Source organism: Mauremys reevesii, linkage group 7, assembly GCF_016161935.1.
Source record: "Mauremys reevesii isolate NIE-2019 linkage group 7, ASM1616193v1, whole genome shotgun sequence".
Taxonomy (NCBI): domain Eukaryota; kingdom Metazoa; phylum Chordata; order Testudines; family Geoemydidae; genus Mauremys; species Mauremys reevesii.
Genome location: NC_052629.1, coordinates 1,393,838 through 1,460,246, shown reverse-complemented (window position 1 = coordinate 1,460,246; position 66,409 = coordinate 1,393,838). Strand labels below are relative to the sequence as shown.

The following is a 66,409-nucleotide window of genomic DNA, read 5'->3' as shown; positions in this document are numbered from 1 at the left end:
CCCCCGAGCCTTTCTGGTATCCTCCAGCCACTTCTCTCTCCCCATGTGCAGCAGGCAGTGAGCGGGTGGCAGGGTTGAAACCAGGGGCGCTCTCTAGGCCACCAGGGGGCGCGCGCCGCAGGCGCATCCCTGGGAGGGAGTTTGGCTCCGTGGGGAGTCGGCCGGCGCCCCGCGGCGGAGCCGGAGGAGCCGGCCTGCCGCGGCCCTGCTGCCGCGGCCCTGGGTCCGTCTTCCGGCGCCTCCCGCAGCTCCCGAGGCGGCTGCAGGTCAGGCTGCCGCTCGTCCCGCGTGTCCGTCCGCGCTCCATGCCGCCGAGAGGGCGAGCCTCCATCCGCCCTCCCAGGATGGATGCCCCCGCGGGAGGAGAGGCCGCGGGAGACGAGAGGGGCGCGAGCGCGCTGCGCTGCTGCTTGGGCTGGCCGGGCCGTAGAGCCGCCCCTGGTTGAAACGACACCCTGCTCTGTGATCGCTGTGCGTACGCTGACCCCGACTCTCCAGCACGTCTTTTTCCGGACGAGCTTTCTCCTCGCTGCGTCGAGTGAGAGCATCCTCAGCCAGCGTGTGCCCGCAGGCCTCCTCCAGGCTGCTGGCTGATCTCATCAGTGCTGGTTGGCACGGAGTCCCCGTCTCGGTGCGCGGGCACCGCCCCGATGAAGTCAGTGGGGCTCCGGTCAGTGGGGCTCCCTCAGGGCACACGCTCACCAGGGCTAGAAGCCTCCTGGGCATCGGTGCTTCCTGGGTCTGACCTCGGAGTGTTCAGCCCCCTGTTCGCCCCACGCCGGGAGCTCCCGGCAGCGAGTCCCCCTGGATCGGACCCCTGGGGAAGCCCTGCCCCCCACTCCCAGCCAGGACGGGTTGTTAGTCGTCGCTCGGGAGCACAGCGTAGAACAGAGCTTGGGAGCACAGAAATCGGGGACGGTCACAAAAGTCCATCTGGGGGGATCCCCCCGGAGCCCCAAACCAGGAGACTGACTCGCTTCCAGCAGCCCGGCCTCAGACTCTCCTGCTGCCCCTCCTCCGTCCTTTGTCCCTTTCCCAGGCAAAAGGGCCGCCTGGTCTCCACCCTTCTCCTTGCTCCAACTGGCACAGCCCCGACCATCCGTTGCCGGGTCACGGAATCCTGCAGCCATTGTCTGTGTCAGGCAGTGAGGGGCAGCCGCACCTGCCCACTGGGGTGTGACGGTGCTGCCCGTGGGAGCCAGCTGAGGTCACTCAGTCAGGGTGAACTGCAAACAGAACGGGGCAGACAAACCCCAGACGCTGGGGGATCTTCCAATACTGAGATTTACCAACCAGCACAAAGCAGCTTCTGTAGCACCTCATTGGTTACTCAGAAGTCCAAACACTGCAGTTCCCTTAAAGTGCCCAGCCTCAGGCCTCCGTCCAGACTCACCTGTCAAACACATGATGATGATTACTGAAAATCAGCTGTGTCCCAGGGTTCTTTTACATTTCCAGCAGTCTTTTGGCCTGAGAAAGCAATAGGCTTAACTCTCCTTCTCCCAAACATCCTGGCAATTAGCATAGGGTAATGTATCCATTAAACAGTTCAGATGCAGGTTACCACAACCTTCAAAGAGACACACAGACAATAATATTATTTCACTCAAGTGTCTTCCTAAATGTTAATATTCCCTTTTTGATCTTTGAATCAAAGCTCTAGCAATAGACAAGACTTGTTTGCTGACTCCCCAAGCCCTGAGCAAACACCTCCCCTTCTACCTCTAACAGTGCTGCTGCATTTCAAAGCTCTGTTCATTTACAGATCTTCCTAACCAGTCTCTACAGTTCGGACATGGGGCAGGTCAGTCTGGGAGGTAATTAACTTTTTCTGGCCCTGTCATCCTTCAATGAGATATTAGATCAGACTCATAACGTCACACCCCCAATGCAAAATTGATGCAGGAAGGGATGACACAAACATCACTGACTGCATCCCAAGAGCTCCCCATGCTGGGTTCTGTCTCATTACAGCTTGTACTGGGTTAGAAGCCATGTCAATGTATAACAGAAATGGTTTACCCAACTCATGTTCAATAACTTCAAAAACAGCTTCAAGAACAGACTCCAAGGAGAAACTGCTGAGCTGGAATTGATATGCAAACTAGATACAATCACCTTAGGTTTAAATAGGGACTGGGAATGGCTGAGCCATTACAGACATTGAATCTGTCTCCCCATGTAGGTATTCTCACACTTCCTATCAAACTGTCTGTACTGGTTTCAGAGTAGCAGCCATGTTAGTCTGTATCCGCAAAAAGAGCAGGAGTACTTGTGGCACCTTAGAGACTAACAAATTTATTACAGCACGAGCTTTCGTGAGCGACAGCCCACTTCTTCAGCTGCATGGACTGGAACACGCAGACAGGAGATATTACACATACCGGGCTATCTTGAGTATCACTTCAAAAGTGTTTTTTTTCCCCTTACTTAATTGGCCTCTTAGAGTTGGTAGGGCAACTCCCACCTTTCCATGCTCTCTGTGTGTGTCTATAGATCTCCTCACTATATGGTCCATTCCATGCAGCAGATGAAGTGGGCTGTAGCCCATGAAAGCTTATGCTGAAATAAATGTGTTAGTCTCTAAGGTGCCACAAGGACTCCTGCTCTTTTTGCGGATACAGACTAACACGGCTGCTACTCTGAAAAAAATAACATGATTGAATCTCTTTACAAACTCGAGGAAAAACTTGGCTAGAACAATAGTGGATTGAATCTGCTCTTGCAGCAGGGTTCCTGTCTCATGTGATCTTGCCAAGAGCTAAAGAACAGAGCTACTTTATCCATACCAGCTCTGGCAAATACTTGGAACCCAATTAACATCAAGTCAATGTAGATATCAATGTTGTCCATAGTACAGGAATTTTGGCATTTATCCGTGAAGGCAATATGGTAGTGTGCCTCAGTTTCCCTTTTCCATACAGCACATTAGGTCTGGAATGTCCTTTCTCCTGTGAAAAGTTCCAATACTGTTTACAGGCATTAACTGTGCAACATTAGCATTACATGTATTCCCCTTAACATGTTCAAGGGATTTTCCAAAAGATTAGGCACCTGGTACACTTTTACAATTTTTGGTAATAGCAACACATTGGTTACAAAAATTACCATTAGCAATAACAACAAATCCATTGCAAGTGTCCATCTACAATCATTTTTGTTATGCCACACCTTTGGCTCAATACCATTGGAGTCTGGGCATTTTAGGGTTAACCTGTGGCTTCCCTTTGCAAAATTAAGGTCTCTCTTTCCTGCTTGTCCTAAAGGATCAAACCCAGATTTCTCTTGCTTAACAGAATTCACTGGCTGATGGGGTGGGCTCTCTGTGCTAACAGCTATTAGCAAGTCTTTCTTCTCTCTGCCAGCCAGGTAATTTGCATCAACACAGCCGCTAGCTTTCAAATTTTCAGCTGCTACCAATTCTAAGGCTGGACTCTGTCTTACAGAGATACCACACAAATCCAGAGTCTGAGGGTGAGAGTTTGCTTGCACTCCCCTGCATCCTCAAGCATTTGGCCATAAAACTGTTCTGCTCTGAAACACCAGCAACCAAATCTGTCCTCAGCCCCTCAAGCACAGACTGCTCACTCAGAATCAGCATGGAGACAGTCCTGTCCCAACACCATGGTCTTCCCAACAAGCTGGCCACACACAGCCACGTGGTTATAGGGCTGCTCAACTTTCTTAACAGCTCTTACTCCATCTGAGACCTTCTCAGAGCTACCCACACTGGATCTCTCAAAAGGAAAGTCAGTGGATCCATTTACAACTAAAAAATTCTGGTTGTTAGGAACTGAAACTTCCTTGATTAAATCACTTTCACACTCTGCAGCTACAGCAAACTGCTTGCACAGATCACCCTGAGGATTCCTTTCCCTAAAAGCTTTTCTAAGCAGCAATTCACCCCTCACAGAAATTCTGCCCTTACCCTCTTCACCTAGGGCTTGCTCTAAATGAACATGTTCCTGAGCAGCAACAGACTCTTTCTGGGTCTTACTTACATCCAGGATCACCTTTGGCCCATCAGGCAGATTCCGCTTTCAGGCAAACTCCTAGACTTTCTAGATAACAGGTTGGAAGCAATCTCCTTCCCTTCACCACACACAAGCTCAGGAATCTTTTTCTTCTTGCTACAAGCTGTCAAACTGTTGGTGGGTAACACAATCAAATCACCTCTCTGCTCCCCTTGTGCCCTGGCTAGGGTATCACCCTGATCAGACAGAGTTGCTGCACCCTTTTCCAACCACACATTAGCAACTGGCAAACTACAAGCACCAGAATTGTCTGGTCTCTGGGATTTTGCTATGACACTAACTGGATGCATCCTAGTCACAGGGCCATTCTCCCCAGCAGACACAAACTTAGGACCATTCCCTTCCTGGGCTTTAGTTGAATCCAGAACCAACTCTGAGACAACTGCACTATTCTCAACCATCACAGGCTGAAAGGCACCTTCCGTCTGCTCCACAGACAAAGAAAAGCCGGAGACACATTCTCCTTCCCCAGACACACAGCTTGGGATCTCATTTCCCTTGTCCCAGCACACAGGGCTGTTCACAGACACCTGCTTGGAGACCGGGGTAGCTCCCTCCATAGGCAAGTCAATACCCCTGACAGAAACAGGCACATTCCCTTCACTGTCACATTTCTCCACACAGGTAACAGGTAAGGGATAGGGACACTCATCCTCCACTATCCCTGACTTCCCACACTGCTGACTAGACAAAGCCATCAGCTCACAAGGCTGCCTAGGCTCCTCCAAAATCTTGTCCTCCTCTCCCTTGTCTTGATCTAATTCCAGATTCACTTCTGAGACGTTAGACAGACATTCAGAAACTTCATTCCCAGACAAAGAGCTCTTCTTCTCAGACAAACATTTGGAGGAACCCTCCCCAGACACAACCTCAGGATTAATCCTCTCCTGTGCCTGGTTTGTGTTAACTTGACCGAACATGGCTTTAATATCATTTCCGATCATAAGATCCTCCGGGATTGTGTCTTTTACTCCCACAACCATGGTGCCCTCAGATCCCTTCCATTTCAGGTGGATTTTCGCCAAAGGCACCCGGACAAAATACTCAGATAAGGCTACAACAGTTACATCTTCACCTGGCCAATAATCTTCCTCCCTCACCAGACTTGCTTTAACCAAAGTACTATCTGCTGCAGTGTCCCTCTGTGCCACGCACCTCACTGCACTGCTAATAAACTCTGCAGTGTTGTTCCCATATCTAGCTTTAAAATGAGTTTTAAGGTCAAATTCTTCAGAGACCACGGAAACAGCATTTGCACACAGGACACCAGCGCCAGGCTCTGTGTGGCTTGCCTGTGAGTTTATAACAACAGGATTAGCATTTGGGGCTGCCTGTCAGGGTCCGGCAATCTGGTCTCATGTGGCCAAGCACACCACAGTGATAGCAGGTAACCTGTTTAGTCTTGGGGTGAGAGTTCCTACCCTCTGGACCCCCTTGAGCTCCTCTAGAAGAGTCAGGGCCAGGTTTACCTTTAAATCCTTCCCTCCTCTTGAACTGGGGAGAATCCTAGAATGTCAGGGTTGGAAGGGACCTCAGGAGGTATCTAGTCCAACCCCCTGCTCAAAGCAGGACTAATCCCCAGACAGATCCCTAAATGCCTCCCTCAAGGATTGAACTCACAACCCTGGGTTTAGCAGGCCAATGCTCAAACCACTGAGCTTTCCCATGGGATTTCCACCCTTCTGATGCCCTGTTTTGGGTGTGGGCATCCGCAATCTCTGCAGCCCGTAGGGCTGAGACAGGGTTGCTATCACAGGCCAGGCACAATGTCTAGGAACTGTTCGAAAGTTATTCAATCCAGCAGTTTTTCAAAACTCCCATGCGCCCTTGCTCCCATAACCCACTTTTTGACAAAACCCATCAGCTTATGAGCACATTCTACAAAAGTACAATCCTTAGACGTCTTAAACTTTCTAAACTTAACTCGGTAAGAATCAGGAGTAACCTTGAACCACCTTAACACAGAATCTTTAAACTGCCCATAATCCAAGGCTTCTTGTTCCCCCCAATTCATTAAATACCATCCTGGCTTTTCCAGTCAGTCTGGTCAGCAGGACAGGCATTCGCTGATCATCAGGGATCTGGTAACGGTTGCAGAAGTGTTCAAAGGTACCCAGAAACTCCTCTATATCCTCAGTATCGTTGTAAATGGGACACATCCTTTCCCAGTTTTTCTCGTGGCGGTGGGTATGTGGAGTACCAGGGGGCGATGACTTTCTCTGCTCTTCCATTACTTGGAGCTGAAGTTTGGCCGTCTCTTGTGAGTCGTCTGTTCCATCTGTTGAGCTTTCTCCTCAGCAGCCAGCAGCTCCAGACGAGCTCTTTCTTCTCTCTCATCAGCCTCCTTCTTTCTTTTATCAGCTTCTCTCTGATCTGCTAGTTTCTGTTCATGCTCCAGTTGCAGTTTATTTGCTGCTTTTTGCATTCTAATTGCTTCTGCAGTTCCTGTAGCATCAGGAAGGGCTGGGCTCCTGCCTCCTGATCACTGGCCATTAACAGCTCTCCCAGTTCTTGATTTGTAGTTTTCTTTCTAAAGCTTATCCCCTTTCTGAACACAAATCTGCCAGGGCTTTTTTGCCAAGGCCTCATGTGCTCTTTGCTCAGCCATTGCAGCAGCTCTTTAACCAACCAAACTCTCAATACCAACATTCCAATGTGGACAGCGCGGGGTTCTGACCCAAAGCTTCATTGACCTGATTCAGTGGATCGTAGCACGACTACGCCACTGTGAGGGTGCTGCCCGTGGGAGCCAGCTGAGGTCACTCAATCAGGGTGAACTGCAAAGAAAACGGGGCAGACAAACCCCAAACGCTGGAGGATATTCCAATACACCTCTACCCCAATATAACCCTGTCCTTGGGAGCCAAAAAATCTTACCGCGTTATAGGTGAAACCGCGTTATTTTGAACTTGCTTTGATCCACCGGAGTGCGCAGCCCCCCCGAGCACTGCTTTACCGCATTATTTCCGAATTCATGTTATATCAGGTCGCGTTATATCGAGGTAGCGGTGTACTTAGATTTACCAAGCCAGCACAGAACAGCTTCTGTATTACCTCACTGGTTACTCAGAAGTCCGAACAACTCAGCCACACACCCAGGTCCAATTATAACTTAGATCTTACCCAAAATACACGCTATAGTCAATTCTTATTAACTAAGCTAAAATTTATTAAAAAAGAAAAGAGAGAGTTGGTTAAAAGATCAATATACAGACAGACTTGAATTCAATTCTTGAGGTTCACACACAGCAGAGATGAGCTTGTAGTTGCCAAAAGTCCTTTTAGAAATAGTCCATAGGTTATAGTCTAATGTCCATATTCAGGGTGGCTCCAGTCAGTGACTGGGGATCTCAATCCTTATGGCTTAAGATTTCCCCCTCTTGAAACCCAAAGCAGATCTGAGAAGAAGGATCGTGTCCAAGGGTTCTTATACATTTCCAGCAGCCTTTCGGCCTGAGAAAACAATAGGCCTAACTCTCTTCTCCCAAACATCCTGGCAATTAGCACAGGGTAATTTAGCCATTCAACAGTTCAGATACAGGCTAGCACAACCTTCAAAGAGACACACAGACAATAATACTCAAGTGTCTTCCTAAATGTTAATATTCCTTTTTTGATCTTTGAATCAAAGCTCTAGCAATAGACAAGACTTGTTTGCTGACATCCCAAGACCTGAGCAAACACCTCCCCTTCTACCTCTAACAATGCCGGCTGCATTTCAAAGCTCTGTTCATTTACAGATCTTCCTACAGTTTCCAAAGTTTGGCCATGGGTCAGGTCAGTCTGTGAGTTAATTAACTTTTTCTGGCCCTGTCACCCTTCAATGAGATATTAGATCAGACTCATAACATCACAGCCAGGTTACGGAGTACTTTGGCCATTATCCATGTCGAGGCAACAAGGGCCCAGGCACTGGGGAGTAACACACCGGAGAAACTGAGGCACACACAGTATTCACACAAAAAATTAAGTAATAAACCCTCCTACTTTGTCACACTGGTTATTCCAAAATGCCACAGAAATTATCCTGTATGCCCAGTATTTCCAGGAGACCCTATAACAACACACCAGCCCCAGGAGTCATGAGCAAACCAGCGCACACCCAGCCCTGGTACGCCCCTGGGACACGTCCAACCCTGACACTCCCACTGACTGTGTGATCATCAGCTAGCCCCTAGCTTAACCGTGCAGCCCCCTGCCTCGGCACTCCTGAGAGAGCCGACAATACATTAGGGGAGGTGTTGGTGCTCACACGCCCCTCTTGAAATACAAACCCACCTGGTGTTTACAAGTAACAAGCTACTGCATGTGGCCGCGGCCCCCAGCCCAGCTGCCCCAGGGCAGAAGACACTCCCGCCTGGTGAGAATGAGTGCAGCGGTGGGGGGTGGGAGCTGCAGCTGGCTCTGGGGAGTGGGAGCGGAGGCTGTGTCCCCAGGACAGCTGAATACCAGCCATGCCCTGCAGACACAGGGTCTCCCTTCCCCTCCATGTGCAGCAGGTGCTGACTTCTGCTCATGGTGGGGCCCCTTTAAGGGAGCCGGAGGGGCTGCCTGGACGGGATATGGCTCTAGCGGCTGTGGGGGGAGCCCCAGTCACCTGGGGGCCTGACCCTGAGGGGAGGAGCAGCTTCCCCCCCCCCCCCCGTCGCAGACACACGGCCAGCTAGGCCCTCATGGCTGCCCCCAGTGCCCCCGGAAGGGCCGCGTCCCCTCCGGGCCCCAGCGAGAGGCCTCGCCCCGGGAGCAGCAAATCCCCAGCCAGCCCCATCAATTATTAACAGCCCTGGGGCTGGAGGCTGCAGTGGGGCAGCAGCTCAGAGCTCCCCAGGCCCCACGATGGCACAGCCCCCCAGGCTCCTCGCCCCTCTCAGGCTGGGGCTGGCAGCATTTCGCTGGCTCAGCACCCCGGCCACGCCAGGGACCCGGCTCGACCTGCGGGGCATCTTCCCCCCGCTCACCACCCCCTTCACAGCCCAGGCGGAGGTGGATTACAGCCGGCTGGAGGAGAACCTGCACCGCTATGCCACGGTCCCCTTCCGAGGTGAGGCCGGCCGGGCGGGGCCCAGCACCCCCCAACTCTGCACAGCGGGGCCTGGTTATCCCTGGGCCTGGCCAGCCTGGCTGGCACAGGGTCTGCCCCTGCCCCACCCCTCATCCCCCCACCCTGCCCAATTCCACATGCCCCCCCATCCCCCTCGGCCTGCCCCCCCCCTCCCACCCTGCCCAATCCCACCCTTCCACCCAATGCCCCACCCTGCCCCAGACACCCCCGCCCTGTCCGGCCCCACATCTCCCAGCCCTACCTGTGTGCCCCCCACACCCTGCCTGTGTGCCCCACCCTGCCCTTCCACGCACCCCCCCCCAGCCTGGGCATGGGGCAGGCAGGGCGCTCGGGCCCGGTGGCTAGAACTGGCCGAGGGCACTAGGGGGTGGAGGGTTTCCTTTGGGCTTGGCCCCCACTCAGACCGACGTGGGGAAGGCTCCTGGCCCCGGCCAGGTTCTAGGCCAAGCCTGGAGCCTGGGCGGCAGCGTCCCAGGACAAGGGGCAGGCTGCCTGGCTGGGGCTCCTGGCACACACCTGCCGCTGGCTCAGGGCCAGGTCTGTCACAGCTCGTCTGGGCTGGGGCTGAACGGGCCCCTCCATGCCCTGCTGCCTCCGTGCCGGCCCCACACTCAGCCGCTTCCACTGTCGGGACCCTGCTCGGAGACTCCCAAGCGTGGGGCCTGCTCCCCTGGCCCCAGGCTCCCCCTGGCCCTGAGACCAGCAGGCACGGCAGGGCCAGGTGCTTCCCTCACAATGCCCCCCTCACTGGTGACCCGGGCGCTGCCCAGGGGAGCAGGGAGGCTGAGCAGCTGGGACCCAGGCCTGCTCCCTGGGTGTCGTTCTGCCCAGCATGGCCCAGCTGTCCCATGAGCCCCGGCCCCCTGCTCTTGCCTTGCCCTGACCGCAGCCCTATGGGGTCAGCCAGGGCCTCACGCTGCTGGAAAGTGGCGCTGGCACTGGGGGCTGCCCTGCTGCTGGGGGCCGGCACCCTGCTCCTGTGGCAGAGGAGGAGGGGCCGTGGGGGGGGCCGCCCGGCGCCGGAGCAGGCTCCGCACTGGATCAGGTCGTACTACAGCTGCTTCCCCGAGGAGAGCGAGGCCGCAGGGGCAGAGGAGAGGCCCACCGGGCGCTGGCGGGCCTGGCAGCACGTGGAGGAGGGGAGCCATGGCACCGAGCGTAGCAGGGAGAGCGATGCCCCGAGGAGGCGCCTGGCCGAGGCCCTGCTGCTGCGTGCCACCTCCTGCCAGATCAGCCGCCAGGCCGAGGCAGCCAGGCCCAACCCGGACACGCTCGTCAGTGCGGAGGGAGTGAGCGCCAGGCTGCGGGCCCACGCCCTCATCCAGCGAGGCAGTGCCACGCCGGCTACCGCCCACATGGTCCACTCCAGGCTGGCCCACCGCGGCAGGGACTGAGCCCCAGGGGCTCCTGGCAGCACCCGCCGGTCCCCAGGCTCCGTGCTGCCTGCGCCCACACACCGACAGCAGGGGCAGCTAGCCAGGACCCTGCCCCCTGCCCCTCGGACCCGCTGCTGGCATCACCGCAGGGCAAGGAGCAAGCGAGGGGATGTAGCCAAGGGCAGAACAGCGGGTGTGACGAGCGCCACCTGCCCAGCACCCACCCTCTTGCCCCCGGCACGCCCGCAACCTCGTGGCTCATGCGTCTGCTTCAGGGCTCCAGGAACACGGGTGCCCCTTCCTGGGCAGCTGCACCGCTGGCTGGGGAGAACGCAGCGCGCCCCTGCCAGCAGGCAATAAACTCTTTGCTAGCATCCCGGTGTGGGGTGATTTGTGAGGGGTGCGTAGGGGGGTGAGCACGTGATGGGGGTTTGCGCCCTTGGGGCCGGAGGAGGCCGTGCGCCCTGGCACCTCGTGTGTGTGTGTCTGTGTGTGTCCGTGTGTGTGTGTGCACATGCGTGTGTGTGTGTCCCCGTCCAGTCTGCCCCTTGCTGGGCCCCCCACTTAGCCTCCATGCCTCAGTGGGGCTCCAGGGCATGGCAGGGCCTGGCTGAGTTTGGTCGCAGCTCTTAGGGCTCCGGTGTCCCAAAGCGAAGGGGCTCTGTCGAGTGCCCCCCGGGAGCATCCGGCTTTGTGTCCAGGAGCCGGCACTGTCTGGGCTCTAGGCAGTCAGGCCTGGTGGCTGGAGCAGCAGGCGAAGCTGGACGTAGGGTCTGGACCAGGCCGAGGGCAGCGCTGAAACGGGGGTCTGGGGAAGCCGGGTCAGGGTCGTAGGCTGCAGGTGGTTGGAGTCGGTCAGAGAGGCGGGGGTCAGGATGCAGGGCCAGGGCTGGAGCAGGCCAGGGCAGGGCAGGGGCAGGGTTGCGGGCGGGCTGGCAGCTGAGGGGGGTCTGAGGCCAGGAGGCAGCAAGGGGGCTCCTGGCCGGGTGGGGCTGTCACCAGACTGGCCTGCGGCTCTGGGGGGCTGTGGAACACCAGTGCCCGGGTCACTTGCCCCGCCCAGGGCTGTCACACGGCTCTGCCCGAGGGGTGTCACGGCCGCTGCATGGGCAGCCCTGGGCCGGCTGCAGCTTTCTTGCCCCTGCACAGGATAGATCCAGGGAGAAGGGCGGAAGGGCTGGGCTGGGCTGCCAGAGTGGGTGCCCCTGGGGCTGGGCACCTACCCATGTGCCCCCCACCCCAGGGCTTGGCACCACCCCCATGTGCCCCCCACCCCAGGGCTGGGCACCACCACCCAATGCCCCTGCCACCCTGGGGACGGGCACTATTCCTTACGCAGCCCCCAGTGGGATCTGGTCACTTCACCCCCACCCAGCCCCTGCTGGCCCAGCACTGCCCCCCTTGGGCCTGGGTCCCGCCTGCCCCCTGTGCGGGGGCCCGGCCAAGGCCCACCCCTGGTGCTGGGGGTGCTGGGGCAGCCTAACGGCCTTGTGCTCTGTCCTGCAGGCTTCGTGGTGCAGGGCTCCAGCGGCGAGTGCCCCTACCTGACGCCCCAGGAGCGGCTGGCCGTGGTGAGCCGCGTGCGCCAGGCCGTGCCCAGGGACAAGTTGCTGCTGGCCGGGTCGGGCTGCGAATGTGAGAGCAGGGGCTGGGGAGGGATCCCCGTGGATGTGCCTGGGCGGGTGCCATGGCCAGAGGGCTCCTAACTCCCCTTTCACCCCCGGGCCACAGTCCCTTAGTGCTGCAACACCGGCCTCTGCTCCCCATTTCCCCTCTAGGCCCGGGTTCTGCCCCCTCCATCCCCCCCACCCCCTAGTGCCTGGGCCTGACCTTTCCATCCCCCACCCGCCCCCCCAGTGCCTGGGCCCGACCCCTCCATCCCCCCCGCCCTCCCCAGGGCCTGGGCCCGCCCCCCTCCACCCTCCCCATCATCCCACTGGGCACCACACCCATATGCTCCCAAGCCCAGGGCTGGCCACCCCCAGTGTGCCCCCACTCCCATCCCAGGGCACCCCCCCCATGCCTCTGCCACTCTGGGGCTAGGCACCACCCCCAATGTGCCTGGGCCTGGACCCCTCCATCCCCGTCCTCGTGCCAGCGCCGTGATCCTCCTCCCCCTGCCCCCCGGTGCCTGGGCTCAGACCTCTCCATCCCCGCCATTGCCTGGGCCCTGCACCTGCCCCATCTGGGTCCCTGTCCCAGGCCCCATGGCCCCACGCGATGCTCTGGCAAGGCTGTGACATGACCTCCCGCTCACCCTCCTCCCCCAGCCACGCAGGGCACCATTGCGATGACCATGGGCATGGCTGAGGCGGGCGCTGACGCTGCCCTGGTGGTTACACCCTGCTACTACCGGGGCGCAATGACCAGCGCAGCCCTGATCCACCACTACACCCAGGTACGGGGCGGAGCGCAGCCGGGGGGCTGGCAACCAGCCTGGCTCTGTCTCAGTGACAGCTGGATGAGGGGAGGCGGGCCCTGCAGCAGGAGCGGGAGGGGCCTGTGGGAGGGAGGAGCCTGCAGGAAGGGGGTCTCTGGGAGGAGTCCTGGGAGAAGAAGGGGAGGGGCTCTGGGGGCAGGGGGAGGGGCCTATGAGGGGATGGGGCTAGGGTCAAAAAGGGACCCTGGCAGCTCTGGTCAGCAGTGCTGACCGGGCTGTTAAAGGTCAGTCGGCGGCACAGTGGGGATTGGGGTGCAGGGGGGGCTCAGGGGGTGCAGGCTCCCTGCTTGCCCTGGCTCTGCGCGGCTCCTGGAACGGGCCAGCATGTCCCTGCAGCCCCCGCTCTGAGCGCCGGCTCCACAGCTCCCATTGGCCAGCTGCGTCTGGCAGCCACCTCACGTAAGCGCTGCCCGGCCAGAGCCCTCAGCCTGAACCGCCTCCCACAGCCCAACTCCCTGCCCCAGGCCTGAGCCCCCCCCCAAACTCCCTCCCAGAGCTCACACCCCCTCCCGCACCCCAACCCCCTGCCCCAGGCCTGAGCCCCCCCCCACACCCAAACTCCCTCCCAGAGCCCACACCCCCTCCCGCACCCCAACTCCCTGCCCCAGGCCTGAGCCCCCCCCCAAACTCCCTCCCAGAGACCACACCCCCTCCCACACCCTGACCCTGAGCCCCCTCCCACACCCAAACTCCCTCCCAGAGCCCACACCCTAACCCCCTGCCCCAGGCCTGAATTCCCCCCACACCCAAACTCCGTCCTGCATCCCAACCCCCCGTCTCAGGCCTGAGCCCCCTTCTGCACCCAAACTCCAGGGTTGCTAACTTTCTACTTGCACAAAAGCGAACACCCTTGCCCTGCCCTGCCCTGCCCTGCCTAACCCCTCCTCTGAGGCCCCCGCTCCCGCTCACTCCATCTCCCCTCTCTCTGTCGCTCGCTCTCCCCACCCTCACTCACTACCTCGTTTTCACAGGGCTGGCTCAGGGGGTTGGGATGCGGGAGGGGGTGAGGGCTCCGGCTGGGGGGTTTGGGGTGCAGGAGGGGGCTCAGGGCTGAGGCAGGGGGTTGAGGTGTGGTATGGGGTACAGGCTCTGGGCTGAGGGTGCGGGTTCCAGGGCGGAGCCAGAAATGAGGGGTTCAGGAGGGGGCTCTGGCTGGGGCAGGAGGTTGGGGTGCGGGGAGTGTGAGGGCTCTGGCTGGGGATGAGAGATTTGGGGTGTAGGAGGGTGCTCCAGGCTGGGACCAAGGGGTTGGCAGACATGAAGGGGCTCAGGGCTAGGGCAGGGGATTGGGGTGCAGGGGGGGGGCTCAGGGGGTGCAGGCTCCGGGCGGCGCTTACCTCAAAGCAGCTCCCAGAAGCAGCAGCATGTCCCTGCTCCGGCTCCTATGTGGAGATGCGGCCGGATGGCTCTGCGCGCTGCCCCATCCGCAGGCGCCGCCCCTGCAGCTCCCATTGGCTGTGGTTCCTGGAGTCAGCGCTTGGGACGGGGGCAGCGTGCACAGCCCCCTGGCTCTCCCTACATGTAGGAGCCGGAGGGGGGACATGCCGCGGCTTCTGGGAGCTGTGTGGAGCCAGGGCAGGCAGCCTGGCTTAGCCCCACTGGCCGCAGGCTGTATTCCCCTGTCCTATGGGCCCATGCCCAGCGCCCGTTTGTGTCCGCAGGTGGCAGATGCGTCGCCAATCCCCGTGGTGCTGTATAGCGTCCCAGCCAACACCGGCCTGGAGCTGCCCCTGGAGGCCGTGCTCACCCTGTCGCAGCACCCCAACATCGTGGGCCTCAAGGACAGCGGGGGCGATGTGAGTGGGGGAGCAGGGGGCCATGCCTCACCCCGCCATGCTCCTGCTGCCTGGCTCAGCCCTGCGGGCTCCAGGCCTCCCGCCCGGGGAGAGGGGGAACCCAGGAGCCCTTCACCCCAGCGCTGGGCCAGGGGCTCGCCTGGCCGCCCTGATTCTGGGATTCTGGGGCTCAGGTAGGGGTGAGTCTGGGGCGACTGTGCTGGGGCAGCTCGGAGCAGAGCAGCCTGTGGTTCTGCCAGCCGGGCACCAGCACAGCCCGAGTGGCTGTTGGATGAGACCTTCGGACCCGGCTGAGGTCCCCTCAGGCTGGGGCCTTCGCACTGGCAGGGCCCAGCCCCCACCCCCCTTTCCTCTCCCCAACAGTGCCATCACCCCTCCCTGCAGCCAAAGTGCATTACAGACACTGACCCCCCGCCCAGCAGGTATCAGGGCCAGTGCCCCCAGCAGACAGGTGGGGAAACTGAGGCACGACAGTGTGGGGAAGGAACTCTCCCCACGGCCAAGATAAGAACCCAGGAGTCCTGCCACACACACATGCCCCCTCCCCCTCAATCCCTGTAGAATCTCCCAGGAGCCGTCTGGGCCCCAGCCATAGTGCTGCTCGGGAGTGGAGCCTGTTACTCTTGCGGGGGTGCCACGGGTGAGTTGTTTGTGTAGGGCCTACTTCATGGGTGTAGCGGAGCTAGGCTGCTTTGCTGGTGGCCTAGCTGGTGCCCCGGCAGCCAGCTGGCCCTCTGGAGCCTGCCCAGCTCAGGGTGCCCACAGCTCCACCATGGCACTGGGGGCCGTGGCACCCAGGGTGTTCCTCGCGCCCAGCAGGACATGCTGTGTCTCCCCAGATTACCCGGCTGGGGCTGATTGTCCACAAGACGCGGCCGGAGGAGTTCCAGGTGCTGGTGGGATCGGCTGGATTCCTGCTGGCTGGCTACGCCATAGGTAGGGGCAGCTTCTCCTCTGCGGAGCTTCACACCCTCCCCGCCACAGCGGGATGGTATTGGGGCTTCGGGGGGGTGTTGGCTACGGCACGCTGTGGGGGGAAGAGGAGCCAGGGTGGTGGGGGAGGTGTGTTTGTGGGGGAGGTGTTGGGGCAAGTTGAGGTACCAGGGAAGGGGTTGGGGTCCGGGGGGCAATGAGGGGGTGCAGGTAGTGGGGGCAGACAGGTGTTGGGGTGCTTGGGGTGATGGGGAGCAGGGTACAGGATGTGGGGGTACAGAGCGGGATGGGGTGCTGGTGGGAGGATGGGGTGCAGGATGTGGGGGTGCAGGGGAGAGGAGAGGGAAGGGTGCAGGATGTGGGAGTACAGAGGGGTTGCTGGGGAGGATATGGTATGGGATGCAGGATGTGGGGGTACTGGGAGGATGGGATGCAGGATGTGGGGGGGCAGGGGAGAGGAGGGGGCAGGATGTGGGAGTACAGAGGGGGGGTGATGGAGGAGGATATGGTATGTGGTGCAGGATGTGGGGGTGCAGTGGAGGACGCGCTGCAGGATGTGGGGGTGCAGGGGAAGGAGGGGGCAGGCGGCAGGATGTGGGAGTACGGGGGGGTGCTGGGGGAGGATATGGTACGGGATGCTGGATGTGGGGGTACTGGGGAGGACGGGGTGCAGGATGTGGGGTGCAGGGGAGAGGAGGGGCGGGGTGCAGGATGTGGGGGTACTGGGGAGGATGGGTGCAGGATGTGGGGTACTGGGGAGGACGGGTGCAGGATGTGGGGTGCAGGGGAGAGGAGGGGCAGGGTGCAGGATGTGGGGGTGCAGGGGAGGATGGGTGCAGGATGTGGGGGTGCAGGGGAGAGGAGGGGGCAGGCGGCAGGATGTGGGAGTACGGGGGGGTGCTGGGGGAGGATATGGTACGGGATGCAGGATGTGGGGGTGCAGGGAGGAGGAGGGTGCAGGATGTGGGGATGCAGGGGAAAGGAGGGGGCAGGGGGCAGGCGGCAGGATGTGGGAGTACGGGGGTGCTGGGGAGGATATGGCAGGATGCAGGATGTGGGGGTGTGGAGGGGGTGTGGTGGTGGCGGGAGGTCGGGGTCCAGGATGGTGGCCAGGCCCTGGGTACTCTGTTCCCTGCCCTCCAGGTGCCTGCGGGGGGGTCTGTGCTCTTGCCAATGTGCTGGGAGCCCCGCTCTGCCAGCTGGAGCGTCTGTGCCAGGAGGGACGCTGGCAGGAGGGCCAGGCCTTGCAGCTCCGGCTCATTGAGCCCAACGCAGCAGTAAGAGACGTTCCCGGGCTGGGGGATACAGGCGCTTTTCGGCACAGCCCAGTGCAGGGCAGAGCCCCTGGGCTCCAGGGCCTCAGAGCAGAGCAGCTCCCAGGGGCATGAGAGAGTTTTCCTTGGCCTGTTGTGTAGGCAGCAGGTCGGGACTGAGGGGCACCAGCAGAGCTGGGGGGGATCCCAGAGCTGGGCTAGCAGGGGCTGTGGGTCGGGGTGCAGGGCATGGGCAGAGCTGGGGGAGCCCAGGACTGGGCTAGCAGGGGCAGTGGGTCAGGATTGAGATGGGGAGATCCCAGGGCTGGGCTAGCAGGGGCTGTGGGTCGGGGTGCAGGGCATGGGCAGAGCTGGGGGAGCCCAGGACTGGCTAGCAGGGGCAGTGGGTCAGGATTGAGATGGGGAGATCCCAGGGCTGGGCTAGCAGGGGCTGTGGGTCGGGGTGCAGGGCATGGGCAGAGCTGGGGGAGCCCAGGACTGGGCTAGCAGGGGCAGTGGGTCAGGATTGAGATGGGGAAAACCCAGGGCTTGGCTAGCAGGGGCTGTGGGTCGGGGTGCAGGGCATGGGCAGAGCTGAGGGAGCCCAGGCGGGGCTAGCAGGGGCAGTGGGTCAGGATTGAGATGGGGAGATCCCAGGGCTGGGCTAGCAGGGGCTGTGGGTCAGGATTGAGATGGGGAGATCCCAGGGCTGGGCTAGCAGGGGCTGTGGGTCGGGGTGCAGGGCATGGGCAGAGCTGAGGGAGCCCAGGCTGGGCTAGCAGGGGCTGTGGGTCAGGGTGCAGGGCATGGGCAGAGCTGGGGGAGCCCAGGACTGGGCTAGCAGGGGCAGTGGGTCAGGATTGAGATGGGGAAAACCCAGGGCTTGGCTAGCAGGGGCTGTGGGTCGGGATTTAGATGGGGGGAGGAATCCCAGGACTGGGCTAGCAGGGGCTGTGGGTCGGGGTGCAGGGCATGGGCAGAGCTGGGGGAGCCCAGGACTGGGCTAGCAGGGGCTGTGGGTCAGGATTGAGATGGGGAGATCCCAGGGCTGGGCTAGCAGGGGCTGTGGGTCGGGGTGCAGGGCATGGGCAGAGCTGGGGGAGCCCAGGACTGGGCTAGCAGGGGCAGTGGGTCAGGATTGAGATGGGGAGATCCCAGGACTGGGCTAGCAGGGGCTGTGGGTCGGGGTGCAGGGCATGGGCAGAGCTGGGGGAGCCCAGGACTGGGCTAGCAGGGGCTGTGGGTCAGGATTGAGATGGGGAGATCCCAGGGCTGGGCTAGCAGGGGCTGTGGGTTGGGGTGCAGGGCATGGGCAGAGCTGAGGGAGCCCAGGCTGGGCTAGCAGGGGCTGTGGGTCAGGATTGAGATGGGGAGATCCCAGGGCTGGGCTAGCAGGGGCTGTGGGTCGGGGTGCAGGGCATGGGCAGAGCTGGGGGAGCCCAGGACTGGGCTAGCAGGGGCAGTGGGTCAGGATTGAGATGGGGAGATCCCAGGACTGGGCTAGCAGGGGCTGTGGGTCGGGGTGCAGGGCATGGGCAGAGCTGGGGGAGCCCAGGACTGGGCTAGCAGGGGCTGTGGGTCAGGATTGAGATGGGAGATCCCAGGGCTGGGCTAGCAGGGGCTGTGGGTCGGGGTGCAGGGCATGGGCAGAGCTGGGGGAGCCCAGGACTGGGCTAGCAGGGGCAGTGGGTCAGGATTGAGATGGGGAGATCCCAGGGCTGGGCTAGCAGGGGCTGTGGGTCGGGGTGCAGGGCATGGGCAGAGCTGGGGGAGCCCAGGACTGGGCTAGCAGGGGCAGTGGGTCAGGATTGAGATGGGGAGATCCCAGGGCTGGGCTAGCAGGGGCTGTGGGTCGGGGTGCAGGGCATGGGCAGAGCTGGGGGAGCCCAGGACTGGGCTAGCAGGGGCAGTGGGTCAGGATTGAAATGGGGAGATCCCAGGGCTGGGCTAGCAGGGGCTGTGGGTCGGGGTGCAGGGCATGGGCAGAGCTGGGGGAGCCCAGGACTGGGCTAGCAGGGGCTGTGGGTCAGGATTGAGATGGGGAGATCCCAGGGCTGGGCTAGCAGGGGCTGTGGGTCGGGGTGCAGGGCATGGGCAGAGCTGGGGGAGCCCAGGACTGGGCTAGCAGGGGCAGTGGGTCAGGATTGAGATGGGGAGATCCCAGGGCTGGGCTAGCAGGGGCTGTGGGTCGGGGTGCAGGGCATGGGCAGAGCTGGGGGAGCCCAGGCTGGGCTAGCAGGGGCAGTGGGTCAGGATTGAGATGGGGAGATCCCAGGGCTGGGCTAGCAGGGGCTGTGGGTCGGGGTGCAGGGCATGGGCAGAGCTGGGGGAGCCCAGGACTGGGCTAGCAGGGGCAGTGGGTCAGGATTGAGATGGGGAGATCCCAGGGCTGGGCTAGCAGGGGCTGTGGGTCGGGGTGCAGGGCATGGGCAGAGCTGGGGGAGCCCAGGCTGGGCTAGCAGGGGCAGTGGGTCAGGATTGAGATGGGGAGATCCCAGGGCTGGGCTAGCAGGGGCTGTGGGTCGGGGTGCAGGGCATGGGCAGAGCTGGGAGCCCAGGCTGGGCTAGCAGGGGCAGTGGGTCAGGATTGAGATGGGGAGATCCCAGGGCTGGGCTAGCAGGGGCTGTGGGTCGGGGTGCAGGGCATGGGCAGAGCTGGGGGAGCCCAGGACTGGGCTAGCAGGGGCAGTGGGTCTGGATTGAGATGGGGAGATCCCAGGGCTGGGCTAGCAGGGGCTGTGGGTCGGGGTGCAGGGCATGGGCAGAGCTGGGGGAGCCCAGGCTGGGCTAGCAGGGGCAGTGGGTCAGGATTGAGATGGGGAGATCCCAGGGCTGGGCTAGCAGGGGCTGTGGGTCGGGGTGCAGGGCATGGGCAGAGCTGGGGGAGCCCAGGCTGGGCTAGCAGGGGCAGTGGGTCAGGATTGAGATGGGGAGATCCCAGGGCTGGGCTAGCAGGGGCTGTGGGTCGGGGTGCAGGGCATGGGCAGAGCTGGGGGAGCCCAGGACTGGGCTAGCAGGGGCAGTGGGTCAGGATTGAGATGGGGAGATCCCAGGGCTGGGCTAGCAGGGGCTGTGGGTCGGGGTGCAGGGCATGGGCAGAGCTGGGGGAGCCCAGGCTGGGCTAGCAGGGGCTGTGGGTCAGGATTGAGATGGGGAGATCCCAGGGCTGGGCTAGCAGGGGCTGTGGGTCGGGGTGCAGGGCATGGGCAGAGCTGGGGGAGCCCAGGCTGGGCTAGCAGGGGCAGTGGGTCTGGATTGAGATGGGGGGGGGAATCCCAGGACTGGGCTAGCAGGGGCTGTGGGTCGGGGTGCAGGGCATGGGCAGGCCAGCTGGGAGCCCAGGCTGGGCTAGCAGGGGCAGTGGGTCAGGATTGAGATGGGGAGATCCCAGGGCTGGGCTAGCAGGGGCTGTGGGTCGGGGTGCAGGGCATGGGCAGAGCTGGGGGAGCCCAGGCTGGGCTAGCAGGGGCTTTGGGTCGGGGTGCAGGGCACATTCATGAGCCCTCTGCTCCCCCTTTCCAGCAATCCCGCTGCGTGGCAGGGTCTGGGCGCCCGGGAGTGTCAGGGAAGGTGGGGAGATGCCCCAGCCCCAAGGCAGAGGGCAGCCTGCCAGGCTGGGCTGGAGGCCGAGCACGGGCAGGATGCCCAGTGCCTCCCCTTCCCCGGTGGGAAGTGCCCGGAACAGCATGTGCTCTGGCACCAGCGCAGCCCCCCAGGCTCCTGAACTCCCCTTCGGCCAGACAGGGCAGGGCATGGAGGGGGACAGCTGGTGGGGGGTGCAGGGAGGGGGGGCAGGCCAGCCAGCCCAGTGTCTCTGGCACCTAGACCAGGTCAGTGCCCTGCCCCTAGCACCTGGCACGCTGCCCTTTCCCCCCTGGAGCTGGGCTTCAGCACTACCCCGGGAAAGCTGCCCAGTGCCCCCCCACTGGAGCACTGAGTGGCCAGCCAGCCAGCGTGGGGCACCCGGAGCCCAGCGCCAGCAGGCGGAGCTGGGCCAGGACACGAGAACCTGGTGCCAAGGCCGGGGTCTGTGAACGGGGCTCCCGGGCACTGCTGCCTTGGCAGGACCCTGCCCCAGGCCGGCCCATCACTCTGCTCCTGGGCCCTTTGTTCCAGGGCTCTGTGCGTGTCCTGGGTCCCTCCCTCTGCTCAAAGCTGGGAAGGGCTGGGGGGGTATAAACCCCTGGGGGTCGCCCTCCCTGGGCTGGGGGGTGACGGGAGGGAGGGGCAGGCCCGGCCCCACTCACCTCACAGAACCACACACAGCAGGGCAGGTTTGGCAACGCGGTTTATTCGCCAAGGCCCCGGGGGCAGGACACAGCAAGGCACGAGGGCAGCAGCAGCGCGGCCGGGGCTGTTCACACGGCCCCCAGGCGGGCCAGGCCCCGGGCTCCCTGCACCGGCATCAGGAGTGACGAGAGAACCGACACCGGAGACAGGCCGTGGGCGGGGGGGCAGAGTCCCGTGTGCAGCTCTGCTGGTACCCCCCATCCTGCCCCATGAGCCCTGGCTCCCCCCACCTCAGCCCCTGCTCTTCCTAGCCCTCCAGCCCCCCAGACACTGGCACTGCCAGGCTGCACCACTCGTCACCACAGGCCCCGGTGCTCACTAGGGCTGAATGGAGACCAGGCGGTGCAGACCCACAGCGCCCCCTGGAGCCCTTCACTGACCCTGTGCCAAGGCACTGACAGGCACTAGTGACCAGACAGCCCCCGGATGCAGAGAGGCCAAGTCTCGCTGCCCAGGGCATGGCTGGGAGGAGCCCTGGGCCTGCTCAGGCCAGATGCCCTTGGGAGAGCTGAGGGGGAGGCAGGGGCCATGGGGCCAGGACACCCAGAGCAAGGGAAGGAGGGGGGCGCTGCCTGCCCCCAGCATCAGAACAAGAAGGGGCAGGGAGATACCAGCTCCCTGCCACGGCCACATCCCACTAGCGAAGTCAGGCCTGTGTCAGCACCCTACTGGGGACGGGCACTATTCCCGCTGAGCTTGGGGGGCACCGCCTGGGCATGCCTGGCTTTGGGGAAGCAGGTGCAGCAGCTCCCAGCTGCATCCCCTGCTAACCACGGGCACCAAGGCCCTGGCAGATTGCCCCCTCCACTGCCCCACACAGCCCAGCAGCAGGGCGGCCGCAGGGGCTGTGCCAGGGGTCTGTATGGAGGGCCCCAAGGCAGTGAGCAGAGCCCTAGGGAAGGGGGTCTCCTGTCTCCCCCCAGTGGGGGGCAGCACTCAGAGCCCCCAGGATCCAGGACGTGGGCACGCGGCGGAAGTTCTCTAGCCAGCAGGAGGGAGGCAGCCAGCCATGCTGGGGCCCGTGACGAGCAGGCACACTGGCTCTGCCAACACCCCTCCCTGGCCTGCCTGGGCACCGCAGCTCCTGCCCCGCAGGCCCTTGGAGGCCAGGCCGGCCAGCGGCAGGAGGGGCCGCGGGTGGGCAGCGGAGTCCCATGGCAGCACGGTCACGCCGGGAGGTTGTGGGCGGACTTGGAGGCACTTTGAGCTCTCTGGATCACGGCCGGGCACTTCTCCCGCCGCAGCAGCTTGTTGTTCTCAAAGAAGCCTTCACTGCGGGGCACCCCGTGGGAGCCGTCGGGGAAGGTCAGGAGCCCTGGGGGAGGGAAGAGCAGGGAGTCACGGGGAAGGGAGCTGCACACACGAGGGAGGGGCAGGGTCTAGGAGCAGGGCAGCAGGGGCCAAGAGGAGAACGGGGGTCGTGCTGGAGAGCAGGGCTGCCTGCCTCTGCCCAGGCTGTTCGTCCCGCTGCTCTTGCTGGGAGGGGCTCGCTGGGGCTGCCTGGGACTCACCGAAGCCGTCCACACGCCCGCTCTTGAACTCGCCCTCGAAGGTCATCGAGTCGTAGCGCGTGAAAACTCCGACGCCATTGAACTTCCCCTGCACGAACTCCCCCTCGTACCTGCGCAGACAGAGCCCCGCAGCGTCAGGCTCCCCGCTCGCCCGCCCCCCGCAGTGTCAGGCTCCCCACCTGCGCCCTCCCACACCCCCCAGACCCCCCCCAGGCGCCCCGCCACGTGAGGCTCCCCGCTCACACCGCATCAGGCTCCTCGCCAGCGCCAGCCCCCGCCCCACAGCGTCAGGCGCCCCGCCCCGCCCCGCCAGCACACCCGCCCCGGCCTCGCGGCCGCTCAGGCATGGGACACTGGGGCGCTCTTACTCCCCGGACCCGCAGGGGCTGGCAGCGCCAGTCTGCAGCAGCCCTGCAGGCAGGGAGTGTGGCTGCGCCCCGCACAGGCTGATGGAGGAGCAGCACCCACAGGTTCCAGAGCTGCAGGGGGAGGGTGTGGGGTAAGCAGGAGCAGAGAGGAGAGGGTCTCCGTGGGGCAGGAGGGCACAGACACACGACTCAGCACCAGCACCCCTCAGCCATCCCCAGTCCCCACGGACGAGACCGGCCAGTTGCCCCAAGCTCCCCAGGCTGCTCAGGCGCCATACCCACCTGGAGCCATCGGAGAAGGTGAGCACCCCGCAGCCATGGAAGAGCCCATTCTCAAAGTGACCCAGGTAGGTGCCGCCATCTGCAAACGTCAGCTGGCCAACACCGTGCCTGCGGCCTAGGCAACAAGAGCAGGCAGTGTCACCAGCGCCCGCAGCCAGGGAAGGGGCCCAGTGCCCATCCCCCAAAGGGGATCAGAGGGACTTGGGCAGGGCGCTGCTGGGGGTCGCACGGGCCCATACGGGAAAACCCAGGGCTAAGCTGGCTCCCAGCGCTGGCCCAGCTGGGGAGGCTCAGGTTGCTCCCAGGCAGGATGCTGCACAGCTGGGGCCCAGTGGGTCCATCTGTGCTCAGTATCTGTCCCCACACAGCGCCAGGAACCCCAGCACTCACAGCTGCTCTGCTGGCCAGCCGGTGCCCAGGGGCAGGCAGGAGGGAGCCCAGGAGATTCAGGGGATGGCAGCTTGTCTTCACGGCTGGGCTCTGCAGTCAGCTCCCCAGGCCAGTGGGGCAGGAGGGTTTGGACTTTGTAACAGCAGCCTCTCCCGCCCCCCCCCACCCAGGGCCAATCCACACGTGGGGAAGGCATCTGCCATCCACCCGGACAGGAGGGTCAAGGGAGCCCAGGGGAGCCCCGAAAGGGCACATTCATGGTCCACGCTGGCAGGAGGCTGCCGGGTGCCAGGGCAGACATCCCCAAACGCAGGCTGCTCCAGGGCCCTGTGCCATAGCAGGGCTGCCTGGGCTGGCACACACAGCTCAGGAATCCCCAGGCCTGAGGTCCCTTGGCCTGCTCTCTTCCCTTAGAGCAACGGCAATTGCCAGTGGGGCTGGGACCCCGGGGGCAGTGTCTGGCAGTGCTGCTCAGCAGCCGGGGTGAGACCCAGCTCCCCAGAGAGGGCAGCCCCAACACCGACAGGGACAGGGCTCCCTGGCAGCCAGCGGTCCTCTTCCCCAAGGCCAAGGGGGAAGGCGGGAGATCAGGCTGCCCTGTCCCAGGAATTGAGGAGCAGACAGGGGCCCGGGGAGGGCAGGGGCAGATGCTGTCTGGGGAGAACCTGGCTTCCTGATTCTTTAAGGGCCTGGCACCGGGAGCCTTGTCACGTCGGGAGGGGCAGGCTCCCCTCTCCTAGCCAGCTGGGCCCAGCCCTGGGAAGGAGGGCGCCATACAACCTGTGGGACGGACTGGCGCAGGTGCCGCTCCCAGCCCTGCCCGCAGAGGCTAGCAGGCTGTGCCCAGCACAGATGCCAGGGGTTGTTTGCAGCCTGTCTGGGTGGGGCCAGCTGTGCCCTGCTCACCTTCCTTCCACTCCCCGCAGTACTGCTCCCCACTGGAGTAGGTGAAGGAGCCCTTGGTCAAGGTCATGGTGCCAGCTCTTGGGCGGGCGAGACGACACCTGCAAGGAAGGGGCAGGTGAGAACACCCAGCAGGCACTGGGGGTAAGACACACAGGGCTGGGAGCCTGCTGGATGCCATTGTGCCCAGTGCCCTGCTCCAGGCCAGGCAGCATGCTGCGGGACGCTCTCCCTCTGCCCAAAGCACGTCCCTTCCCCCCAGGGCAAGCTCCGGGGCCTCCCCCTCAAGGCTCTGCCTCTGCCTAGCACCGGCCCTTTGGATCTCCTCCCAATCCCAGGGCCTCTCTCAGGCCCGTCACTAGGCCTGGCCTGCCAGGGGATGGCTGGGGGCTGAGCCCTCTTGGGCCAGCAGCCTCACCTTGGCAGCAGCCCCTGACACTGCAGCCTCACAGACGGGCTGGCAGCTGCCTAGCCGGGGGGAGAACCGAGCCCTGTGACCATACAGCCCTCCATCCCCTGCGCAGGCAGGAAGGCTAAGGCGCTCCCTGCACAGAAAGATGGCACTCTGGCTCGGGAGCTGAGGAGGACAGGACTTCCTGCTCCGAGTTAGAGACTAATCTTCCGCTGGATTCCGCAGCGCAAACAACTCTGCTCAGAGCTGAGCTGCTGAGTACCAGGGGCTGGGGGAAGGTGTATGCCGTGTCGCTCTCTGTGCACGGCTGAGCAAGCGTGGGAGCCTCAGGGTCAGCTCTCTGCTAGAATGACTCAGGAGTTGACTGTCATAGGCCAGCTGAGATCGGCCGGTCGCCTGATCCATGACTCCAGAGCCACAAAATACCTGGGGACCTGCTGACTGCCTGGACAGACTCTTGGATTTGGGGCCTGCAATGTCTGCAGTGCGTAGGCTCTCATTTGCATAAGGGAGACCTAATCAAGCCCTTTTGGTGATCCTGTGATCTCGGGTGAGGAGGGCCCCGTTCAGGTTTACTGAGGGGCTTCCAAAGGGGAGAAGGCAGCCAGGCCACCCTTTGCTTGCCTGTCCTGGCTGCTCCAGTCCAGCAGTCTCTGGCCACCTGATGCCATCGTGCCTGGAGAGAGGCTTGTGCTTCCCCCACCCTCCCAGCTGGCCAGGGAAGGGTAGGAGTCTAGCCATAGACAGCCGCTAAGCTTTGACTCCTGCCAGCAAGAACTTCCGAGTTAGTGATAAAAGCACTGGGCATTACCCCAGCCCAACTTCCCGCGGCTGAACCAACCGAGAGTCACGACAACCATCCTGCGCAAGTATCAACCTTCGGGGTTTGCTCTTCTCTTCCAACGCACAGCAGAGGGTTGCTGCTACCCCCACCTTCGTGCACGTAGGGTTTAAGCTCCAGCACCTGGCTGGTAGCGAGTACACAGGCGTGCAGTGGGGCTGGGCCCCAGAGAAGTTAGGTGACAGTGGCACCTGTACAGCAGCTCTCAAACTCCTGACTGCCCTAAGGGAAACAACCTCCTTGCCTAGGAGATCGTACGCACATCTCCTGGGGTAGGAGCTGTATGTTTAATCCTGAGAAATCCCGCGCGTTTCACCTACATTTGTCATTTGAATTGTAAATGAAACGTCCCAACAGAACGCCAGCCAACACGGCTTGTTACATGGAACCGGGTGTAGATTTGGCTGGGGGGTGATTTTGGCCCTCCCTGAATCACTGTTCAACAGGAACAAAGCTATTGACTGGCGCCGAGATTCATAATGCTGCTCCCGTGGGGCTGACGGCTACGCAGGACGGCTGCCTTCCCGCAGTATCACACAGAGCTTAGAGGGAACTGTTGGGTTAAATAACCCGGATCGTTACATTAATTTGCTTGCTACTAACCCACTTGCTCAATGTGACTCGTCCATACTTTGTGCTGAATTTAGTAAATAAAATACATTCACTGGAGACCTGCCTGGTTTGCTTCTCTCCTCCCCAGATGTCAGGTTCCGGACCTGCAAAGTCCCAAGGTAAATAAGAGGGAACTGTGCCCCACCTAGTGGTGGTCCATAGAACTGCCCCATAACCCTCCCATCAATGGCACGTGCACAGGGACACAGCTGGGTTTTGAGGGACAAACTGATTCTGTATGAACAGATCCTGTCAGTAGCAATGCAGAACCAACCATTGGGCCCAGCCAGCCAAGCTACCAGCTGAGCAGTTCTAGATGCCTCACGCCCCAGTGGAGAGTCACATCAAGCACTGAGAGGCAGGATGTTTGCACACAGCCAGGTGTGTATGAAAGCGAATGGAGAGAGGGTCGAACACAGCTCTGCCAGCTCAGAGGTCAGTGAGTCTGTAAGTCCCAGCTGCACTTTACCCTGGAGAGAGATTACTTCACTCTGCTCATTTCCGTGAGGGGTGGGGGGGAAGAGGACGCTGCCAGGTAGCCAGGAGAGGTGTCACAAATCCACATACAGCCCAAGGAGCACGCTGGCAGTGTGAGAACCCCGTTTCTCTGTTCCCCAGACGTTGTTCTAGTGCCCAAAGCCTAGGGAGGGAAACTGCCAGCTCTATTCAGAGGGCAGCAGCAGTGGTGAAAAATCAGAACCCGTTTCCCCTGGTCCCCCAGCTTGGGCAGGCACCGCAGGCATGTTGGGATTTTAATGTCTTACCTCCACAGCCTCCACTCTGTCTCATTTTCCCCTTTAGTTACTCACCAACCCACGATTCCAATCACCAGGATACAGTAAGTGCCACAAGCCTTCTAGTTCAATTTGCAAAACCAAGAGCCAACACCCAAAGAGGCTGTGCGTTTAATCAGCGTTTCCATTCAAATCGAGGCTCAGCTGCTCATTTGGAAAAAGCTGTTCCTGGGAGAACCATGCTGAGCTTGTGTGAGTTATGAGTGTAACATGATATTTCATTAAAAGGTGACAGGGCCAGAAAGAGTTAATTAACTCACCTCACCGACTGACCTGACCCATGGGTGAACCTTAAGGACTGGTTAGGAAGATCTGTAAATGAACAGAGCTTTGAAATTCAAGTCAGCATTGTTAGAGGTAGAAGGGGAGGTGTTTGCTCAGGTCTTGTGATGTCAGCAAACAAGTCTTGTCTATTGTTATAGTTTTAATTCAAAGATCAAAAAGGGAATATTAACATTTATGATGATACTTGAGTGAAATAGTATTATTGTCTATGTGTCTCTTTGAAGGTTGTGGTAACCTGTATCTGAACTGTTTAATGGATAAATTACCCTGTGCTAATTGCCAGGATGTTTGGGAGGAGAGTTAAGCCTATTGTTTTCTCAGGCCGAAAGGCTGCTGGAAATGTATAAGAACCCTGGGACATGATCCTAGTTCATCTCAGATCTGCTTTGGGTTTCAAGAGGGGGAAACCTTAAGCCACAAGGATTGAGATCCCCAGTCACTGACTGGAGTCACCCTGAATATGGACATTGGACTATAACCTCTGGACTATTTCTAAAAGGACTTTTGGCAACTACAAGCTCATCTCTGCTGTGTCTGAACCTCAAGAGTTGAATTCAAGTCTGTCTGTATATTGATCTTTTAACCAACTCTCTCTTTTCTTTTTTAATACATTTTAGCTTAGTTAATAAGAATTGGCTGTAGTGTGTATTTTGGGTAAGATCTAAGTTATAATTGGACCTGGGTATGTGGCTGATCCTTTGGGATTGGAAGAACCTTTTCTTTTGTATGATGAGATCAGATTTTCAGTAATCATCATCATACGTTTGACAGGTGTGTCTGGATGGAGGCCTGAGGCTGGGCACTTTAAGGGAACTGCGTTATTTGGACTTCTTCTGAGTAAACAGTGGGGTAATACAGAAGCTGTTTTGTGCTGGTTTGGTAAATCTAAGTATTGGAATAACCACCAGCTTCTGGGGTTTGTTTGCCCCGTTTGGTTTGCAGTTCACCTTGACTGAGTGACCTCAGCTGGCTCCCACGGGCAGCACCGTCACAGCTTGTCATGGCACCAAGAGAAGCCAGAGATGCACCCACAGCGCAGCATTACCCTGGTGTGCAGCTCCCACGAGCCATGCTTCCCCCACACACGCTGCCCTTCTTAGGGACCAGCTTGACAGTTCAGGCTGCAGCCTTACAATGCAAGCTACGAGAAAGGACTACCTGGTTTTTTAAAAAGGGAACGTACCAGCTTCACGCTCTGGGCCGGGGATGGGCTGCTCCCTCTGAGAGAGAGGATGCTCGCTCACCTCCATGGAAGCTGAGAGCCAGAGAGCTCCTCACCGGCAGGATGTATTGTTGGAAAGGACCAAAGCTAGACTGCAGGGGCTTCTTGTCTAGAAGGTAGATGGCCCTTAGTCAGTGCCAAGCTGGTAACTGAACTGAGTGCTCTCTGCTGAGGTCATTAACAGGCCCCACATCGGCCTGGAGGAGAGGCCTGGAGTGGTGCAGATGGGACAGAGAAGCACTGGTTTGGATGGCTTCATAGGGAGATGCACAGAATCCAGGCACCAGAAATCACACTGGAATTCATGATCCAAGGCTGGGAGAGAGGAAGTAATGGAGAAGAGAGAAATGGAGCTGCCTGGGGACCATGGATTGTCCTGCCTCCCACAGAAAGGGGCGTGCACCTCTAGTAACAATCACAGCTTGGTGGAAGTGTAGGTCAAAAAACCTGCCATGTGGCATGAAATCTACACTGTGCGTGCATGTCAGTCATCGTCTAATGCAATGGTTCTCAACCAGGAGTCCAGGGCCCACTGTGGGGCCACGAGCAGGTTTCAGGGGGTCCGCCAAGCAGGGCCAGCATTAGACTTGCTGGGACTCAGGGCAGAAAGCCGAAGCCCCACCGCCTGGGGCTGGAGCCAAAGCCTTAGCTTCACAGGTGTGGTGTGAATGGGCCATGGAATTTGTACAGCATGTTGGGGGAGGCCTCAGAAAGAAAAAGGTTGAGACCCCCTGGCAAAATGGATGCAACAGTCCTTCCAGCAGCAATCTGCCCCCTCCCCCCACTACAACAGGCCTCAGAGACACCCCACGCTGTCATAAGCAAGAGGGGAAAGCACCACGAGAACTCAGCCAGCAAATCAGAGCAAGCCACCCCCCCCCCCTTGAATCAGCGCCCGATCCTCACCCCAGCCAATGAGCCGAGCCAGGCAGCAGTAGAGATCCATGAGAACTGACCCAGATGTGCCCCTTGCTAGGACAGCCTGGGGAGGAATGACCTCATCTGCCATCCATGGAGGCTGGATCAATGCACCCCCCATGAGCTTCTGGAAAAGTGTCACTCAGGTGACTCCAAACAAATCACCCCCTGAAGCCCCCACTCTCGAACCCCACCCCTCCACCACCTGCACCCCACCCCCACTCCTGTATCCTACTCCCCCACCTACCACACCCCCACCTGCACGCCACCCCCACTCCTGTACCCTACTCCCCCACCCCTCCACCACCTGCACCCCAACCCCACTCCTGTATCCTACTCCCCCGCCCACCACACCCCCACCTGCACGCCACCCCCACTCCTGTACCCTACTCCCCCACCCCTCCCCCACCTGCACCCCAACCCCACTCCTGTATCCTACTCCCCCACCTACCACACCCCCACCTGCACCCCAACCCCACTCCTGTATCCTACTCCCCACCCTCCACCACCTCCCCACCTGCACCCCAACCCCACTCCTGTATCCTACTCCCCACCTACCACACCCCCACCTGCACGCCACCCCACTCCTGTACCCTACTCCCCACCCCTCCACCACCTGCACCCCACCCCACTCCTGTACCCCCTCCCCTCCCCACCTGCACGCCACCCCACTCCTGTACCTCCCCACCCCCCACCTGCACCCCACCCCACTCCTGTATCCTACTCCCCGCCCACCACACCCCACCTGCACCCCACCCCCCCTCATGTACCCGACTCCCCCACCCCGCCACCACCTGCACCCCAACCCCACTCCGGTCCCCCACTCCCCTCCCCACCTGCACGCCACCCCACTCCTGTACCCTCTCCCCCCGGACACCCCGGGCCGGCGACACGGGGCGGGGCCCCCACCTGGACTCCGCGTTTCACCACCGGCGCCGTTCCCCACTGGGGGTCCTGGTCCCCATCGACGGCCGCCAGCCCCGCTGACGGCCCGGCTTCCCCCACACCCGGCCCCGCAGCAACTCGGGCGGCGACACTAGACCCCATCTCCACATGTCATTGGCTGTTACCATGACAACCCGGAGCAACACGGCTTCCCATTTGCCAGATTAGCAGGGCCTGTCACCAGTCGCCATCTTTATGAGGGGCAAAGATTCTACCCAGGAGTCGTCACTGCTGTGAGCGGCTAGAGACTGCCCCACCCTGATGGCGCCATGTTTGTGCGGGGCCCGGCGCAGAGCTCCTAGGGCGGCCATGTTTGTGCGGGGCGAGGGAATCCCTGACTTGGCCACCTGCCTCCCCCCTTTCAATGGGCTGGGGCGGCAGGGGTTGGGGTGGGTTCTGGCTGGGGGGGCAGGCTCTGGGGTGGGGCCGAGGAGGAGGGGTTTGGGGTGTGGGAGGGGCTCAGAGTTGGGGTAGAAGGTGCAGACTCTGGGAGGGAGTTTGGGTGTGGGAGGGGGGCTCAGGGCTGGAGCAGGAGATTGGGGTGCAGGAGGGGGTTTGGGGTGCAGGGTCCCAGCAGCGCTTACTGCTGCTCGCAGAAAGCAGCCCCTAGGTACATGAGCAGCCAGGGAGGCTCCACATGCTGCCCTTGTGCCCACAGGTGCAGCCCCTGCAGCTCCCATTGGTCGCAGTTCCTGGCCAATGGGAGCTGCAGAGCCAGCACTTGGGCGGGGGCAGTGTGCAGAGCCTCCCTGGCCGCCCATGCGCCTAGGGCAGGGGTTGGCAACCTTTCAGAAGTGCTGTGCCGAGTCTTCATTTATTCACTCTGATTTAAGGTTTCGCATGCCAGTAATACATTTTAATGTTTTTAGAAGATCTTTCTATAAGTCTACATAAAACAATAGTTTAGTTATATAAATATAAATATAAAATCATATCTGCTACAAACAGAAGACGTATATTGTACATCTCTTACCCATATACACAAGACCACAATATACACATATGCCTTGGAGGAAGAGGAGTGTCGTCATGGAAGGAGGATTTCAAGAGGCACAGCTTCCCCCCCTGCCAGCCCTGCCGGGGGGTGGGATGGGGGCTGTGCGCACAGCAGGTCAGATCAGTCACAGGAAGAGTGTTGTCCAGTGGACATGTGTCACTCAGCCCTGCCGGGGGGTGGGATGGGGGCTGTGCGCACAGCAGGTCAGATCAGTCACAGGAAGAGTGTTGTCCAGTGGACATGTGTCACTCAGGACAGTGCATGGATTGGCCAGCCTCCCTCACACACGTGCACCCCCCCACAATATGCGTGCACCCATGTCTCTCCCACAGAGCTCCTTTCCCCAGCCTCCTCCCGGCTACAAAGTTAAAGAAACAGCATGCATAGCCTCACAGTACTGCACATTCTTTAGGCTGGTACCAGCCTTTCCCCCAAAGGGTCCACGGGGTGGAGAGAGTGGGATACAGTGTCCTTAGAGCCTGCAGTCTGTAGTGCAGAAGAGGTCACAAGTGGGGAGAATCTGCATGAGGGAGGCCTGGTGCTTCCTGTTTGAAAACACGTGTACAGGTGCAGTAAGATAGAAGGAGAAGTCACAGGAGTGGAGTGGAGGGAGGCAGTGACATTGACTCAGGGGAACTAGAGTCCCTGCCCATGGATGGATTGTCCTCAGCTCTCACCAGCTATTCAACCAACCCGCAGGAGGCTTTAGCTGAGTCTCCTTGCATTAGGAGATCCACTTGACAGATTAAAAAAAAAATATTTCAAAGCAAGTTTGGATGCGATGAGTAGGAGGAGCTTAGAGAAAAGGCGTGGCCAGTGGAGTAAGTGGGAGGAGTTTAAAGAAGAGAGTGGTCAGTGCAGTGAAGGGGGGATTGAGGGAAGCACAGGTTTAGTCAATGAGTGAAAGAGGTTTAGGGAGAGGGTGTTGGTGGGAGGGGGCTAGAAAGGGGCGTGGCCATAATCAGTGGGAGGAGTTTAGGGAAAGGGCGTGGCCAGCGCTCTGAAGAAGAGTAGGCGCAGTTAGAACCGTGACTGATTCCGGGGGTGCGGCCAGAGTAGTCAGTGGGCGGAGTTTAGGGGAGGGGCGTGGCCAGCACGCCAAAGAGGAGGAGCAGGCGCGGAGCGCACCGTGACTGATTCCGGGGGCGTGGCCAGAGCAGTCACTGGGCGGAGTTTAGGGGCGTGGTCAGATCAGTCACTGGGCGGAGTTCAGGGGAGGGGCGTGGCCAGCACGCCAAAGAGGAGGAGCAGGCGTGGAGCGCACCGTGATCAGTTCCGGGGGCGTGGCCCGGCAGTGGGCGGGGCCCGGCTCCTGACTGGCCGGCGCTCGCCGGGGGCGTGGCCTGCGGGGGCGTGGCGGCGGCGGCGTCCCGCGCTTGGCTGCTGCGGCCGGGTCAGCTGACTCTCGGTGCGCCCAGCCACTGCGGTCTGGCCATTGAGGAGAGCAGCCCGCTGGTGTCCCCGCAGCGGGCCCAGGCCGCCGCCTACGGGCTGCCCGCGGGGCCAGGCGGCGCGGTGCGCGCGCAGCCCCCGCCGGCCCCCGCCCCCGCCGCGCCCGCGCCCTCCCCGCCCGGCAACCCCCGCGCCCGCGACCGCGAGCGGCAGCCGCTGGTGGAGCGGGGCGCGGCGGGCGGCCGGGGCCCCGGGGCGGCGCCGGCGGCGGCCGCGGCGGCGCAGGCCCAGCGCGAGCGGAACGACTTCCCCGACGACCCCGAGTTCGCCGAGGTGGTGCGGCTGGCGGAGGCGGCCAGCGAGCGCGGCATCTTCCCGGAGCGCATCTACCAGGGCTCCAGCGGCAGCTACTTCGTCAAGGACCCGCAGGGGGTGAGGCTGCTTCTCCCCCCCCGGGGCCCGGGCCTCTTCCCCGCCCGCCCGCCAAGCACCCCCGGGCCGCGGGGCCCGGCTCCGTGTCGCTGGGCTGAGGCGGCGGGGGCTGTGCCGTGACAGCGCCTCCCCCGGGGCTGCGGGCGGGGGGCGGGCTGGGGGGTGGTGTCGGTGTGGGGGGGGAGTGGCCGGCTGGCCTGACCCACCCCCCGGGTTCGTGTCCTGCACTAGCTCAGGTTGCTGTGGCCAGGGGCAGAGCGAAGCGTGAGTTGGGCAGCAGGTTTGCTGGGCTCCAGGTGCTGTAGATATTGGTGGATCCTGCCCTTGTCTGTGTCAAACCTCCCCGAGTCCCACCCTTGCTGTGGTGGCCCGGAGATGGGCCTGCTTGTTGCTAATGGACCTGGTGCCTCAGAGCGAACCGGGCCAGTGCCTGGCCTGCTCTGATTAGACACACAGGCCAGGGGGTGGCAGGCCAAGACCCCTTTTGAGAGTGTGTGACTGTGTAGGAAGTGGTCTCCCTGCTGCAGGGCTTGGCTGCCCTCAGTGCTCAGCCTCGTCCCATCTCCTACGGCATTCGGTGACTGGAGCGTAGGCTTAGGATGGGGCTCTCTGGGCTGGAGTGGTGGCCAGGACCTCAAAAAGTCTGTGTCACCCTGGGTGACTGCATCAGTTGAACTGAAGTGTGGATTTAAACTGGCTGACTGCGGTGCCAGCTCTGGGTGACGCTGATTTGTCTGGCTGTCTCTTTTGGTTTTGACAGGGGAGCAGGTTTCAGCTAAACTCGAGTGTTCCCACAGATTTGCTCTGGTTCAATTACAGGGATCAAAAGCTGGCTCTGAATGAACAGTGCAGCCTGGGCAGAGCTGACACCAGCTTGTCTGCGGTGTCCCCCAGTAGCCTAGTCCCACGCTGACGGGCCCAGAGGAGGTGCCGGTTGTCAGGACTCTGCTGTGGAGTCCGGCTCTGGGGTTGCGTGCCCTGCAGTGGCCGTTGTCCCAGCCAGGGACTCTGCACTAGAATCTCTGGGAGGGGCGCAGTAAGGGAGATTGACGCTCTCAGCCCAGCTCTGCCTGGCTCCCAAGCTCTGTCATTGCCTGGTTCCCTCACACCCCTGTAGGCCTGAGGCTGCATCCTGACTAACGCCCCCCCCCCCCCACCGAACACTTCCTGAGCCCATGGCTCTAACAGAGCCCCTCTGTCTGCGTCCCGGCCCCGTGGGGTCGCTGGCTCAGACTCCATGGTACGGTGCTGTGGGAGCAGAGCAAGACATGCTCTCTGCAGGAGGGGGATGGACCAAGCCAGCGTGAAGTCACCGTATCTCCTCTCCTCGTGGGTCCGGTCGGCTGCGCTGCAGCATTCTCCAGGGCATTGATCGGGGCTGGGCGCGGGGCCGTGTGGCTGCCTTGTGACTCTTGCTGCTAACCGGATTAGCCTTGCTGCTGCTTCCTGGGGCTCCCTTGTCAATTGCTGCCCCTGGAAGCAAGGCTTGGCTTGGCTTGGTTTTTCATAACACCAACTTCCCTGCCCCTGTCATGGGCCAGCTGGGATTCTGGGTACTGGGTCTTCCCCCGGCTGGGTCCTGGTGCGTCGGCGGATCTGCCCCAGCCAGTGGTGAGGCAATAGAGCCAGTGGGTGACTTCCTTTCATGCTGGCAGTATGCCATTCCCAGCAATGAAGAGAGAGCATGTGGGGTGGAAGCATTGTCTGAGCGTGTGGCACTGGGGGTCAGGAGACGGGGGTTTTTCCTGGCTTGGGTGCCTGCCCACCTCCTCACGGGGAGCTGCCCACAACCATGTGTCGGGGGGGCTTTCAGAAGGGACACCGTGCTGAAGGGCAGGGAGGGTTCTCCAGCCAGGAGATGGCAGAGGCCCAGTGCCCCTGAGTAGCTATCGCTGCTGGGCAGTGAAGAGCACTTGTCAAGCACCATAAGGAATGTGTGCAGCTGAGGGCCTGGTGCTGTGGGGCTTGGTGTGGGGGTGGGGTCCTGCTTTTCTAGCCCCCCTTGGCCCAATGCACTCTCCCAGCCCTGTCCTCCTCTCTGCTTTTCCCGGCATCCCGAAGCACTCTGCAGGGGGATCGGTGTTCTGCCGTTCTGCAGGTGTAGAAGGGAAAGGACTCGTACAGGGTCACCCAGTGAATCAGTGGCAGAGCCAGGAGCAAAACTGGCCAGAGTAGCACTGAGATGCGGCCACCTCTGGGAGGAGGGCCCCAACCCACCGTCCTGTGATGGATGAGTGGAGGGGAAGTTTGAGGATACCAGGGAAAACCTTACTACAGAGCAGCGGTTCTCAAACTTCTGTACTGGTGACCCCTTTCGCATAGCGAACCTCTGAGTGCAACCCCCCGTAAATTAAAAACACTTTTCAATGTATTTAACACCATTATAAATGCTGGAGGCAAAGCAGGGTTTGGGGTGGAGGCTGACAGCTCACGGCCCCCCATGTAATAACCTCCCGACCCCCAGTTTGAGAACCCCTGTTACAGAGGGCAAGTGCCCCCCTGGGTGTCCTGGCACTTCAGAGCACAAAGGGCTGAGCTGGGCCTGATGGGATTCGACCCTGTGGTGCCAGGGAGTCCGACTTTTACCCCTGACGCTCAGGGTGCCTGGCCATCCCCTCCCAGTGATGGGGCTCCCGGGAACTTGCACCTGGGCGGAACCTGGGCAGGACACACAGCGCTCCAGGGTCCTGGGCCCCCAGCCTGTGCTGCCAGCGGTCCCAAATGGCTCTGTTCTCGGGGCTTGCGGTGGCATGGGGCCGTGGACAGTGGGGTGAGTGGCTTGCCCCCGGGTGTGGGGTGTGAAGTGCCAGTGCTAAGGGAATGGAGCTGCTCTGTCCTGTGTGGGGCGCTCTGTCTCGTGCTGCACTGCTGCCCCTCCTCTCGGGCCCCTCGCTTGGCTCCCTGGGCCTGTCTGTGAGCCCCCCAAAGGCCAGTCATGTGCCCCTGCCGCTGGGGCCGGCGGCTGTGTGTGTGCAGCATTGAGCACCATGGGTGGTGCCCACTTCCTCCCGCAGCTCAGGGCAGAGCAGGGCTCTTCCCTCCGGCCCTCTACGCTGCCTTGGACTTTGCCCAGCCTGAGCCCCGTCCCTGCCACGTCTCCCTGGGGACGGCGTCTCTGCAGCGTCCTGGCTGGCAGCAGGGAGGCTGTGGGGTGCATGGGCCCCGTGCTGCCTGGGGGAGCGGGCCATTGTGGCCATGCACCACTTCCTGCTTGTGGTCCCAGCCCGGGAAGTGCCACCCACTGACAGCTGCTGAGACTGCTTGGCTCTGGCCTGGTCCTGAGGAGGGCGGGGTGATCATGTGCCCTGCTGAATCACCTGCTGCTGGAACTGTGGGTGGCTGCAGCCGGCTCCTCCCAGCTGGCTGTCCCTCCGCCCCATGCCTGGCTGCTCGAACCCCTCCCCTGACCAGCGGGGAGAAGGGAACTAGTACTGTGCACCACGGTGGGGCCTGCGGAGAGCCCCGTGGGCTGAGGGGGTACAACTCAGGGGGAGGGAGAGCTCAGTGGTTTGAGCATTGGCCTGCTAAACCCAGGGTTGTGAGTTCAATCCTTGAGGGGGCACTTAGGGATCTGGGGCAAAAATCTGTCTGGGGCTTGGTCCTGCTTTGAGCAGGGGGTTGGACTAGATACCTCCTGAGGTCCCTTCCAACCCTGAGATTCACTGACTCTATGAACTGACAGCTGGGGGGTGTGCTGACCATGCGGCCTGGCTTGGGGGCTCAGCCCTCACTTGGTGCACTGGGGCAGGAGTCGCTGGCTGGCCTGGCATGGTAAGGGGAGCCCCTCTCTCCCCTGCCGGAGCTGCCTGGCACTGAGGGCCCTTGAATCTCACCTGTGCAGCTAGTGCCAGGCCCTGGGAGGGCAGGCGCTGGGGGTGCTGAGCCCTGGTCACTGAGCTCCCCCTGCCACGTGCTGCTGGGATCCCGACGGCTGCTGCCTTTGATAACCAGCCCTGGCTCCTCGCCCCAGGCTCCACAGCTCAGCCCGGGCAGCCGTCCCTTCCCGTGGGGTGTGTCAATCCCACACTGCCCCTGCGGGTCCCTCCCTTTCCTGATGCTGCTGTAGTGCTCTGGGCCCTCTGCCCCGGCGTGTGCCTAGCAGTGTGTGCCCAGTGTGGGGGAGGCGCTGGGGGCTCGGCTCGGCTCTGCGCTGGACTCCAGGGGCTGCTGGGATGGGGCCCCAGGGTTTACACCTGCTGTGGCTGAGCTGGTCAGTGGGTGGCAGGCAGGAGCCAAGCCTGTCTCCACACGGCAGCTGCCCGCAGCGGGCCCCAGCCTGGGGAGGAGGATCCTGCGCCTGTGCAAGTTGCTCCCTAGGCCCGGCTGGTGTGGGCTGGGGCGCGTTCACATCACTCCAGCCTGGGCAGCACTGGCCATGCTATGAACCCGCTGGTCCGGGCCGGCTCTCTGCAGCTCTGGCTGTGCCCTGGCCAGGGGTCTCGGGACCCTGGACTAGAGGGGACTTTGCAGACGGCTCCAACTCTGGGCTCTGCTGCAGAGACTGTTCTGCCTGGTCCCCGCCTTGCCCTCCGCAGGTGCCCAGGGGCTCAGCGGCCAGCCCAGCATGTGTCACTCGGCTGCACCTGGGGGTGGTGTGGGCAGCTGCTGGGGGCAGGGACTCTCCAGCCAGCCAGTCCCCTCGGACATGGACCCGCTGGCTCCTCTCACCAGGGGCTCAGTGACTTATGGGCCAGTGTCCCTGAAATCAGGAGGCAGCTGCCTCTTCCCAGGGTCCCCTGCCAGGGGGGCGGGGGCAGCATCGGGGCAGAGCAGGCTGTGCCTCTAGCACTGCTCCCAGGCTCTGGCTGGAGAACGGGGCTGCCCCTGACCAGGGCCGGCTGAGTCCTGATACCCGTCTCCCCGCCCTTCGGGTCCAGTGGCCGCACCCCAGTGGCGCACGTGCGGGGAGTGATCTTCGCACGTACCCTCCATGGGGACGGGCAGTGAAGAATGGGGGTTTGTCCTGTCTAGTCCAATGGACTGACGGAGGCAGAACCCCCATCCCAGCGGCAGGCTTGCGATGCCCATGTGCCGGGGGGGGTTGGAGCCAGGGACGCTGGAGCAGGCCTGGAGAAGTTCAGTTGCAATAGGTCGAGGTGGAGATGGGTCCCCCAGCCCATGCCCGAGCGGGTGTCCTGTCTGCTCCCCCCATAGCCCTGGCATCTCTGGGGTGGTGGGGCCTGGGCAGGGCCCCTGCTATGGTTCCTCCTCCCTGGGCATGGGTCCAGCCCCTGCTGCCTGGAGCCTGCCTTGGGGTGAGCAGAGCTTTGTGGCAGGTCCAGCCCCTCCGCTCGCAGGGGGTCTCCAGCGCCAGGCCTACAGCCAGCGTCGCTGGCAGAGCAGCACCAAGGCCTCTGGGTGGAGCCATGTCCTCTCCTGTGCCCACTGGTCCCTTGGCTATGGGGACGGGCTGACCCTCCCTGTGCTTCTGGGGCCCGGCGTGACAGGAGTGGCCTGGGGCAGGGGGTGAGGGCGCCCGGGCGGTGCTGCTGCTGCTCTGTGCAGAGAAGGAAGCACGGTGGGCAGCTGCTCTCCATGGCCCAGCGGCTCCCGTTGGCCTGCAGGAGCAGGCGGGGGGGGGGGGAGCAGTCGACTTGCGGCACTTTGGAAGTTCCCCTTGGGGTGGGGATTCCTGGTGCTACAGGGCCCCTCCCTGGGGGTTTCCAGCCACGCCCCAAACTTTCCAGCTCCTTGATTATTTATTTTTATTTAGTTAGTATTTAATAGGAGAGATGCCTGTCCCCTAGAGCTGGAAGGGCCCCGAAAGGTCAGCGAGTCCAGCCCCTGCCTTCACTAGCAGGACCAAGGACTGATTTTGCCCCAGATCCCTAAGTGGCCCCCTGAAGGATTGAACTCACAACCCCGGGTTTAGCAGGCCAATGCTCAAACCACTGAGCTATCCCTCCCCCTCTTTATTGAGCAGCGGGGTGCTGGGGGGCTCTGGCACGCCCTGTGACTGGGGCTGGGCAGCCCGCCCCTCCCTGAGCCTGGCCAAGCTGCAGATCAGCTGGGAAGAGGCTCAAACTCCCTGGTGGCCAAGCCCTGCCCGGGGCGGAGGGTGTGTGCGGGCGCAGGAACGAGTGGGGGGGCCCCCTTGGGCAGGGGTGTATGTGCGGGCGCGGGGATGAGCCGGGGGCCCCTGGGGCGGGGTGTGTGGGGGGAGGCGGGGACGAGCCGGGGGCCCCGCGGGGCGGGGGTGTGTGTGTGTGTGTGTGCGTGCGTGCAGGTGCGGGGATGAGCCGGGGCCCCTGGGGCGGGGTGTGTGGGGAGGCGGGGACAAGCCAGGGGCCCCGGGCGGGGTGTGTGTGTGTGTGTGTGTGCAGGGGCGGGCAGGGGACCCCAGGGCAGGTGTGGGGGTGTGTGGGTGTGTGTGCAGGCGCGGGGACGAGCTGGGCCCCAGGGTGGCTGCGGGGACGAGCTGGGGTGTGTGTGCGCGGGCGCGGGGACGAGCCGGGGGACCCCGGGAGAGGGGTGGGCGCGGGGACGAGCTGGGGGACCCCGGGAGAGGGGTGGGCGCGGGGACGAGCTGGGGGACCCCGGGAGAGGGGTGGGCGATGCAGGGCTGGGCCTTCCGTGCTGGGAGATGGCTGGGGGCCGCCAGGTAGGGGATCCCTCCTGAGAGCCATGCAGTCTGTTCCCCGCTGCTGCGGAGTCCCCCCTTCTCACCCTGGTGGAGTTCGTCAGGAGCCTGTGGGGCTCAGAGGTGTGGCTGGGGGGGGCAGTCGCACGTCCCTCCCTGCAGAGATCCAGCTGCTCCCCTCTGTCCCCAGAAAATCATCGGTGTCTTCAAGCCCAAGAACGAGGAGCCCTACGGGCAGCTGAACCCGAAGTGGACCAAGTGGCTGCAGAAGCTGTGCTGCCCGTGCTGCTTCGGGAGAGACTGCCTGGTGCTCAACCAGGGCTACCTGTCCGAGGCCGGCGCCAGCCTGGTGGACCAGAAACTGGAGCTCAACATTGTTCCCCGCACCAAGGTGAATGGGGTGGGGGGCAGAGCCCGTCATTGTGTGGGCTGCTTTTCCACGCCCCACGGTTCCTGCCCTGCCGCCCCCACGGCCCTTGGCTCTAGGGGGTCCCACACTGGGGGAACAGGAACAGGCCAAGCCCCAGCCCGCACTGCGGAAGGCCACGTCCCATCCAGGCTCCAGCAGCTCTGCCTGTGCTCCGCGCTGACCGCTGTCTCTTCTCTCCCCCCCTCCACCCCCCCCCCCAGGTGGTGTATCTGGCCAGCGAGACTTTCAACTACAGTGCCATCGACCGGGTGAAGTCCAGAGGGAAGAAGCTGGCCCTGGAGAAGGTGCCAAAAGTGGGGCAACGGTTCAACCGTATCGGCCTGCCGCCAAAGGTAGGGGCTGTCGGACCCCCCCGGGGCTGCCTCGTGTCCCCAGCCCCCTCACCTGGCCTCTCTCTGCCGCAGGTGGGCTCCTTCCAGCTCTTCGTGGAAGGCTACAAGGATGCGGATTACTGGCTGCGACGCTTCGAGGCTGAGCCGCTCCCCGAGAACACCAACCGGCAGCTGCTGCTGCAATTCGAGAGGCTGGTGGTCCTGGACTACATCATCAGGAACACAGGTAGGGCTGGCGCCGCGCCCCTCCCAGGAGCCTCGGCATCAGGCCTTGCTGCCAGGAGGAAGCCGGGGAGGGCAATGGGTGGGGGCTCAGCATATTGCTGCCCCAGGATGGGGGGGCTGCGGGGGACTGGCTGAGAGGTCCCAGGACATCGGGTGGGAAGATTCCTGTTGCCATCTTATGATACTGCACCTACCACGTGGACAAGAGTCGCTGCACCCCCTGCCACAGGGCAGCCGTGGCTGGGGTGGGGGACAGCAGCTGGCAGCACCGTGTAGCCAGGGGAGGCAGAAGGGCACAGCTCAGGCTGGCCTGGCCGGGGCCTTGTGGTTAAAACCTTGTCTGCGGCTGGAATGCCAAGGAGCTGGAGCTGCTGGGCGAGCCCCACTGGGCGCTGGCCTGGGCAGGGGGCTTCATGACTGGCTCGGGGGGCGCTCCCTGCTGAGCAGGGCCACTCCTCAGCACCAGGCCTGCTCGCTCTGGGCGTTGGGTGGGTCTCCTGAGTGTGGCCCGGCTGCCCAGGCAGGGCTGGAGGAGAAGATGCCGCTCCTGGGCTCTGCCTGTGAATGCTCCCAAACTGTTCAGTCTCTAGGGGTGGCGTTTGGGGGCAGCCCTGACCGGCTTGGGCCCTGGAGCCGTTTCCCAGGGTAGAGTTCCCGTTGCCAGCACTGAGCTCCCCCAGGGGCCCTCGTGTGCATGGTTCTACCCACCCCGCCCCCCATCCCTGGTGCAGTCTGCGTCCCCTCCCTTGTGGGATACGTGGCTCAGGGACCAGGCTTGCCCTGGTGCTGTTGGAGGCCGGGATCCCCGCGCCCAAGCAGGGAGCTTTGCTGCTGCTCCTTCCCAGGCAGATCCAGCTCCTGTCGTGACGTGGCTGGTTCTGCTCCCTGCAGATCGAGGCAACGATAACTGGCTGATCAAGTACGACTGCCCCCTGGACAGCACGAGTGTGCGGGTGAGTGTGGGGAGGGGCTGGGCAGGGGGGCGTGTAAGTTACCTGACTGTCGGGCAGTAGAGGTGAGTTCTGAATTCGCTGAGGTTCTGGCTCTTCTCTCCTGTGGTGGGGAGTTGCCCAGCCCAGCCCCGCTCCATGGATGGTTCTCGCAAGCCTCCCCTTGTGATCCACATGGACCGAGGCTCTGTGGAGGGAGGAGCCAGGGCCCGTTGCGTGGCGGTGTTGGCATAGGGATGCAGACAGTGAGCGGGGCTCTGTTCAAGTGCCATGTGGCAGGCTGGGGACATGTGCTTGTGGTGATGTTGCTAGGCAGACTCGCTATCCCCACAACTGCAGTGTGACATGGGGGGTCGAGCTGTGGCTTGCTCAGTTTCCCAGTGGGGTGAGGGCCCCCAGCCCCTCTGAGGCCCCAAAGGCTGTGTGGTCCCGGTCCCAGCCCCAGCTGCAGGTGGTATTGGCCAATTCTTGGCACTCTCTAAGCAGGAGGGACGCTGGGAGCCAGAAGGGACCATTGTGAGCATCTACCGTACATCTGACCTCCTGTATAACACAGGGCAGAGACCTGCCCCGCAATAATTCCTAGAACAGAGCTTCAAAAAACCATCCCGTCTGGATTTAACAATGGCCGGTGATGGAGAATCCACCCCGAGCCTGGGAAGTCGTTCCAGTGGTTAATGTACCCCTCCTTTCCAGCCTGTCTGTGTAGCTTCAACGTCCAGCCGCTGGACTGAGTGAGACCTTCCTCAGCTGGACTGCAGAGCCTGGGGTTAAACACCTGTTCCCCAGGCAGTGCCGGCAGGCTGGGCTCGAGCCATCCCTTAGCCACCTCCTTGTTAAGCTAAATAGAGCGAGCTCCTTGAGTCTCACGATCAGGCAGGTTTTCTAATCCTTTAATCCTTCCCGTGGCTCTTCTCTGACCCCCCAATCTACCCGCATCCTTCTTGGCTTTGTGGGCACCAGCACTGGACACAGGAGCCCAGGAGCGGTCACACCAGTGCCCAACCCAGAGGTAAAAGAACCTCCCTGCTCCTTCTGGAGCCCCCTGTTCATGCAGCCCAGGGTCGCATTCGCTCTTTGGCCGCAGCATCACAGTGGTATCATGTTTAAAATTGTGAAGAAAAAATTAAAAATGGAATGAATGGAAGAACAGGGAAGTTTGGTAGAAATAAATATTCATCAGAAGTTGGGAAATTGTAGAAAATTTGATAAGGGAAGTCCAGGGACACATGGAGAAATCCATGGGCAGTGGAGTGAAGGACCATGGGGAGGAGCCTGACAATGGTATTGGTCCATTGACCGATGGAAATGGTGGTAGAATGATCAGTGATAACGCAGAAAAGGCAGAAATGTTCAATAAACGTTAATGTTCTCTTTTGGGGACAAAAAACAAATCTCATCTCATCGTATGGAGACAACCCTCTTTCAGTTCCCCTCGGATCTCTAGAGGGCGTTAAACAGACACTAGCAAAGTTCGACATTGTTAAATCAGCAAGTCCAGGCAACTCGCATCCAAGAGCTGCCTGAGGGACTCGCTGGACCATTAATGTTGATTTTCGTTGTTACGGAACACTGGGGAAGTTCCAGGAGACTGGACGAAAGCTAATGTTGTGCCGATGTTTCGAAAGGGTAAACAGGATGACCTGGGTAATTATAGGCCTGACAGGGATCCTGGACAAGATAATGGAGCGGCGAATGCAGGACTCAGTTACTAAAGGAGGGTAATGTAATTAACGTAAATGAGCACAGATTTATGGAAAATAGATCCAAGGATGTCTTAGAGCTGTCAGCAGGAGACCTCCAGCGCACGTCACTCAAATTGCAGTCCCCCCAGTTAGGTAGCTTTTTCCTACATGTTATAGAGGTGTGTAAGGAGCCGGTCCTCCTGTTCCCTCATGTGATTTGAGGGTCTGTAGTAGCCATCTGCTAATACCCCATCTTGTGCCTTATCTGCTGGGACATCGATACATAAACATTCAGGATTGGGGACTTTGAAAAGGGTTGTGTTGTTTTTGACATAGTGGGCCCCCCCACACCCCACCCACTCGATCCGTCCTAAATAGGTTAGAACCATTGAGTTCAACGTCCCAGTCATGCAGCAGGTTTCAGTTAATACCGACTGTATTGTAATCAACGAGCAATTCCAGTTCCTGTTTGTTCCCCGGGTGCCTAACGTTTGTGTAAAGGCAATTCAAGGATTTCTTCTCCATGTCCTTTGGCTCTTGAATTCTCTTCTCAGCGTCTCCATTTTGTGCTGAGTGCTCAGGTCTGCCCTCTTTGCACTCAGCCCTTTTGCTATTTAACCCTCTCCTGACTACACTGTCCCCAAGGAGACTGCTCCCCTTCTGCTGACGTGGAGTCATGCAAAATACATAGCCCCTTCTCCCTTCAGAAGGTGGGCCAGTGCCCCACCAAACCAAACCCCTCCACCACTTACCTAGCCAGTGGTTCACTTCCAGAAGCTTCTGCCTTCCTTCACTTGTGGGACAGGAAGAATCCCAGAGAAGATCTCTTGGACGTTCTTCAGCATGCTTCCGAGTCCTCTGAAGTCCTACGCTCTGAGATCCTGCAATGCAGAGTCAAGTGCCAGCATGAGTGATCACCACTGGATCCTGGCCTAGCAGCTTCCAACGGCTCTCTGATCTCAGGGACATCTCCCGCCTTGGTTCTGGGAGGGCAACGCATCATCCCATTGTCTGCCTGTCCTTTGCAGAATGTTCTTTAGATTCTTCAGGGGATTGACCTCCCCACAAGGATCGTCCACCTTCCTTGAACAGTTGGAGAACTCTTTGCAGGCATGCTTGATTTTTGTACAGATTGGGCTGAGCTGCCATCTACGTGTCCCATACAGCTCTCCGTTCCCCTGGACCTTGAGAGGTATCGTTCAGTTTCCATGTGGAGGACCTGGTATCGATTCAGAATTTCCAGCTGTTCAGCATTCTGCCTGGTCCTCTTCTGTGGTGGCCGCATCTGCCTTCCTCCTCTATCTCCAGCCCTGCAGCATGCTCCTGTGATCTGGTGGTGCCAGGCCTCCTCTCTGATTCCTTTGGCCAGCTCCATTTGTCCTTGAACCTGTGGGACTGGGGTTTTCTGAATCTGGCTGGCTAGGAACTCCTCAGCCTTTCCGATTCTCCGGAGCATCTCAACTTGCCCCTCCAATCCACTTATCTTCTCTTCCAGCACAGCCACCACCTGGCCCTTCCTGCCCAGAGCTTCCCTTCTGGCTCCAGACACGGAAGAGAACAGGGCACAGCCGTTGCAGTTCAACACCACTCTTCATGGCCGGCCAACCTGACACACACCTAGTGCTGCACCTGGACGGTTCCTCCCCTTCCCAACTCCCCTGTTTGCTGCCGCTGTCCATGGCTCTCAGCGCAGCTGCACCCCTCACTGCCAAGCAGTGACTAGCCCCTTAGACTGCAGCCAGCTGGGCTGTTCTCATCATGCTGTGAAGCCGCCGGGGTCTCTGCCAGGAGCGGGTGGGCAAGGTTCTGTGGCCTGCGATGTGCAGCAGGTCAGACCAGATGATCGCGATGGTCCCTTCTGGCCTTGATGTCTCTGATCAAAGTGCCAAGGGCTAGAGCCTCAGGGCCTGCAGCAAGGTCCCTGCTTCCTCCGGGGACACGGCCCTCCTGCACAGAGAACACTCAACCAAACAACCCCAGGCAGACCAGATGCACCACGGCCTGGCACTTCCAAGCACAGTTGGCTGCTCCACCCTCCGAAAGCCCCCTGTTCGCCGCAGGGCGGTAGGAAGCCAGGCACGGACAGGACCCCATCATGCAGAGCTCTCGGGGAGGAGGGAGTGCCTCTCAGCCAGTCCCCTGAGGCAACAGCCCCCCAGCCTGGGTCCTCATCCCAGAAGAAAGGCTCAGCTCCTCCAAGAAATGTACACACCTAAACTGGAGTGAGACCATCCACTTTGGCATGCTGCTGGGCCTAATGCCAGCCCTGAGCCCCCTGTGCAGTGCACTGGCTCCTGTGCGCCCGTCCCCCTGTGCAGTGCACCGGCTCCTGTGTGCCTGTCCCCGTGCCCAGGGCACTGCCAGCCCTGAGCCCCCTGTGCAGTGCACCGGCTCCTGTGTGCCTGTCCCCGTGCCCAGGGCACTGCCAGCCCTGAGCCCCCTGTGCAGTGCACCGGCTCCTGTGCGCCCGTCCCCCTGTGCAGTGCACCGGCTCCTGTGCGCCCGTCCCCCTGTGCAGTGCACCGGCTCCTGTGCCCAGGGCAGATGTTGGCAGTGGGGGGCGTCTGGGATGAGAGCGGAGGAGCTAGGCGGCAGCTGGCTCAGGGCAGGGACCGGGCTGCATGGTGGTGCCGGGGGTGAGTGCTGGGCTCTGGCTCCCCTGCCCCTGGTGACTCCTGGTCGATCTGTCTCCCCTCCAGGACTCCGAGTGGGTGCTGGTGAAGGAGCCCATCATCAAGCTGGCTGCCATAGACAACGGCTTGGCCTTCCCCCTGAAGCACCCCGACTCCTGGAGAGCATGTAGGTCCCTCTGCCGCGCTCCCGCTCGCTAGCCTGGGGGCAGCCTGGTGCTTTGACAACTTGCCTTATGCTGACAACCCCCAGGGCTAGGCCAGCAGCCCCGCCGGGCGCCATGTGGCCTGGGCTTACGCTGCACCTGCTTCTGGGAGCACGGCCCTGAGGCCAGCAGCTGGGGTGGCCCCGTTCCCCTGGGAGATGGTTCGAGGGGCGAGAGGGCTCAGGCCAGCACCCCAACGGGTGGAGCTGTCCCCAGAGCACCAGGCTGTGACCCCAGTGCCTGCCAGGCCAGGGCTGTGCACGTGGCTCTGACCTCGGTTCCGGCTCTTCCCCCCCAGACCCCTTCTACTGGGCATGGCTGCCCCAGGCCAAAGTCCCCTTCTCACAGGAGATCAAAGACCTGATCCTCCCAAAGGTTTCCGACCCCAACTTCGTCAAAGACCTGGAGGAGGATCTGTACGAACTCTTCAAGGTCAGGTGGGGTGGGGTGGGGGCTGGGGTGGGGGTAGGTCTGTCACGTGGACGGGTGGGGGGGGCCGGGGTGGTGCTGGGAGACCCTTTCAGAGCTGGGGGTGGGGGGCTCAGCCTGCGTGGGGCGGGTTTTGCTGCATCCTGCTAGCACCAGCTTGGGGGTCGGGGGGCAGGGAGGAACAGAAATCCCAGGCAGCAGCTGCTGTCAGGGCGGGGGTCTCGCAGCAGGGGGCTGGGTCCAGGGTCCCACTGCCTTGGAGGGGGTGGGTGTCCCACTGCCTGCGTGTGGGAGAGGGGCGTCTCTGCCTGTCCCTCACTGCCATGTCTCTTGCAGAAGGACCCTGGCTTCGACCGGGGGCAGTTCCACAAGCAGATCGCTGTCCTGAGGGGCCAGGTATGCTGGGAAGGGCCCCTCTGGTGGGGCAGGGGCACTGGCTCCCTCTCGCCCACTGGCCGAGTGCCCCCAAGGGGGACAGTGACCCAGGCAGCTCCCTGGGGCAGGGGTCCTGGACTCACATCCCTTCTGCTCTGCTGCCTAGATCCTGAACCTGACGCAGGCCCTGAAGGACGGGAAGAGCCCCCTGCACCTGGTGCAGATGCCGCCGGTGATCGTGGAGACGGCGCGCTCCCACCAGCGCAGCGCCAGCGAGTCCTACACACAGAGCTTCCAGAGCCGCAAGCCCTTCTTCTCCTGGTGGTAGCCGGGCGCTGGGCTGCGCGGGGCCGGCCTGCTGCCGCGGCCTGGACTCTACGCTCCGGGAGAGGGCGGGTGCAGCTGGGGGAACCTCCAGCTGAACTCAGCCTGGGCAGAGCCATCGATTCCCCTTGCTGCAGGGCTTGGACACAGCCTGGCAGAGCCAGCTCCAGCCACAAACTGCCCCGCTCAGTGGGAGTCCTCAACGCAGCCACTGAGCAAGTGGAGCTGGGGCCTGCCTCCTGCGGGTGGTTCTGAGCCCGGCTGCTTCCGGCTGGGGCTGGGATCCGCCTGGCAGCCTCTCAGGAACCCCGGCTGCTCGCTGGCTGCAGGGCCACAAAGGCACCAGTGTCAGCCACCCTCCAGGGGCTGTTTGGAGATGGTGTCCCTGGAGAGGAGGCATGTGCGTGGCGGGGGGGCTGGCACAGAAATCCAGTATGTGCCCAGGGCTGAGCTGGCAGAGGGCAGCAGGCCTGGGGTGCCCCGAACGGCTGCGCTATGGAGTGTTTGTAGCTGCCTTTCCTGCGGGGGATGGAGACTGCGGATGCCCGGGAGCTCTGGGCACCCTGGCACAGGAGTGCTGCATGCTGGGACCTGGCCCCAATTCACAGGAAAGCTGAGGGCCCTGGCATGGGAGCTGCTTGTTCCCCTCCCCCACTGGGCACAGGGTGATCTCCCCTGGTTTAGCTGGCTTGTCATTGTTCCACCCTCTCCCCTGGCTGAGGGGCCCACGTTCCCCTCTGCTCCTGCCCTCGCTGCTGGGCGGGCCCCCTCCAGGGGCACTCCCCTCTCTGCTGCACGGGCCCTGTGTGCACTTCCCGAGAGAGCCCAGCCTGTCAGGGGGGCTGGTGCCTGCTGGGTGAGCTATGGCTGTGGGGAAGGGGGGTGGCTCCCCCTTCCCCACCCTGTTGCCGCTCCTGCAGCCAGGGCAACTTGCCTCATGGCCACTGCCCAGGGCAGTTCTGGGCACCACACAGCTCGTCCCAGGCTGGGGCTGGGCCGAGCTCCTCCTGCGGCTCCTTAGAGGCTCCATGGGGCCTGCCCCAAGCCCCCTAGGGTGGCCTAGCACAGGGGCTTGGGCTGTGCTGCCCCCCTTGGGGCAGGGGGGTTGTGCATGATCCCCCTCCATGAACAGAAGTGGGCACGGGGGAGCCAGGCTCTGGGGCAGGGCTGGGCTGCAGGCCTTGGGGCCATGTGCGCTGGAGCTGGCCAGGGGCTTCATGGGCTGTGGCTGCTGCTAGTGCGCTAGAGGTGCGACTCCATCTTTCTGGCTGCTGCTGCAACCTGACCCAAAATGTATCGTTCTCATGCACTGTAGAAATGTATGTAATGTATTTAAACCCATGCACCAGCGGAGTCAGACCTGCCATTCTGCATGGGGCTCCGGGGAGGGGACACCTGGGGGGGTGGGAGAGCCCCACTTGCTCCTGTCTGCCCCCGGGGCTGTGACATGGCACTTGTCCGGCCGGGCCTGTGCCCTAGCACTCCCCCTGTCACTGATAGCCTGGGCTGGGGGTGCTGTCTGTGCTCTAATGCCCCATGGAGCTACTCTCCTGGGCCCGAACCCAGCTGCAGGCGTGGGGGAGCAGATGAGGCCAGGCTGGGGTGAGCAGGGGTGGCCCAGGGCCGGGCCAGGCTGGTGCAAGGGGCGGGCCTGGCTGAGGCTGGTAAAACAGGCCCACCTCACCGAGGCCCTAATGCTGCAGGCAGCTGCACTGGTATAGCTGAGCTGCTGTCAGCTGTGAGGAATGCCCTGCAGCGATGGGCACCTATGGGTGCCTGCTGGGGCCTGGTAGCCGTGGGCATGCTGCTTTCTGGCTGAGGCTAGAGCACCATCCGTCAGGGCCTGTGTAAAGTGACCCCATGTGCCTTCCCCCCCCATTAGTGGGCTGGAGGGGGGTGGGAGCTGGTTGGAAGGGCCATAGCAGTGTCTTCTACTGCCCAGGCTCCCCCCTCACAAGTGTGTGTTGGGGGGGGGGGTGAGCCCCCTTATTGAAGTGGCTCCCAGGTGGGCTGAGCTCACAGAGAGAGAAAAGCACCCCCCACCCCCGCACTTCCAGTGTCTCCCAGCCAGCTCTTGCCTCCAGCCGGGTGCGTCCTACCTGGCTTTCCGCAGCCCCCGTCCCTCAGGAGCACAGCCAGGTCCAGGGGCTTCACGCAGTGCAAGGGGCTGAGTGGATACTGCTGCCCCCCTTCCTGGGATGGGGCCCAGGGCTCTGACCACACACACACACACCCACCCGGGCTGCTGTCCTGAAGCCAGAGAGCCTCCCCGCTGGGAAGGGGCCAGGCCTGCAGTAAACCCTGGCAGCACAGACAGGTCTCACAGCCAGGTCGCTGCGCAGGCTTTTATTACACGCTCTGTCCGGCTGTATGCGACAAGCATCAAGTGTTTTCCTTGGGCTGAGACGCGGGGCTCCCCTATAGGACTTGGCACCTTAGAAAGCCAGCTCTGGGGCTGAGTGATGCACATGCCCCACACATGGGCTGCCTGCTTGGGGTCACTCCCCTCCCCATTTGGGTTCCAGTCCAGCTGCCAGCCAAGGCTCAGCACCACTCAGGTCCCAGAGGCCCTGGCCCCTGAGCAAAGGGCCTTCTGGGTGGTTAGTGTTGGATTGGGGGGGTGGGGGGGCTGCAGCTGTCCTCTGCTGGCTGGTCCCCCCAGTGACGTGCAGCTCCCTCCCTCCGATCCCCTCTCCCTTCACCAGTTGGGGGATGGGGTGGGGGGAATCTGCAGCTGCTTGGCCCAGCTCTAGCCAAGGGGGCAACAATTCAACCCCCCCCCCCCCCCCCGGAGTCTCTGCCAGTTTGTGGGACTGAGCCTGGCCAGGCAGCTGGGAGCTCCCAGCGCCAGCTGCCCTGCTCACTGCTGGAGCTGGTGCAGGTACCCTGTGGGCCCAGGCCCCCTCTTCCTCCGCCTGGTCCTTGGACTTTTCCTCCTGGGGGCAGGGTGCTGCCTGTCCCTGCTGGGCCCCTCCAGCCTCGTGCTGCTGCCGGGGTCTGCGCTGGGGGAGGTGCAGTCCTCTAGCCTGTAGGGGAACAAACAGCCAGTGTGAGGGGCAGTGGATGCCTGGCCAGGAACGTGGGGCATCCCTGCCCCAGGAGCTATGCAGCTGCTTGGGGCTCCTGATGAGAGAGTGGAGCTGGAATTGCTGCAGGGGGCAAAGGTGATCCCTAGCCGAGGCTGCCCCTCCAGTCATGCCCTCCCCACGGCCCCGCTGCGTGGGGGCTCCCCTCCTGGGCCAGGAACAGGTTTGGAGTGTTACGTGCCCACCCCCGGTGCTGTGGCGGGGAGAGGCAGCAGGTCCAAGGAAGGGCCCTGGCACTGGGATGGTCTTTAGTGCCTGGGGGTAGCTCATTCAGTCTACCCTCTGCCAGCCCCGGAATATCACAGGCCAGGCACAACCCCACCAGGGCCTGTGCGGTGACCTCCCACTGCACCCCTTCTCCACGGAGCCCCACCCACTGTGCAGAGTCTCCCCACAGGAGGCTGTGCTGGCTGCTCCACATGCTCAGGGCCCTCAGCCCAGTTTCAGCTCCATGTAGGGGCTGCTCCCCAGGCCTGGCCCAGTGCCCAGCCTGTACCTTGGGTCACTGCTGTCCTGAACTGCTGGGCTCAGCTGGGGTGGCTGCTGCCGCCACCTCCTCTGCCTGCTCCTGAGCTGGCGCAGTGCTTGGGCCGTGCGCCGGTTGCCTGCGTACTCCCAGACCAGCTGGGCACGCTCCTCTGCCCGCTCATCCCCGCTTCTCCTGAACAGGCTCCGCAGCTGCAGCAGCTCCACGTCCTGGAAGATGTTGGCAGAAGCTCTTTTCCGGGCACGGGCCTCAGGAACCTGGCACTGCAGGGGGTCGCATGCCACAGAGGCTGGGGTGCCCATGGGTCTGCCCCTGTGGGGCCAGAGGAGAAGCTGTGGGAAGGAAGGGAACAGGATGAGGCTGCAAGAAGGGATTGGGCTCCCCACTCCCTCGTCAGCCTGCATCCCCTGGGGACCCCCTGCTGGCTCCTCCGCCTACATGGGACGGGAGGGGGTGCAACCTAGGGGGCGTAGCAACCTGCACCCATGAGATCTGCCCAGTGCCCCGGCCAGCGCGCCAGGAGCCAGGGGCAGCTGGGAGGCGAGGAGCGGGCTCGTCCCTGCCTGGCTGTGCTGCCTTTCCAGGAGCCAGAGGGTCCCCGCTCTTTCCTGCTTCTCTGCCCCATTTCCTGGCTGGCTGAGCAGGGCTGGAGCGGAGCCTGCGTCCCCTGGACACGACAGCCCCGTCGCCCTCTGCCAGCCCCAGGGCAGGCGGGGGCCGCCGCGGTCTCCACGGGCCGCGAGCGTCGCGCTCCACTGCCCGCCGGCCCCGGGCTCTCTGGGTGCGTCTACACGGCGGGACACTGGCCCCGCGCCAGCCGCCTCGGGCTCGGGCTGCAGGGCCCCGGGGGGATCCCGGAGCGCCCCCCCCCCCGGGCTGCACAGAACCCGGCCCCGGCCCCGGCCCGGCCGAGCTGCCCCGCCCCCAGCGGCCCCGGGCCCGGCTACCTGCGCACGCGAGTCGAGCCGGGGATCGGGGCTCTGGGGTCCGGCCCGATCCCCCCACCCCCCGGAGCAGAGACAGCGGCCCCGCCCCCAGCCCCGCAGCCAATCAGCGGCCGCTGCCATCCACGTCCCGCCTGCCCAAGCCGAACGCGGAGACACTGGCTGCCCAATCAGGCCCCGCAGAGGGGGAAGGGGCGGGGCCTGGCGCCTCGGGGAAACACGTGGCACCCGATGACGTCAATGGGCGGGCGGTGACCAGCTGCTGGCGGGGGTCCAGGCCCCCCCCTCCCTGGAGCCTGCAGGCGGGCGCACAAGCCAGGCCGCGCAAGGCTCTGCGGGGGCCGGGCTGTTACCGGCACCCACCGTCCCGCCCCCTTTCCCAGTCCGCAGGGCCCCGGGTGTAACTCACCCGGTCAGGGCAGGGACCCACCGTCCCGCCCACCTGTTCCCAGTCCGCAGGGCCCCGGGTGTAACACACCCGGTCAGTGCAGGGACCCACCGTCCCGCCCCCTTTCCCAGTCCCTAGGGCCCCGGGTGTAACTCACCGGGTCAGTGCAGGGACCCACCGTCCCGCCCCCTTTCCCAGTCCCTAGGGCCCCGGGTGTAACTCACCCGGTCAGGGCAGGGACCCACCGTCCCGCCCACCTGTTCCCAGTCCGCAGGACCCCGGGTGTAACTCACCCGGTCAGTGCAGGGACCCACCGTCCCGCCCACCTGTTCCCAGTCCGCAGGGCCCCGGGTGTAACTCACCCGGTCAGTGCAGGGACCCACCGTCCCGCCCACCTGTTCCCAGTCCCTAGGGCCCCGGGTGTAACTCACCCGGTCAGTGCAGAGACCCACCGTCCCACCGACCTGTTCCCAGAACGCAGGGCCCCGGGTGTAACTCACCCGGTCAGTGCAGGGACCCACCGTCCCGCCCACCTGTTCCCAGTCCGCAGGGCCCCGGGTGTAACTCACCCGGTCAGTGCAGGGACCCACCGTCCCGCCCACCTGTTCCCAGTCCGCAGGGCCCCGGGTGTAACTCACCCGGTCAGGGCAGAGACCCACCGTCCCACCCACCTGTTCCCAGAACGCAGGGCCCCGGGTGTAACTCACCCGGTCAGGGCAGGGACCCACCGTCCCGCCCACCTGTTCCCAGTCCGCAGGGCCCCGGGTGTAACTCACCCGGTCAGTGCAGGGACCCACCGTCCCGCCCACCTGTTCCCAGTCCGCAGGGCCCCGGGTGTAACTCACCCGGTCAGTGCAGGGACCCACCGTCCCGCCCACCTGTTCCCAGTCCGCAGGGCCCCGGGTGTAACTCACCCGGTCAGGGCAGGGACCCACCGTCCCGCCCACCTGTTCCCAGTCCGCAGGGCCCCGGGTGTAACTAACCTGGTCAGGGCAGGGACCCACCGTCCCACCCACCTGTTCCCAGTCCACAGGGCCCCGGGTGTAACTCACCCGGTCAGGGCAGGGACCCACCGTCCCGCCCCCTTTCCCAGTCCGCAGGGCTCCAGCTGAGCAGGACCTTTTACCAGCGAAAGAGCCTTACACGTTAACATCCTACATCTCCTCTATTTATTAACAATCACCCACACCAGACTGCACCCGCTACACAGACGCTGCTCACCACTCCCAATAAGGCAGAGGCCAGTCAGGATCAGGCCATCTGGGGGACTCCAGCTTCTGCACGGTGGCATTGGCAGAGTGTTGAGGTCTGGCAGCTCTGTTCGTGGAGCTGTGTCCTGGAGCTGGTTCCCAAAGAACTTCCTTTTGGAGCCCAGTTTATATAGTGTGTGACAGACTCAGGCCAGTGGGGTACAGGAGTCTGGTAGAGGGCAAATCTACTGGTCACTGGATAAGTAGTTTTCTGTCCCCTGAGTGACCAGAGCAGGGGCTGCACTAGAGTAATCAGGAACCTGCTAGAACCAATTGAGGCAGCCAAGTCTGTTTCCTCCTCCCTTAAAACCAAAAATTAAAAGGCTCCTCTGTCCCTGGAGGATGCGTCAAGTACTGTCTCTCTCTGTCCTGCATCAGCTTAGATTCCCACTCTGTCAGATCAGCATCTTCTCCATCCACCCTCCACTCAGCATGCTAAGGAAACTTCTGCTTGCCAGAACTCTTCTGGATTTCAGGGTTTGTCTCATCTCTACAGATCTGTCAAGTTTCTATTTTATTTTTGGCCTTAGGGCTCCCATAGCTTTCTCCTGCTTCCTTCTTTAAGGAGGCATTTAAAAATTAAAGACAAAAGCCAGCAATATGTAGCAGGAATCTTGTTTCCTCCCGAGCTGCATGCACTCTTAGAGACGTCTTTACCTAACAATACCCATGCCACTAAATTCCTTTCTCAAAAAGAGCTGTTAGCAAATATATGGGCAAGGTGTCCCCACTGGCTCAGAACCCAGTGTTCAGAGGGGCAGCACCCACTTAGAAAGCTGCTTCGGTCTTTAAACTGCTTTCTTTGCTTGCTTTGTTACCGAGAGTTTCACCCTGTGCCGAACATCCATATGAGGTCTTTGTGCTGCTTAAGTCAGTTTCACCCATGATGATTCTAATGCAGATCAGAAGAGGAATATATTTCTCTCTTTGGCTCCAGTTGGTTGAGTCCGGTCGGTTTCTTCTGTTTGTGCGGAGGAGAGAAAAGTGTTCTTTAAAGAGAGAAAATATCGTGGTCAAACCACAAAACCTGCCAGGGGAGCTCAGGGGCAGCTGTGGGACATGAAACTTCTTGACATTTTTGGTTTGAAATTGACTAGATTTGTAGTCTGCACTGTCCCTTCAAACGCTCCTTGTTAACGGTACCGTTTCTCAGTGGTTTGAGCATTGGCCTGCTAAACCCAGGGTTGTGAGTTCAATCCTTGAGGGGGCCACTTAGGGATCTGGGGCAAAAATTGGTCCTGCTAGTGAAGGCAGGGGCTGGACTCAATGACCTTTTGAGGTCCCTTCCAGTTCTAGGAGATTGGTATATCTCCAATTATTACCTTATTACCTTTTAGGCTGATTAGATCACCTGCAGCCAATCAAGGCAGGCTAATCAGGGCACCTGGGTTTAAAAAGGAGCTCACTCCAGTCAGGGAGGGGGGAGCCAGAGGAGAGGAAGTGCGTGTGAGGAGCTGGGAGCAAGAGGGACCAGGAGCTGAGCGTGAGCGTGAGCAGATGTGCTGCTGGAGGACTGAGGAGTACAAGCGTTATCAGACACCAGGAGGAAGGTCCTGTGGTGAGGATAAAGGAGGTGTTCAGAGGAGGCCATGGGGAAGTAGCCCAGGGAGGTGTAGCTGTCATGCAGCTGTTACAAGAGGCACTCTAGACAGCTGCAATCCACAGGGCCCTGGGCTGGAACCCGGAGTAGAGGGTGGGCCTGGGTTCCCCCAAAGCCTCCCAACTCCTGATCAGACACAGGAGAAGCTGACCCAGACTGTGGGGAAGATCACTGAGGTGAGCAAATCTGCCAATAAGCGCAGGACCCACCAAGGTAGAGGAGGAACTTTGTCACAAGTGACATTTGAGTTATTTTAGCTGCACCTTACCCAGTTATTACACTAACATGTTACTAACCAACCCTAACACGGTGTAACAACATTCTCCAACCAATCCTACCCCACCACCTGAATTTACACCCAGCAACATTAATTATGTAACAGACAGAACCGGACAGAGACCTGACCAACAAACAATAGGGACGTGGGGACCATCATGACAGAACAATGAAGAAATGCGGATTTCACAACCACAACCATTGAGAAGCGAGTTCTTGCCAGACAGACGCTGTCAGACTCGGTTTTCTTTAGCCCTCTTAAGATCTGGTTCTTTATCTGGTGATGGTGGGGGCCATTCGGCTGGGATCTCCTTCCTAACAGCCTGTGACATTGTTTTAATGTCATTTAGATGGAATGTGGGGATGTGACTTCCTGCTTCTCAGCTCATGGCTGCTGCTCGGCTGCTCTTTCAATCTGGCTGCAGACAAGGCCTGGTCCTTACAGCTCCCTCCCCTGCCGAGGCTCAGCTGCTGCCCTCTGTGGGTCCATGTGGCTCCTGGGGACTTTGAAGGCCTCCTCTGCCTGCAGCTCACGGTATCCTAGGTCCTTCACAGGGGTCACACTGCCCCTCACCTGGGCGACTGAGCAGCCACCGGTGCACTCAAGGCTGCGCAGACAGAAAGACCCCCCCCCATGCACCCCTGCCCCTGCTGCAGTCTAGTTCAGACATGTCACACCAGGTGACAGCATGTGCAGGAGCTGCTGGAGCCCTGCACTGGGGGATCCTCCCTACAGACCTTGCAGAAGGATGAAGGTGATTCTAACAATAACCTGTAGCTTTTGAACCTGGGACCTTCAGATCTGTAGCACAACCCCTGCTATTTGCACTAAAGGAGAGACCTCATTTCCTGCCACCAGTAGTAGGCTGCTATCCACCAGTGGCCCAGCCACTAGCGGGGAAGGTGACACATTTTGCCAGCGTCACCCGAGGTTGTATGGAGCCTGGGAGAGGTCCTGAGCTGGGGCAGGACCCAGAGGGGCTGGCTCATTTGCAATATGAAAACCAAGCAGCGTTGTTCAAGTGTCGCACAGGAACGCAGCACAGGAGGAGATGGGTTTATCGGCCTCCTCGAGTAACAGAAGAAATGCTTCGATGAAGGGCTGGGCGGAATCCTCTCCCTTTCCTGGTGCAGCGTTTCTGTCACGAATGAGTGAGCCAGAAGAAAGCAGGGTGTGCCCGCCGGCCCCCGCGGGGCACATGGTGGGAGGATGCTCAGGAAGGACAGGGATCCAACCAGCAGCAAGGATCCTGCAATGCAGGGGATTTCCTCAGCGCTGGCCAGTTGGGGGGTGGGGGGTGTAGATGGCTCATGTTCCACACAGATGTTGTGGGGCTGGGAGAGGGGCGCTCACTGGCCTGTCAATGACCCCATGCCTGGAGGCTGGGGGAGGGTTGGCTCTCACATCCCCTCCCCTCCCCTCCAGCTCAGCACTGCCTGTCACAGACCAGCTGCCCCTCAGGGTCTGGCTGCAGATGGAAGGAGCCTCCCAGCCCAGGAGCTGGCAGGGCTGCTGCACAGAGTCTTGGAGGCCAGGGGCCTGCCCATGAGGGCCTGTGTGAACCTTTGGGGTTCAGCCCACCAAGGGACTGGAGCATAGACCCGGCCCTGCGGGTCCCTGGCAGCGCCCACCAGGGAAAATCTGCCACCGCTACCAGCGGCAGGCAACACAAGGGCTCCCACTGGGCTGCTTCCCTCGGCAGGCCCCATCGTGTTACACTGCAGCATGCGCCCATCCACTGGCTTCTCCTCAGTCCCACCCTCTCCGCAGCACACTCACGGGTCTGTCGTAAAACCAAATGGACGTTTATTTAGCAGAGCTCGAGCTAAGGATTCAGACAAAGGCCAGTCAAAGGGTTACAGGTAAAAGCCAAACCTATCAGGCAGGCTAGAGCCTGCGCTCATTAACAAGTCCTCTCAGGCACTGGCAGGAAGCGCTAACCAGACTGTGGTGGGCTGGGTTTTACTCACCCCCAATCTCATCGTGCTGGCCTGTGGCTGGGTGTAGGGCTGGGCTCACTGCTGCAGGCTGCAGCGAAGGGGTGAGATATTTTTGAGTACATGGGAGTGATGGGTGAGTTCTACATCCTCATGCTTCAGGGCAAAGGAAAGCAGCAGCTGGGATCAGGAAGGCCTGTCCTTGCCTCACACCTCTCCTGTGAGGTAGCTGGACAGTGAGGCAAAGGAGAGAGACAAGGGGGGAGGGAATATCTTTTACTGGACCAACTTCTGCTGGTGAGAGAGGCGCGCGCGCGTCCTGAGGCAGAGCCCCGTGTTGCTGGAAAGCCCGTCTCACTCCAGAAATCGGTGCAATAAAAGATATGATATCACCCGCCCTGTCTCTCCCCTGTCCCGAGACCCACGGGGCCACACCATCGCTGGACACAGCCGGGCACAGGGGTGTGTGTGTGGATTTATGCCTTTCCACTGAAGAATCAGGCTTTGGCCACTCAGACGCAGGGGTGGGGTGAGCGACACGAGGCACAGGGGTGGGGCTGAGGACGCCCAGTGAGGCTGGAGACGCCCGGTGTTGTGATGGGGCTGAGGATGCCCAGATTTATGGTGGGGCTGGGGACGCCCGGCGTTGTGGCGGGTCTCGGGATGCCCGGAGCTGGGGACGCCCGTTGTGGAGGATGCCTGGCGTTGTGACAGGGGCTGGGGACACCCAGAGTTATGGTGGGGCTGGGGACACCCGTTGTGGTGGCAGGGATGGGGCTGCCGGGCAGGACTGGGGACGCCTGGAGTTGTGATGGGGCTGGGGATGGGGACCCCGGAGACGCGCTTGGGCCTGTAACTGGAAGCGGCAGCCCCCAGGGCTCTGTCCGCACCCCGCAGCGGGCCGGGGATGCGCGGGCCGGAACTCTCCCTGCGCCCCACCGAGCGCGCCCGGGCCCCGCAGGCAGCAAGAGGCCAGGCCGGGGGAGACGCTGTGCGGGCTGGGGGCCGGGCCTGCTCCGCGGCGGAGCCTGCCCCTTGCAGGGAGCCCCTGGCACGTCCCGGGCGGGGCCGGGCCGAGGGCGGGGCCGGCGGGCGGGCGGGCGCCCGGCGCAGGACGGACCGTTAGGCGCCAGATGTTTGGCAGCCGAGCGCAGAGGAAGTGGCTGCCGGGACGCAGGGCCGGGGAGCGGCCCGAGGCCCCAGCGCTGCCGCCATGCCCCCGCCCGCGCCCCCCGCCGCGCCGCCGCCCGGCCCGCCCGCCCGCGGGCCGCTGAGCCTGCACCGGCCCTTCCTGCGCAGCCCGCTGGCCCCGCTGCGCCTGGGGCAGCTGCTCCTGGGCGCCGCCTGCTGGGGGACGGTGGCGGCCCACAAGTACGAGGGGGCGGCGCACTTCGCGCTCTTCGCCGCCGTGCTGGCCTGGCTGCTGGCGCTGGCGGTCGCCGGGCTCAGCCTGCTGGGGCGCTGGGCGCTGGTGCCGCTGCTGGGCGCCCGCTGGCTGCTGGCCAACGCGGCGCAGGACCTGCTGCTGGGCGCCGGGCTGTACGCGGCGGCCGCGGGCGTCATGGGCCACAAGGCGGAGCGCCACAGCTACTGCAACCTGCGCGGCTACAGCCAGCCCTGCCTCTACCGCGCCTACCTGGCCGCCGCCGCCTGCGCCGCCCTGGCCGCCGCCCTGCACCTGCTCTCGGGCCTCTACTGCCTGGCGCGCCGCTGCCGGGGCCACCGCGACATCGTCTGAGCGCCGCCCGGGGCCCGGCGGACGGAGCCCCCCACGCGGACGGACGGACGGACCGACAGAGCCCCCTGCCCCCCGGCGGGGACTGAGCGCCCCCGGACGGACAGACGGACGGACAGAGCCCCCTGACCCCCGGCGGGGACTGAGCGCCCCCGGACAGACGGACGGACAGAGCCCCCTGCCCCCCGGCGGGGACTGAGCGCCCCCGGACAGACGGACGGACAGAGCCCCCTGCCCCCCGGCGGGGACTGAGCGCCCCTGGACAGACGGACGGACAGAGCCCCCTGCCCCCTGAGCGCCCCGGACAGACGGACAGAGGGGACTGAGCGCCCCCGGACAGACGGACAGAGCCCCCTGCCCCCCGGCGGGGACTGAGCGCCCCCGGACAGACGGACGGACAGAGCCCCCTGCCCTCCGGCGGGGACTGAGCGCCCCCGGGCAGACGGACAGACGGACAGAGCCCCCTGCCCCCCGCCGGGGACTGAGCGCCCCCGGACAGACGGACGGACGGACAGAGCCCCCTGCCCCCCGGCGGGGACTGAGCCCCCCACGCGGACGGACGGACGGACGGACAGAGCCCCCTGCTCCCCGGCGGGGACTGAGCGCCCCCGGACAGACGGACGGACGGAGCCCCCGGCGGGGCCGGGGCGCCCCACGCGGACGGACGGATGGACAGAGCCCCCTGCCCCCCGGCGGGGACTGAGCGCCCCCGGACAGACGGACGGATGGACAGAGCCCCCTGCCCCCCGGCGGGGACTGAGCGCCCCTGGACAGACGGACGGACAGAGCCCCCTGCCCCCCGCCGGGGACTGAGCGCCCCCGGACAGACCTCCCCCCGCCTGACAGCTCCCGTAGCTGGTCAGGGACCTGCAGCCCCTAGACAAAGCCCCCCCCCGGAGGACGGACGGACGGACAGACACAGGCTATCCTCAGCCAAAGAACCCCAGCCCTGATCGCCCGAAGGTGGGGGCTGCCAGCCCTCGGGCTCCCCCCTTCCGGCTCTCACAGGTGGGTGCTGGCTCTGGGTCTCCGCTCACTTGCTCCCCGGGGGCGGCTGGGACAGGAGGGAGCAGGCCCCCATGGCTGTCATGGGAGGGGAGGGGAGAGGCCAGGGCCAGCTCTGGCACCCCAGGAGCCGCTCCTAGCACCCATTGCCCAGCCAGGATGAGCGTCCCAGCATCAGCCCCTCCCCAGGCCAGAAACGCCCCGGGAGAAGCCCTGATCTTTGAGAACTGACTGCCCAGAGACCCCCGTTCTGTGGGGGGGGCTCCTCCCAGGGGCTGGGCCCTCACTCTCCCCTGCCCCCACATGCAGCCCCTGCTCCTGCCCCATCTGCTCAGGGACAGAACTATGCCCCCAGCCCCAGATGCGGCCCCCCACCTAGGCTGGGCGGATGGGGAGTCCAGTGCCAGCCCAGAGCCACCCCCCCTCCCCCGGCCCTTCCCAGGGAGCGGGGCCCCAGCAGGGCAAGGCCATTGCTCACTGCTGCTGCCCATTCCCAGCCCTGACTCATGGTGGGGGGAGGAGGGAGCAGGGGCTGAGCCACGCAAGATGTTCCAGGCCTGGGTATGTCAGGGCAGCCTGGGAGCCCCCTTCAGCTCAGCCTCCTGCTCACGGGTGTCTCTCTCCCTAGTGCCTTTTTCTTTGCAGGGGCCACGCAGCCCCTGACAAGCTGTACACAGGGATCGCCACACCTGCCAGGGAAATGCACCCACCTCTGGGGTGGCGCGTAGCAGTTGTTTAATCACTGTGCAGCCAGTGAGGACGGGAAGTGAAAGACACTGTGCCCAGTTGAAGTTGCAGGGTGGGACGGATTTGAGGTTGGTGGAATTTAGCCCTATAAGGAAATTCAAGGGAAGGATAGGCAGGTTTCATAACCAAGCAGAGACCTCTCCAAGACGGCTCCCCTTCGGAAGATCCCCGCGCAGGGCCCCGCCAGCAGGGCAAGCCTGGCCTGTGCTGCTTGGGGCACAAGGGAAGTGCTGGCCTCCCTGCTCCGCGGGCTGATTCCACAAGTGGTGACTCAGGGCCCTGCCCCCGGTCCCTGGGCAGCGGCTGTGCCAAGGCCGTTCTGGGCAGCGCAGAGGAGCCCCAGTGCCTTCGGTTTTTTACAGACTTCCACCCCGGTGCCATGGATCCCTGCGCTGTTCTTGCCCCCGGAGCTGGGCGGGTGTGACTTGCTGGCAAGGAGGCACAGAGCAACACGGGAGATGCAGCGGCTGGGGGCTGTGCCCTGTTTCAGTAAAGTGCCTTTCACCCCAGCGACCTCCAGAGCTCTGTGCGAAGGCAGCGGGAGCCAGAGGGTGGATCAGCCTGGCACGGGGCCCCCCACCCGAAAGCTGGCAGCTCGGGGAACTTGAACAGCTCCAGCACATCCTGGGAAACCCCCAGCTCTGGCTCCTCTCCTGACCCCTCCTCCAGCCAGGAGGCCCCTGGGATGGACTGGCTGCAAGGGCTGGAACGGGGCTGCCAGCCGGGCCGGGAGGAAGCTCCACTTTGGATGGAATCATGCTGGGAAATTCATCTTTGGAGATTGCGCTGAGCCCAGCCCCAGGCTGCTCTGCACCCTCCAGGCCCCCTGGGAAGGGCCAGTGGCTGCAGGCTCCCCCCGGCCCTGGACACCGGAGAAGCAGTGGCAGGACCAGAGGGCAGATGGCGCGTTGGAGCCGAGGGAGGGAGTCGAGCCTGGAGGTGAGAGCTCTGTAGTGCTGGGCCTGGTAGGGGACGTGGGCTCCCCTGGAATCCCAGCCCGCTATGGGAGCTGAATGCCAGTCGTGCCACAGGCGGGATGTGGCCGTGTACTGGCACAGAGAGCCCGAGGGCTGGAGCCTCCAGTGCCCCACATCAGGGGGAGCCCCCACCTGGGAACAGGGCTCTTCTGGGCCTGGCAGCATCCAGGGCAGGGCCAGCCGGGCCCGTGTGGCTCTGCTCCCCTGCAGCCTTTATCCAGCCACAGCCCAGCTCAAACTCTCCCTGTGTGCTCTGAGCTGCAGGGCACAGGGGGGTGGGAAGGGGCTGCCTGCCTTGGGCTCAGGGCCTTACCCGGAGCTTTGATGCCCCCAGGTAGTACACAGTCTCGTTGGCAGTGCCAGGCCCGAGGCGCTGCTTTGCCCAAGGGGGAGCTGCATGCTCTGAGACAGGGTCCTTGGGCTGCAGCGCCCTGGTCTCCGGGTGGTGCTCCAGAACGTGCAGACCCCAGGAGATAGCCCCCCCTTGGCAACCCCCAACGCTTCTCCTGTGAGCTGCATGCGTCCGTTCCGGCTGGAGCAGCGAGGCCTTTCTGAGCTGGGGCAGGGCCCTGGGCACGTCTGGCCAGGTGCCTCACACCTGCATGGGGGTGAGACAGCCGAGAACAAAGGGCAAGGCTGACCCCTGGCAGCAGGGTTAACCCTTTGCTGCCTGTTTGGGTTTGAGGGCCAGGACCCCCACCCAGGGGAGAGCCTGCAGGCAGCACAAGGATTGCACGTGGCCTCTGGCTGTCGTTCTTGGGGTCCCCACACCCCATCATTTGTGTCAATGGCAGGAGCCACGACCCATCAGTGCCCCGACACACAGGCAGCGGGGGCTGGGGGCAGAGCTGGGACGGGGGGGCAGAGGTTGGGGTTTGGGACTGAGGTCAGGGCCTGGCTGCTCTGCTACTGACTTTGTTTCCCTTGCAGTTTGCTCCGTGGCTCCCGTGCATGGGGCCTGGTGCTGGGACCTCTGGAGGCTGCCCTGGGCTGGAGGGAGCAGGCGAGGAGCCCAGGAGGGACTGGAGAGCTGCTGTGGGAGAGGACATGGACTGGGCAGATGTGTCCCTGCCCTGTACAGCCAGGCTCGCTCCCCGTGTGCAGCGGACGGGCCCAGGGCTGCCTGCTGCCCGCCTGCCTCATGCTCAGGCTGTACCATGTTGCTCGCGAATGGCCAAGCCCCAGCGCACTGGAGAGCCGCGGTCCTCCACCTACCACTGTCTCACTGCCCCGGCTTTCCCCGGGCATGCCCTGCACGCTGCCCTTGTCTCCCGGCTTTGCCCCCATCCCTGCCTTGGGGAGATCCCACCCGTCGTGCCACAGGCACCAGCCAGGCAGTCCTCCCCGGTGCCTGCGGATCTTTCCCATCCTCCCTGCCGCCTGCCGCTCTGCGCATGGCCTCAGGGCCTGCTCTGCACAGCTGGGGCGGGAGCTGGCCCCGCTGCGCTGCGTGGCAGGGAGGGGCTCTGTCCCTGGCGTGTTTCCCAGGCCCCTGCCTGTCTGACTCGTGGGCCCAGCTGCACCCAGATCTCTGTTGTTTGCTGTGGATTCACCTCCCTAAATAAAGGGTTGCTGGTACGAGCCGGGGCTCTCTGTGTTGGGGTTTCGTGTCCAGGGCCGGGCGAGGGAGAGGGGCTGGGAGAGTCACACGGGGGGTGGTCCGGGCAGGGGTTTCCCAGGAGCCTCAGGCTCATCATATTCCAACTGCACATCAGAGAGGTCTCAGACCTGCCCTGCCCTAGCAAGGGGGCCCTGCTGACCCTGACTGCCACAGCATGGCCGGGGATTGGGGGCCTGGCTGGGAGCTGGGCTCGGACCATTGCTGGGGATCCCCAAGACCCTCCAGGACCCAGCACAGCTGCTGGAGCCTGATGGGTGGGGCTAGCAAAGGGGCAGTGCCTCCTGTGCCAGGCTCGGTGCAGCCCCCTGCACCCTGATTCCTCACAGCTGAGCCCAAGCTGGGCTGCGTGTCCCGGGGGGCTGACCGCCCCACCTCGGCTTCCCCAGCCAACCCCGCCCCCTGGCCCTTGCGGCTGCCCCATCTCAGTGCGCCGGCTGGGCTGGGGACCAGGGGCCCCTCCGGACACTGCAGCCTGGGCCACAGGCTGGGCTCCCCGAGAGCTGCCGTGGGCTCATGCAGCCTGGCTTTATGCACCAGCCCATCCTCGCACTGGCCTCCTCGCCCCCGGCAGCTGAGCTCACGGGAGGCCAGGGCTCCCTGCCCCCACCCCACCGGCAGGCCCAGAGCAGGGGAGCAGCCTCCCTCCCCCAGACACCCTCCCCCGGCAGCATGGGGCTATCAGCCCAGGCCAGCCCCCACCACAGGCTGGCCCAGCGGGGCGGCGTAGGAAGCCTGCCAGGCATCCCAGCAGGAGGCGGCGTTACCGAGCGCTCCCGGGCCGACGGCATGGCCGCAGCGATGCCAAAGCAGGCCAAGCCCTGGCCAGGCCCCGTTCCCAGCCCCGCACGCCGGGCCAGGCCATCTCTCCCAGTCCCAGCAGCGCCCTGAGCATCTCCAGGACTTGCCCCACGGCCCAGCGGCCCTGCTGTCTGCGTGGAGCCCCAGCTGCAGGGGTGGCTCCCGTTGGGCTGGCCAGGCTGCTGGGGGGGGGGCGAGCCGGGCCTGTGACGGCTGCTTTGCCAAGCAGCGAGAACAAGGCTGCAGTGAGGCAGCCGGGGCAGGACGGAGCCAAGTGGCCGCATTCCACAGGCCCAGCACTTCCTGCCCTGGCTGCTGCTGAATGGGCTCCCTGTGTGCCGGGGTGGGGGCAGGGGCAGGCTGCTGGGAGCTTGGGCACATGCTTGTGCTCCAGGAGGGGTGGGCACGGCCGGGGGAGGGGGCCTTAGGGGTGTGCAGGCTGGGCGCTGGCAGAGCGGGGGTCGGGGGGAGCTGGCCAAACTCACCGGCAGGAGTGCAAGGCCCCAGGGCCCACCACGTGCACGCGTGTGTGTGTTCACACGTGTGTGTGTGGGGGGGTGAGGCCTGCCAGGAGGTTGTTACAGGGACAGCAATTTGCCCAGCCCCCCTTCTGTTCTGGGGGTCAGGGTGATGGCAGTGCCAGAAGTGGGATATTGGCCCAATGTAGCGGGGAGGGGAGAAGCTCCAGCCCCCTCCCCCTGTAACCAGTGGGTCTCCCCTTGTAATGCTGGACCCCATTGGAGCTCCCCCAGGAATGGGGAGGGGATCCTGCTGCTGCCCCCTGTGCCTGGCCGGGTGAGGAGCCTTGGGCTGCTGCGGGGATAATGAATTGCTGGCCTGGGGGCTCCACTTTAACCAGTGAGGATGCTGGTGGGGGGAGGGCGGGATCTCTGTTCCTTGCGGCAGCTGTGAGATCCCTGCAGGGGGCAGAGTTCCCCCATCTGCATGGGGTGCGCTGAGACTGCCCCACATACAGGGGCGGGTGGTTTTCTGGGCAGGGGGAAGCAGCCTGGGGGTGACACTGTGGGGACCCCCCCGGCAGGAGACCTGGCTTGGAGCTGCAGGAGGGAAGGGGGTGCTGGTCCTCTCAGGCGGGCGTGGGGCTCTGGACTAGGGCAGGGGGCGAGTGGTCAGTGACGTTCGGCTGGGTAACTGGGGAACGTGCCTGCAGAGCGCCTGCGTGTGCCTGGCTTTACCCTGCGGGGCTGGGAGCACTTTAAACCAATAGTGTAAACCACTGGGAGAGACTGTGACGGGGACACTGAGGTGGGTTGGCCTGTGTGATGAAGTGGGACTGTTGTTAATGTTTCCTCTGAATACTGTGTGGGTGCCTCAGTTTCCCCTAGGCATTTCTTAAGTCTCCAGTGTGCATAAATGGCCGACACTCTGTTTCCTGGCAACAAATGGCCAGGGCTCTTCCCCCCTGCAAGGGAATAGCTAAAGGTGAACAAAGAGATCAGGTGACCTCCTGGCCCAGGAAAGAGACAAAGGCCAGAGAAGGAGGGGCTGGGGGGGTTTCAGTCGAGCTGGCTGGGGACGGGAAGTGAGGGCAGATGGGGTTGTCTGGCTCGCTGGGCCCTAGAATGGACCCAGCTGAGGGGTCCAGTTCTCTGTACCTACAAGCTCTGTTTTAGACCATGTTCCTGTCATCTAATAAACCTCTGTGTTACTGGCTGGCTGAGAGTCACGTCTGACTGCGAAGTGGGGGTGCAGAACCCTGTGGCTTCCCCAGGACCCCGCCTGGGCGGACTCGCTGTGGGAAGTGCACGGAGGGGCAGAGGATGCTGAATGCTCCAAGGTCAGACCCAGGAGGTGAAGCCGTGGGAGCTGCTTGCCCTGCAGACAGTCTGCTCTGAGGGAGAGGAGGCTCCCCAAAGTCCTGCCTGGCTTTGTGGGGAGCACT

At 62.5% G+C, this 66,409-nt stretch overlaps 5 protein-coding genes across 9 annotated transcripts; 3 read left to right on the top strand and 2 right to left on the bottom strand.

Moving 5' to 3' along the window:
- The first annotated feature begins 8,843 nt into the window (after positions 1–8,843).
- LOC120409349 (phosphatidylinositol 4-kinase type 2-alpha-like) lies at positions 8,844–49,884 on the top strand. Its single transcript, XM_039547247.1, has 14 exons — positions 8,844–9,075; positions 11,979–12,107; positions 12,743–12,870; positions 14,574–14,708; positions 15,548–15,644; positions 16,785–16,918; positions 40,259–40,459; positions 40,699–40,830; positions 40,903–41,056; positions 41,947–42,008; positions 46,390–46,489; positions 46,825–46,958; positions 47,292–47,351; positions 47,497–49,884. Exons 1-14 carry the CDS (start codon positions 8,871–8,873, stop codon positions 47,656–47,658), a joined length of 1,833 nt encoding a protein of 610 aa, XP_039403181.1. The 5' UTR covers positions 8,844–8,870; the 3' UTR covers positions 47,659–49,884.
- MORN4 (MORN repeat containing 4) lies at positions 21,168–30,786 on the bottom strand. 4 transcript variants are annotated; one of them, XM_039547243.1, is made up of 6 exons: positions 30,632–30,726; positions 27,558–27,609; positions 24,642–24,739; positions 23,346–23,460; positions 22,696–22,805; positions 21,168–22,499 (listed from the first exon to the last, which is right to left on the bottom strand). In XM_039547243.1, exons 3-6 carry the CDS (start codon positions 24,706–24,708, stop codon positions 22,351–22,353), a joined length of 441 nt encoding a protein of 146 aa, XP_039403177.1. In that variant the 5' UTR covers positions 24,709–24,739; positions 27,558–27,609; positions 30,632–30,726; the 3' UTR covers positions 21,168–22,350. The 4 variants fall into 4 exon arrangements, with proteins under 4 accessions (XP_039403177.1, XP_039403175.1, XP_039403178.1 ...); XM_039547241.1 differs by lacking the exon at positions 27,558–27,609 and having other exon boundaries at positions 30,632–30,767; XM_039547244.1 differs by lacking the exons at positions 27,558–27,609; positions 30,632–30,726 and adding an exon at positions 29,711–29,846.
- Positions 49,885–49,985: 101 nt separating the features above from the next.
- AVPI1 (arginine vasopressin induced 1) lies at positions 49,986–53,957 on the bottom strand. 2 transcript variants are annotated; one of them, XM_039547246.1, is made up of 3 exons: positions 53,781–53,957; positions 51,237–51,559; positions 49,986–50,680 (listed from the first exon to the last, which is right to left on the bottom strand). In XM_039547246.1, exons 2-3 carry the CDS (start codon positions 51,527–51,529, stop codon positions 50,515–50,517), a joined length of 459 nt encoding a protein of 152 aa, XP_039403180.1. In that variant the 5' UTR covers positions 51,530–51,559; positions 53,781–53,957; the 3' UTR covers positions 49,986–50,514. The 2 variants fall into 2 exon arrangements, with proteins under 2 accessions (XP_039403180.1, XP_039403179.1); XM_039547245.1 differs by lacking the exon at positions 53,781–53,957 and adding an exon at positions 52,175–52,284.
- A 4,816-nt stretch (positions 53,958–58,773) lies between these two features.
- MARVELD1 (MARVEL domain containing 1) lies at positions 58,774–59,637 on the top strand. Its single transcript, XM_039482250.1, has one exon. It carries the CDS (start codon positions 58,837–58,839, stop codon positions 59,359–59,361), a length of 525 nt encoding a protein of 174 aa, XP_039338184.1. The 5' UTR covers positions 58,774–58,836; the 3' UTR covers positions 59,362–59,637.
- A 389-nt stretch (positions 59,638–60,026) lies between these two features.
- Positions 60,027–64,126, top strand: LOC120408938. The gene is made up of 2 exons (XM_039546099.1): positions 60,027–62,049; positions 63,018–64,126. The coding sequence occupies exons 1-2, from the start codon at positions 61,867–61,869 to the stop codon at positions 63,957–63,959; spliced, it is 1,125 nt and encodes a 374-aa protein (XP_039402033.1). The 5' UTR covers positions 60,027–61,866; the 3' UTR covers positions 63,960–64,126.
- Positions 64,127–66,409: the final 2,283 nt, after the last annotated feature.

What these genes read in the sequence shown, in the direction of transcription:
- MORN4 (XM_039547240.1), bottom strand. Translation starts at nt 30,769, where the DNA reads ATGGGGTCTAGTGTCGCCGCCCGAGTTGCTGCGGGGCCGGGTGTGGGG. An exon ending in TGGTGAAACGCGGAGTCCAG is followed by an intron (nt 29,850 to 30,631) that starts GTGGGGGCCCCG and finishes ACACTTTTCCAG; the next exon opens with AAGCTCATGGGGGGTGCATT. An exon ending in GGCTCGGCTCATTGGCTGGG is followed by an intron (nt 29,120 to 29,710) that starts GTGAGGATCGGG and finishes CCTCTCTCCCAG; the next exon opens with CCTTGGATCATGAATTCCAG.
- AVPI1 (XM_039547246.1), bottom strand. Translation starts at nt 51,529, where the DNA reads ATGGGCACCCCAGCCTCTGTGGCATGCGACCCCCTGCAGTGCCAGGTT. An exon ending in CAGGACAGCAGTGACCCAAG is followed by an intron (nt 50,681 to 51,236) that starts GTACAGGCTGGG and finishes GTTCCCCTACAG; the next exon opens with GCTAGAGGACTGCACCTCCC.
- LOC120408938 (XM_039546099.1), top strand. Translation starts at nt 61,867, where the DNA reads ATGCTGGGAAATTCATCTTTGGAGATTGCGCTGAGCCCAGCCCCAGGC. An exon ending in GGAGGGAGTCGAGCCTGGAG is followed by an intron (nt 62,050 to 63,017) that starts GTGAGAGCTCTG and finishes TTTCCCTTGCAG; the next exon opens with TTTGCTCCGTGGCTCCCGTG.
- LOC120409349 (XM_039547247.1), top strand. Translation starts at nt 8,871, where the DNA reads ATGGCACAGCCCCCCAGGCTCCTCGCCCCTCTCAGGCTGGGGCTGGCA. An exon ending in GGCCGGGTCGGGCTGCGAAT is followed by an intron (nt 12,108 to 12,742) that starts GTGAGAGCAGGG and finishes CTCCTCCCCCAG; the next exon opens with CCACGCAGGGCACCATTGCG. An exon ending in ACATTGTTCCCCGCACCAAG is followed by an intron (nt 40,460 to 40,698) that starts GTGAATGGGGTG and finishes CCCCCCCCCCAG; the next exon opens with GTGGTGTATCTGGCCAGCGA.
- MARVELD1 (XM_039482250.1), top strand. Translation starts at nt 58,837, where the DNA reads ATGCCCCCGCCCGCGCCCCCCGCCGCGCCGCCGCCCGGCCCGCCCGCC.